The following is a 72,089-nucleotide window of genomic DNA, read 5'->3' as shown; positions in this document are numbered from 1 at the left end:
AAGTGCAATGGCACGGGAAAAAATATTGAACATATTAAGTAAAGGAAGTTCAAAGGCATGGAAAGCCAAGAAATCTGCTTTTGTCAATATAAACTTTTGTGGGTTTGTCAATATTTGGAAAGCAATCCTGCCTCTATCAGTGCAAATTAATAGCTGGTTTAGCTGATAAATAATGGTCTATAAAAGGTTTCTCATTACCAAGGTTTAGAGAAGCATCTCATGATGGGTAAAAGCAAAGCGCTCTCTTAAAACCTTTGCAAACCCATTGTTGCAAAACATACTGAGGATTTGTCCAAGTGACAAGAATCACTCAGAGAGCTTCTCAAAGAAAGTCATTTGAAAACTTTTGGAAAGAACTGAAGATCGGGGTTCATAGAAGAGTCCTTCAGAACCTTTAAGATTTGAAGACCGTTTGTGTGAAAGAATTGGCCAAAATCACACCTGAGCAATGTATATCCCAGTTTTTATTCATACATAAACTGTCTTGAAGCTGTCTTTACCAACAAAGGCTTTTCTGGTAAGTATTACATAAATTTCAGTAAGTGTGTTCTTATACTTATTCCCTGTGCCACTCAACTTTTTTACACATAATTTATGGCCATATTTGATTTGTTTGTATGTGTGGATTACTTCTGTTGTTACTGACATCTGGTGTATATTTCATGTCAATAGCCCTATTAGAAATATATTTACTGAAAAAAATGTCGGCGTGTTCAATATTTCACAGGATCAACAATTGCATCACAGATACAAGGTGACAATCTAATAATCATAATATAACCGTGCCCACAAAGCAAAACTGTGTCTGTAAAAAAACAAGATACATGTTTAGGATAAAAGAAGAACCAGGTAAGGGGTATTAAAGGTAGAAAGGGAAGTATGGGGGAAGAAAAAAGGGAGTCCACGTCAGCCTCAAGGGGGGTTGCTTTTTATCGCAGAACATTATTCCATCCATGTATTCCAGCTTCCAATGCATGTGGAGTGTCTTTGAGAGTACATGTAAGTTTGTCATTAACCATTAAACAATTGAGTTTTGTTGGTAGCAATGTAAGGGAGATGGAGGGTGATTTCCTAGCCAATGCAGTTCTGGCTGCTAACATTACCCTCCCGAGCAGTAAGCCCAAGTGTGGCTTGGGGTAAAAAAAAAAAAAAAAAAAAACTGAAAGCAGTAACCCTGAGCCACACGGGGTGGGTAAAAAAAATAAAAAATACAGCCTTACCTGCTACTATCAGTTTCCTCCAGTGTCCTGCTATCCTCTGGCGGAAATTTCAAATTATTTTGTATTGCATTCAATACAAAATAACTGTGTTGAATGGAATACAGTGGATTTATATGTCTAAAAGCAGTACATTGTCTTTAATCAAAATTTATTTTACAGTATATTATAATAGTATGAGTATAATAAAAGTATGAAACACAAAATCATGTCAAAAGTTTAATAATAAATGTATTTTTTATTTATTGAATTCATTATTTTGACATTGTGTTTCAAACTTTTTTTATACGTATACTATTATACTGTAAAATACATTTTCATGAAAGACAATGTACCGCTTTTAGGCATATAAATCCAGACTTAAATGAACCACCCAGGAGGTTAAATTCATAATTCTTGGGATATTTTGGTAGGGGCATATCCATTTTATTTAGAAGGGAATCCTCCATGCTTGGGTGAATGGAGTACCAGTGATATAATTTCAAATGTTCTGCGTCTATCTGTCATTTGCAACCCTCTTTTAATGTACAGCACTGCATAATATGTTGGCCCTTTATAAATCCTGTTCATTATTAATAATATTCTCTCCCAGTATTCTTGCGCTATTGGGCAAGACCACCATATATGCTCCAGGCTGCACCCCCTGAAGCAGAGGTCTGAGGAGCCTGGGAAATGACTTTAATAAAAACCAGGTACCAGCAGAGTATCAGTTTGTTTCAGTTTCCCAGGCCTTCGTATAAGGGAGTTTGGACGAGAGGGCTGACAAGACCGAATATAGAATGGAAATCTGGCTGGCAGACGCACAAAGAAGTTGAGTTGGGTGTAGCAAAAGTACTCAGCAGGGGCAAGTCCTTTGGATTGTACTAGGTGTTCTAGGCCTAATGTTCACCAAAGATCAAATCTGCCACCTTAAAGAAGCCTTTGTTGTGCCACCAGCTAAATTGGTTAGGTTCCATCCCCGGTGGAAACTCCTGGTGGTTTTCCCCACTGTGGGGTAAGAGATGAGTGTGCTGCACCTTTATCCTGGCGGTGTTTGTCTGTTCCAGACCAATAAGTACTGAAGGGAGGGACAGGCAATTCTGGGTCATAGCCTAGAAGGGATCCACATGAAGGAGGCAAGTGCTGCACTGAGCATCTATGTCTACCCAATGAGGCTGTCTAGTTAATAGCCTAGTGTGAGATAACTGAGCTACTTGTGTGGCTCTGTGGTAATATCTAAAATTTGAGGCCCCAAGCCCTCCCTGTGTCTGGGGGGTGGAGAACATTGTCAAAAAGTTGACTAGACTCCCCTTTTGACCCCCAAATATTCCATAAGCTGAAGTAGGTCTAAAAACGTATGGCACAGGGATTGGGAGCGTGCGAAACCGAGTACCCAGGGTAGGACATTTATCTTGACTTCTACAATCCTCTCTAGCCAGAATGGGGGGAGGAGTTAAACCATCTGGTAAGGTCTGCAATTTGTTAGAACAAGGGTCCATAGTTTGCTTGATACACCTAGTGGGGGGGGGGGGGTAGAAGTGAGTTTGACTTCGAGTGGCAAGCTTAGGCCCCATACTTAGAAATCAAAGGCCTGTTTTAGTGAGGAGACCATGGAGAGGTAGATTCATCCCATAGACTCCTTAATTTACTTGGGTAAGTGCCAGCCCTAGTTATGTAAAATTATAAATGGAAAAACAAGGAGAAAGGAGGGCTTTTTGGCAAATTGTAGATTGTAGAGGAGAGAGTCAGGTTAGTGGAATACTAGGGAGGAGGATGTTACAGTAGTCCAGACGAGAGATAGGAGCATGTACAAGAAGTTTTGTGGTCTCTGGGGACAGGTAAGGGCGGATTTTGGAGATGTTCAAAGTGAGATGGTGAAAGTGACAGGACTTGGAAATATTCTGAATATGGGGGGTAAATGAGAGGGCAGAATCAAAGGTGATGAAAAGGCATTGTGCCTAAGGGGAAGGATGAATAACAGTTAGAAATATGTCAGGGGGAGATTTGGAATATGAAGGGGGGAAGATTATGAGTTCTGTTTTATCCAGGTTGAGTTTCAGAAATCGGTCAGACATCCATGATGACATGGCTGACAGGCAGCATGAGACCTTATCCAGGACTGAATGAGACAGGTCAGGGGTGGACAGATAGATTTGAATGTCATCAGCATACAGATGGTACTGTAAACCAAAGGAGGATGTGAGACTACCGAGAGAGGAGGTGTGCAGAGAAAAGAGAACTGATCGAAGGACTCACCTTTGGGGAACACCAACTGGAAGGAGAGTGGGAGAGAAGGAATTACCATTGAAAGAAACTTGAAAGGAGCGGTCAGTCAGATAGGAAGCAAACCAAGAGAGTGCAGTGTCACTGATACCAATGGAGCGCATGATTTGTATTAGAAGGGGGTGATCAACAGTGTCAAAAGCAGAGAAAAGATCAAGGAGAAGGGAAAAGTTGCCTTAAGACTTAGCTCTGATGAGGTCATTGGCCACTTTAGTAAGGGCTGTTTCAGTGGAATCGGCAGTTCAAAAGCCAGACTAGAGAGGGTTAAGGAGAGAGATGGTGCTCAGGTAATTTGTGAGTCTTTTGTAGACAAGGCGTTCTAGAAGACATAAGTATTAGACATATGGGAGAAGGGAGATAGGATGGTAGTTAGAGGATAGGGAGGGGTCCAGTGAGGGTTTCTCAAGGATAGGGAGAATTGTGGTATGTTTGAAAGCTGAGGAGTATATACCAGTAGAAAGGGAGAGGACGATTAGTTTGGTTAGGGCGGGGGCGAGGGTGGAGGAATTGGCACGAGTAGATCAGAGGGAATTGGGTCAAGCAGACAGGAAGTAGATGGAGATGATGAGAGAAGAGAGGAGACTTTGTCCACAGTAACAGGGATGAGGGTTGCCAGTGATAATTTACAGGTGGAAGGGGTGGGTATGGTTGGAGTGATCACATTTGGAGTGACATGAGACATCATATCTGATTTTGTCAATTTTATCTCTAAAGTACTTTGAGTCAATTGTTGAGAAGAGGTTGCGTGGGTTGGAAGCTTGAGAGGAAATTACATCAGAGAAGTAATTTTGCTTGGTGAGAGTGAGTTCAGTGTTAAAGCTTTGTAGCTTGGCTTTGTAGTCCATGAAGTCAGCGCTGAGGCCAGATTTTCTCCACTTGCACTCGGCTGCACAAACAGTCTTGTATTTCAATATTTTTATTAAGATTTTAAAACAACAGAAAGGTAAATAACAAAAGTAAGACATAGTCAATATAAAATAATCAACGGGGTCCAAAATATGGGCATATAACCCATCAACCAACATAAAATTGTGTATGCCATCTTTGGTATCAGTATAACCTGTTAACAAGCCCCATCTGGAATATTATCTAGGGCATAGTAAATTGTAGACATTAAAATTTGCATACCAAGCAAGGTCATGAGCATAGGTTATAAACAAATAAGCATTGCCACGTTACTTCTCATATCTGGACCATAATTCTAAACATATAGCATATAACATAAAAGGGTTAAGACACAAAAGGGCAAAAGGGAAGGGGTACTAGGAAACCAAAAAAAGACACATCAGGAAAAAAGGGGGGGGGGGGGTTAGAGGAAGTACTAGCTCAAGGAATTCAAATCCCACGTATCATGAGGGATTCCCCCAGGTCAAGAATTATGGAGAGTTAAAGGAGATCCACGGCTCCCAGATATCCTCAAATTTGTCTAGAGAGTTCTTCAATGTGTGTGTAAGTCTATCATTCACCATGATCCAATTCAACTTGGATACTATGGGATCCAAGGAGATCGTGGGGGATTTCCATGCTTTGGCTAATGCGATCGTGCTTGCCACTAGAATCAATCTAATCAATTTCTGTGTGGGTTTCAGTTGGACGGTGTCAAATTTATTAAACAAAGCAGCCTCCACCGAGCCTTTAATCTCCTGCTTTAAAATTCTTGAGATGAGTTTAAATACATCCTCCCAGAACTTCCTGGCTACCGGGCAAGTCCACCAAATGTGTAGCATGGATCCCCTGTCCCCACAACCTCTGAAACATAAAGGAGAAGTTGAAGGAAACATCTTTGCTAGTTTAGTTGGTGTAAGATACCACCTAAGGGCCACTTTATAGTTTGCTTCCACGACTGCAGTGTTGAGAGATATTTTGGAGAGAGCATAGATCATGTCTTGCCATTCCTCCAGGTCCCAAGTGATACCCAATTCACTCTCCCATTCCCTCATATATCTCAGTTTTTTGCTTTGGTTAATTAAGACCGAGTAAATGACAGAAATTTGACCTTTCGTGGTAGCAAGAGAGGAGCAGGTACTTTCAAACGACGAGGAACGCAAGGGTCTTGGAGCGTCTCTAATTATCCGATTAATAAAGGACTGCGGTTGTCGATAGTGGAAACATTCCGAGTCAGGGATGTCAAATTGAGTGGACAAGTGTTCCCATGTAAACACTGCCCGAACATCAATCAAATCTCTAATTCGTCTAAAGCCTTTAGAGATCCACCACTGAAAGGTCGCCTGGCTCATGCCCGGCCGAAAGTCCAGATTATTCCATATGGGAGTCAAAGGCTTATGAGTGGAGGCGAGCTTTGAGTGGGGACTGAATTTGTCCCATACCCGGATGGAGTGAGATAGAGCGGGGCAGTTCACGTGCCCTCTATTATTTTTTTTCCGCCACATCAGCGAATCTATAGATCCCAAAAAGCTATCTTGGTTCTCTAAATCCACCCATTGAGGTTTCGCACCCTGTAGGGAGCTTAATGATAACTGTGCTACCTGCGCTGCTACATAGTAATATTTTAAATGTGGGACCCCCAATCCTCCCATGCGCTTGGGGGCTAACAGTGTATCCTTATGAAACCTGGCTTTCTTTCCTGCCCATATAAATTGAAGTAGTTTGGCTTGGAGAAGTTCAATCTCTTTCATAGGTACCGGGATCGGGAGTGTGCAAAATAAGTAGAGCAATCTGGGGAGCAAATTCATTTTAACCGCCACAATCCGTCCTAACCACGATGGGGGGGACAAAGACCACCGCTGGATATCTGCATATACTTTCTTAAGTAGCGGAACATAATTACATTTGTATAGACTATCGTATGTGGGGGTCAACTGAATACCTAGGTATTGAATGGATTCTTTATGCCAAATAAAGTCAAAATTCTCTTGAATTGCCGACAATATCTCAGTGGGGAGGTTTATGTTGAGAGCCTGAGATTTAGATTTATTAACCGTCAAGCCAGAACTTAACGCAAATTCGTCTAATATTCTCATCAATTTAGGCAGGGTTGTAATTGGAGAAGTAATGAACATTAGGAGATCGTTCGCAAAAAGCGCACATTTATGTTCAGTTTGGCCACACTTAATACCCTGCATGTTAGTATCTGTCCGTAAAGCTATCGCCAACGGTCCAATTGCTAGGGCAAACAAGATCGGGGAGAGGGGGCAACCCTGTCTAGTTCCCCTCTTAATTGGTATAGCTGTGGAAAGGAACCCCCCAAGCGAGATCCTGGCTTCAGGTGAATCATATAGAGCCAAAAGGAGATTGGTAAAACCAGTACCAAAGTCCATTTTAAGAAGGACCTGAAACAAATATCTCCAGGATATGCTGTCAAACGCCTTCTGAAGGTCAAGAGAGAGCAACATGGCTTGACGTGATGGGCCCCCATCCCAACCTGAGTTAATTACTGATATGAGGTCAATGGCCCTCCTAGTTTGGTCTGGAGGCTGCCTATGTAACATAAAGCCCACCTGGTCCGGATGTACATAAGCCCCCAAAAAGGAGCTAAGTCTAACTGACATGATCTTTGTCATGATTTTTAAGTCGCAATTAATAAGAGAGATAGGTCTATAATTAGCTACTTCCGAGGCATCCTTCCCTGGTTTAGGGATTACGCTGATGAATGCCTTGTTGGCGTCACCCATCAGGGAGTTCCCCTCCCGCAGGTAATTAAAGTATGCTACCATGTGCGATGCCAATATTGGACTGAATGTTTTGTAGTACAGATTGGAAAAGCCATCCGGGCCAGGTGAGCTACCCACCCTAAGCAGGCCCCCTGTATCTCCTCCACTGTGAAAGGCTTGTCTAGGAACACCTTATGTTTTGGCTGTAGTTTGGGTAGGTCCAGTCTGTTAAGGAAGTTTTCTATGCCCAGCATGCTGATTGAGTCATCAGACCCATATAAGCGACTGTAAAAGTCCTCAAAAGCTATTAAAATCTTTTCAGGGTTCTGCGACAGCCTCCCACCCTTAATCTTAATTTTAGGGAGAGCATGAGTCCTGGGTCTGGGGTTTAGTTTATTGACCAGAAGACTGCCCGGCTTATCATTCCAGACAAAAAATTTGTGAGCCGACCACCGCAATGTTTTTTCTGCTCTAGTAGTTAGTAGCAAATGAAGTTCCGTGCGTTTCGCTTCAAATTGGGCTTTCGAGACTACAAGAGGAGCTGTTTTATGTTGTAATTGTAGTTTATGGTAGTCCAGGAGGCAGGTGTCTATCAGTTTATTATTGGCCCGTTTGCGCGCCGCTCCTATTTTAATTAACTCACCCCTAATATAGGCCTTGTGAGCCTCCCAGTTTATGGCTGGAGATGTATCTTTAGCTAAGTTAATCTGAAAATAAGTATTCAACAAAGACTCTATTTCATTCTTCACCAAGGTATCAGAGATAAAACTCTCATTAAATCTCCACCTAAACCCAGGTTGCGGTCTGCTAAAGCCCTTCAAGTATAAGGCCAGGGGGTCATGATCCGACCATGGAGTCGACAAGATTCGAGCCCCTATTAAATTAGGTAACATATGGGACTGGATAAAGCCATGGTCTATGCGGGAGTACTCAAACAGTCTTTTGTAGCTATTTAGTGTGATTGTTGTGCCAGGGTCGGGGTTGGCAGGGTGGGGGTAGGGGAAGGTGGCACGAGGAGGTAATAAAGAGCAGTTTGGCTGAGGAAGGATGGTTGGGCTAATGGTTTGGTTGTGATACTGGACCGGGGGGGGGGGGGCCGTAGACAGCAAGAATGAGGGGTAAGGGGCTGTAGAGATGGACAGAGTGGACTTCAAAAGAGATGAAAATGAGAGGGGGCGGGGTAGGGAGTACTCTGAATGTACAGTTAGATTACAGAATGGGACCCACACCACCCCCTACTCTGTTGCCAGGTCTAGGGGTATGTGTGAAGTGCAGGCCTCGATAGCAGAGAGCAGCAGCAGAGGCAGAGCCAAAGGAAGAAATCCAAGTTTCAGTGAGAGCCAGGAAGTTCAGAGATCTAGAAAGGAGAAGTTTGTGTATGGAGGTTAATTTATTTCCAACAGATCTGGCATTCCATAGATTGCCAGAGAGAGGGGGTAAGAACTTATGGGTAGGGTGAATGGGGATGAGTTTAGGAGAGGGGAGTGTCTTGCTGAGAGTGTATGGAAGAGAGAGGCCGTGGAAAGACCAGGGTTGGGTGAGATGTCACCAGAAAGTAGCAGTAGAGAAAAAAGGTGAAGGACCACAGACCGAGAAAGCAGGAGAGTGAAAGAGCAGAGAGACAATGGCCCTGATTTATTAAAGCTCTCCAAGGCTGGGGAGAATACACTTTGATCAGTGAAGCTGGGTGATCCAGCAAACCTGGAATTGATCTGGTCCAGGATTTAAAAACATTTGCTGCCAAACAGCAAGGGAATAGTGCCAGCAAGGAGAATGCAGGGTAAATAATACATTTTAACAGATAATTGCGAACCATATAGGTACAATAAACAATGTGGCAAACTGAAATCAAAGAGAGCAGGTCCGGGGGCGTGTCCTGATGGCGGCGGAGTAGGAAGCTCAGGATCCGAGCTCCGTGTTCCGCCTGGGGGAATTCATCATCATCAGCGCTGCAGTGCCTCTTTCTTTAACATTATGGGCCCCAAGACCAAGGGGGCACAAAAGCCACGCTCCGGAGGGGGCGATTCCTCCTCCGGAGGCGTCACCAGCTTCTTCCGACACAAGGCCCCAAAGCCGGGGGCTCGATTTTTGAAGACATCCGACGGGCAGGCACCGCTGGCGCGGAGCACGCAGCAGGGGGCCGAACTACAGCAGGATCCGGTTGCACAGGGGTCAGATGACTCCAGCATCCCACCATCAGAGGTATGTCATGCATCCCCCATCCTGAGCCCCTGTATGTCACCCTCCTCAGCAACATCCTCGGACCATTGCCCAGCAAATCCAGATATTGTGGAGGAGTGGGACTGGAAGGCCCATCTCCGTACCTTACCTACCAGACAGGACTTAGAGCACAGTATAGGGCGTTTGGAACCGAGCTGCAAGGCAGAGTTTAAAGCCTTGTGCAAATCTGTACAACAAGTTACCAGCGCTACCACAGCTCTGCAAACCCAATGTGCTGACCTTTCTTCACAAGTAGCATCACACGCAGATATACTGGAACGCCACGAGGCCTAAATTAATATGTTGTATCTGTTGCATGATGATGCTGAAAACCGCAACAGGCGGAATAATATACGTATACGGGGTCTACCTGAAACTGTACCGAATTCAGAATTGCTCACGGCGGCCTACTCTATATTTTCTAAGCTTCTTGCTGTTCCATCTGATGTTGATATAGAGATAGATTGGATACATTGAACCCTGGGCCCACGCAGTACAAATCCGCCATGCCCTAGAGATGTTATCTGTCGGATCCATTTTTTTTAGAACCAAGGAAGATATCATGAAAAAAGCTAGAGAATCTTCCAATATTGAATATGCTGGTGCACAGATACAATTGCTGCCTGATCTATCTAAACATACTCTAGATCTTCACAGGGCTCTTAAACCGCTTTTAACAGTTCTTCGTGAACAGAACATCCCATATAGATGGGGGTTTTCCTTTCATCTCATTATTCGATCGGGAGGTAGAACTCTTGTTCTTCGCGAACCATCAGACCTGCCCCATATCGTACGAGATCTGCATCTTCCGGATATCCTATTACCGGAATGGCCTACAGCAGCTTCACTTCTCAACAACAAACCAGTGCCATCACAAGTTCCTCCTCAACTTCCATCTGACAGTTCTCCAGGCACCTCCGCGGGTCATTTTTGGCCTCCTCCTCCTTCCATGACCTAGCCCGTTGCTTTGGCTTCGCCAACAATTTTTCTTGGATCTCGGGACTCCTCTAGCACTGTACTTGGAACTTCTACCTGCCACCAACATTTTTCTTTTTGTGTTTTTTTAGGGATCTCAGGACACCTTTATCACTGTTCTTGGACTTTTTATTGCCATCCTAATTTTTTGTGTTTCTTTGGCTACTATGCATCACCGGAATACCTCTGACATCAACTTATCCTGCCACATGCCGTGTTTGGCCGAGAGAACAGCCCGCCTTCGTATGGAGACTTTATGTTCCTGTGCAAGACGTTTCTCCTCCACAGTGGGACTTCCATTCATTGGTAGCTATGTTGAGCGATATTTATTTAATATTTGTCGTTGCATACTCTGCTGTTAGTTGGATGGCTATTTTTGCATGCCCTTTTGCTCCTGTGGTTAAATATGTTGTGGGCCTACTGGGGGGCGCGCAACCTATTTTGCTCTCGCCCGTCTAGTTGGTCCTGTTATGGGACCTGAGATGATCTATCCCTGATACCTCAGACTATTTTGGCGGGAACTTGTTGTATTGCTTATTTAATGTTGATGTCTTTTGATTTATGCTCTAAATTTTAGTTAATGTGTTCATAGGACTGTTTAGTTTACTGGGCGCATGCCCAGGGATTGCTCATTCTCTGTTGTTTTTGGTTTTGCGGGTTCCCCCAGGCGGGACCTGTTGGTATATTTGTTGCTTGTCTGCTTGCCTCCCCCCGCTGCGCACAGACACTTTCTCCACATAGGCCCGCTGCCTTACCAGTATCCCTCTCACTCCAGATGCCTCAAATGGGCCCTAGAGAATGGACCTGGAGGTGTAATGACTCTCTGTTCAAGGACTCTCTTTGTGCGAAGGCGGTTTTAGAAGCGATTACCAATTTTATAGGGGACCATGTTTCGGACCCCACTCCCCTACCTTTGCAGTGGGAGGCTATGAAGGCGGTGGTTCGAGGGGTCCTAATTCAATAAGGAACTCGGCTTAAAAGGATCAGATTACAGGATATTACACTTACTTGTGATAAAATTTGCTCCTTGGAACGCCTACATGAACAAAACATGACCCCAGCTGTATTTTTAGAACTGACTGCTGCTAGGACTCACCTTCTGTAGCTGTACGACCTAGCATACCAACGCCACTGGGATCGCTTCCGCAAATTAATTTACCAGTATGGGGATAAATGTGGCTGATTTTTAGTGCGGGGCTTACACCCTCACACTTCCACTACTTATATTCCATCTATCCGGACCGCTAATGGTGGCTTGACATCCATACCTAAGGAGATCTTACAAACTTTTCATAACTACTATGCCGATCTCTATCAAAGCCGCCCTGCCCATGCAAGTCCATCCCCCCTGCAAGATTATATAACTAAAACTGTTCTTCCGACGCTAGATTCTGAGGTGATTTTGCAATTGGAGTCTCCGTTCTCTGAGGAGGAGGTCTCTGCCGCTTTACGCGCTACACCGACGGGGAAAAGCCCTGGCCCTGATAGCTTTACTCCAGGGTTCTTTAAACTCCATGCCCTTAATCTTGTTCCTTTTATGACTAAGGTGTTCGCGTCCATCTCCGTCGATATGCCATTCCCTCCGCAGAGTTTGGAAGCTCATATTACGGTCCTTCCTAAACCTGGCAAAGACCATACGGTTTGCTCTAATTATAGACCCATTTCTTTGATCAATGTCGACGCAAAAATTTTTTCTAAATTGATTTCCAATAGATTATCTCCTCATATGCCCTCACTAATTCATATGGATCAAACTGGGTTTATCTATGGAAGGGAAGCCAGGGATAATACTATTAAGACTATCCTTCTGACCCAATTTGCTAAGTCTACGGGTACTCCTATGTGCCTACTGTCCATAGACGCTGAAAAGCCTTTGATAGGGTTTGTTGGGAGTTTATGTATTCAGCGTTATGTCAGATAGGCCTTGGCCCCAGTATGGTCTCTAGAATTGCTGCTTTATATTTCTCACCAAGGGCCCGGGTGCGGGTCAACGGCACCCTCTCCGATTCTTTTCCAATTAAAAACGGCACGAGACAGGGATATCCTCTTTCCCCATTGCTCTACGCATTATTTATGGAACATTTGGCTGTGGCCTTGCGTCGAAATCCGGATGTTAAAGGGATCAAGATAGGAGATACCCATTATAAACTCTCCTTATATGCAGATGATCTTTTGCTATATATAACATCCCCTCATGTCACGATGCCCTCGGTACTGAAGGAATTTGCTGAATTCGGATTGCTCAGCAATTTTAAGGTCAACTACTCCAAGTCCAAACTTCTAAATATTACCTTAAACTCGACCCAACTGTCCTCTATATACAATATTATGCCCTTTCGGATTTGTCCTAATGCTATCAAGTACTTAGGTATAATGATACCATCGGACCCTTCTGCTTTGTTCTCACTTCATTATTCCCAAGCATATAATAGAATTCAATCCGACCTTGAGAAATATGACTCCCTGCCTCTTTCCTGGTTTGCTCGCATAAATACTCTAAAAATGGATATTGTCCCCAGATTATCCCCTGATATTGTTTCCTACTATAGGGCATCGGTTTTAGTGCACCTGACAGACTGGTTTCACAGCCGGGAGTTAAAGGAATGGGTGCTGTTGGAAGAATTTTTGTCTCCAGTGAGTCTCCAGTCTTTGCCATGGGTGGACCGGTCGTTACTACGGCTGACCTCCCCCATACCTCCACTTACTATTTATTACGTATTTGGGATATTATCCTTAGATCGCGCAAATTGTCTACGAGACCGGGGCCCATGACACCACTGTTCGATAACCCAGCATTTCCACCGGCAAGGAGGGCTGCCAAATTTTTATCTTGGTCCGCCTCCGAACACCGTCACCTTAAGGACATGGTTCCACCATACCCAACACCCCTAATGTGGCTCTTTTATCTATGATTCGGGGCTCGCTTAAAAGTATTAAAAGAGGTGCCCTACGTCATTTTCTTACCGCAGCTAGGGTCCTTATTCTGAGATTGTGGAGGCAGCCTGTTGCTCCCTCTATAGCTGACTGGGTAACCGAACTCGAAACAATCTGCCATATAGAAATGCTGGTGGCGAAAGATGATGACAGAATGGAACAATTTAAAATAGTTTGGTCCACATGGGATTGGTTTAAAGAATCTCCTCGACTCCAGATGTAGTTATTTAGGGTACGTTTATTAGGGTGCTATCTTTGTATTGAGGGTCTTTTTATGTTTCCTCCAACCTCGTGTGGTGTATATTCTCTCTTTCCCTTCCCAACCCTTCCCCCCGGGCTGCATTAGTTTTGTTTTTTGTTTTGTTTTATTATTATTGTTCTTTGTTAAAAGATATTTACATAAATATATATTAATATAGGCGGCTTAAACTTGTTAGAGTATCATTTATATTGTGTGCCTCTTTGAGTAATTCTGTTATTGTCTGTATATTTGTGTTGATTTATCATGAGGGCTTTGACGGTTTACTACTATGATTGTCAGAGTATATGCTATATTAAGGTTGTGTACTATATGTTCATACTGATCCATATATGATCCACTGCCGTTTCAGGTAAATAAGATATCTGTGTTTTATGTAATAATGTTTGCTATGTATGTTTGTTTATTTTTCACTGAAAACTCAATAAAACTGATTGACACAAAAACAAAGAGAGCAGGTCCTGTAATATGTGTGGTAGTGAGGCTTCTAAGCTTGTTGAGATCCAGGATAGGGATATGATGAGTCAGTCACAGAGATGGCTTGATGAAAAAAAGCAGTTCAGACTGGCACCAGCAGAGAATGTGTTGGCGTCCAGGTGGATGAATCAGTCCAAAGACAGGAGATGGGATTTGCAAAGTGTAATTGTATGTTCAATTCTTTTCTAATTCTTGCTCCCTTTCCCTGGATAATTTCCCTTTGCACCTAAAATGCGTCACTTAAGATTTGGGCACGTGACCTTGTCCGTTGTTTAATTAGAAACTTAATAAAAATTAGTGTGCAGTCATATCATATAGTTTTCATATGCAAATATGATAATATCATGAATAATGGTATGGGTACAGATGGAATTGTACACAGGGGTTAATTTTATGTGATAATAGACTTCTCCCGACGTGTTTTGCCACTCTGCTTCCTTAAGGGATTTTTGAGACTTTAGACAGTGCCAATAGTATATTTTACAAAAACAAAAAACACCTATCAGTATATAGTAATCAAAATATGGTATGGTATCAAATGTTAAAGCATCAACATATAACTATATATGTATGCCCATCTGGGTGCTATGATATTGCATGGAAATATTTGCATTTGATTGTGTTTTAGAGTGCTGTAGTAACATTAACAAATTATAACATCAAGGTTTTGATGTGAGCCACATATGTTTTTTGTGTGTTGAAGCCTAATACTTACGAGACATGTAGGGTAGGTAAGTAGTAGTAGTAATAAGGAAGTACCCATGTTATAGGTGAGTATGGTTTATATTATAGGTTATTTATTAAAAAAAGGTTATTACTTCATTTTAGGGATGATCACATATATATAGTTGTCATAGTACAACAATTATAGAGATGAGGAGGTAAAATTACCCACCTACTTCTGCCTGTATAAAAACCAAAAACAAGTGAATAAACTGGATACTGTATTTAGTTTTAAAAAGAGACTTACATGTGAAGTTTGTCCCTAAAGTATCACATAAGGCTTCCTTTGTTGGAGGTATCAAGCAAGGGAAAGAGAAAAATACTTTTCTTTTGGTCTGCTCCTAAATAGGTAAATGATTATTTATAGAGTAACACTGACCCAATCACACCTCTGTTCTGCACACAGCCAGCAGGGAAGCCCCGTTCGTATCTAGGAGGCGTCTATATGTTGGATGTCCTTAATCCGGGGACTACCTGTATATGTATAGGATATAAATTGTGTGTATATATTTTATTTGTAATTATAAAAAAGTGCAAAGGGTATGGTTTACCATCCTGAGGAGCAGAATAGAGGTAGCTAGTTTAGAAAAGGTTTGAACGAAAAGACTATTATGTGATCAAGTGGAGGGATAGACAGGCTTTTATAAGCAGAATTTTTTAAAAATAGTAAATAATCATTTTTTTAATTTTATACAGTATATTCCTATACCATACATAGATCAACTAGCTAATGATATATAAGCAATCAAAGTTTGTGATTACATACACTTATTTTCACATTTCAAGTAAAAATATCAACTCCAGTTTTTTGAAAAGGTCTGCTTGATGCGTTTCACCCTTAGGCTTCTTTAGGGGAGGATTGAGATTGAAGTTTAACTTGAATATTAAAGCTGTATCACATAGAAGGATAACGAGGGGAAAGGAAAATAGCACTGAGTTCTAGTTTCAAACATATTATCATGTGAATAGTAGTACATGTGATTCAAAAATGTATCATGTTTCAAAATGGTTACTTACATTTATATAGTCACAGTGATATAGAGTTCATAAAAACATCTGCAAGACTTCCACGCCAAATGATCCCAATGAGTGAAAAGGGGAGATTATGTATGGTAACTAAATATAATTGGGATATCAAAGGTCATGTGATTATTGGTAAAAATTGCTCATTATAAGGGTATAAAAAACAAGGGGAAACAAACAGGTGAAAAAATCGTAAAAAAGTAGGAGTAAGAAGGTACTTTAGTAAAGAAAATACACCTTACTTACTATAATGTTATCAGCAACAAAAAGCAGACAGTGTCGATGAAATTGAATAAAGGATTTGAAACAGCTGGACTTGAAATCATTCTGTTGTAGAAAAGGAGGGGGGATTTAGGTAGTAAAAAGTAGATAAAAAGCTTTAAAAAATATGTATAATGTCAGCCATTGGGAGGGGAGAAAATAATTTTATTGATTTGCCTTAACTGTAATATGGCATCATTAAGAACATCATTGAAATCCTATTTGAATTGGGTGAACACATCTAAGTAAAGGAGACATGTATAGCTGTTATAATGAAACGATAACATTTTTTTACTAATGTGCATAAGAGTAATAGAGCTCACTGGTATCCATGGTTAATACAAGAAAGTTTACAATATTTACTTACATTTAGCTCCAGGTATATATTAGGGTGTTAGAGGAGGGACTAGGTTTGCCCTGCACAGTATCACTGGGAAAAAATTAAATAAACAAATGAAAGTGGACTGGTTTTACTGGTGGTTTAGATGTTTAGATAAATAAATAAAAAAAATAGTGGGAGTTCAGGTATGCTTACCTGTTAACCCTAGTGCTGATTACTGATTTACTGGATTACCATACCATATGGGGGTCTGGATATGAATAATATAGGGAAAGATTCATAAGGATTAACAATACTTCCAAAGAGAATTTACTTAAGATTAGAAAGAAGAAGCAAGTATGTACCCATACCCAGAAAGAGATCAAAAAATCTTCAAGTGACTTCACATATGTTGAAAAAGGAAATAGGGAGTCTCTATAACTTTTAAAATTCAGACCTACTTGGATCAGTTTAAGGTGAAGGTAGACAACAGGTGAGGCATCGGCAGCAAGCCGCAAGAGGATTCGCCTATAAATACCACATGAGATACAGATCTGCATCTCCCGAGTCCGTGAGAAGTCTTGCGAGAACTTGGTGGCCATTTTGGATGGAGGATATAATTTAAGAAAAAAAATAATTTTACAATGGGCATTATAGAACTGTCTCAGAAATTTTAAAAATTATTATTTCCTTTTTTTAAAAAAATTCTGCCTGAAAGCCTGTCTATCCCTCCACTTGATCACACAATTATCTCTTCCAGGCTAGGCAACCAAAAATACTATCCTTGATGATTAATTAGTGGAATCCTACTAACTACCCATTTAGGTTTTAACAAAAAGACATTATTTAGTCCAGGTGGAACTTGGGCACTCAAGGTAAATATCCATTTAGTTACTAACTGTAGTGTAGAGTCTTTTATCAAAATCTCTGTCTCTAGGGTTGTCTTGGATATTGGCCGAAGTTATAAAGCTCTTCACTTCTTTTTAGAAATCTGACTCTTCTGCACAATATCTCCCTAATCTAAGGTATTGACTGTATGGTATACTTCATACCAAGATTTCGGATGTGCACTCTCCACATGCCGAATGATGTTGCCTGCTGTTTTCTTCCTGTATAATGTGGTTGTTAGGTAGTTGTTTTCTGTGCATGATGTGCACATCCAGGAATGGAATGGAGATTTTGTTGAAATTCATTGTGAATTTCAAGTTGTACTTATTATCTTGAATGTAGATGAAAAATTCCTTAAGCACGTCTTCTGATCCAATCCACAGGATAAGGACGTCATCAATATACCTTTTCCAAAGGAGGATGTGCTTGACATATTTGAATCCAGGGATAGATGTTTCTCCCAGTCACCTAGGTAAAGGTTGGCATATGTGGGTGAACATTTCTTCCCCATGGCATCACCCTGTATTTGGAGATAGTGCTTTTCTTTAAATGTGAAGATGTTGCACGTTAGGATATAGTCAAGGAGGGCTATTAAAAAATGATTAAAGGGATTGTTTGTGGGGTTGCCTAAGTTTAGGATAAATCTGATGGTTTTGATTCCTTTGTCATGGGGGTAATGTAATACAGGACCTCCACATCTATGGTGACTAAAATAATATCTTGTGGGACTTGTAGGTTTGTTTTGAGTTTGAGGAGCTAGATGGTATCCTTGAGATACGAAGGGGGGCAGACGGAGGTAGGTGTCTACCAACTCGCTTGTGTTTGAAAATATGGATCTGATGCCCGAGAATATTGGTCTGCCTGTAGAGTTTTTTATGTCCTTGTGTAACTTTGGTAGGGCATAGAAGGTGGGCACAATGGGATGCTTGGTCCATAAGTAATCTTTCATTTTCTTGTTAATCACTTCTTCTTGGTAAGTGACTTTATTAAGTATATACTACTATTAGGAAGTAGCATTCCTTGGAGAAATTGTGCTTGGTTTTGGCTTGGTATAATTGTGTACCAGTCCTTGTTGTTGAGAATCTTGAAACACATGGTTTCAAATTGTAAGTTGTCCATTATAACAATGTTGCCACCCTTATCTCAAAGTTTAATTGTAATCTTTTTACTGTTATAGAGGGAGGTTATTGCTTGCCTCTGTTTTTTGTTTAAATTGTTGGTGAGGGTAGAGTTGATCATTTCTAAATTTAGTTCTCTTATGTCATTGCTGACTAGATTTATGATATGAGTTAATTGAGGGAAAAGGTATTGGTAAGGGTGGAGGATTTTCTGCGATGTCTATATTTTGAGTTATGTCTTCATTGACATCCTCTTCATTGTAGAGTTTTTTTTTCAAGCATTGATTTCAGGGTGAGTTTCCTTGCAAATAACTAAATATCTTTGATCTCTTTAAATGTGTCAATATTTGCAAAGTGACAGAAGGATAGTCCTAATTGTAGTACATCTGCTTCTTTCTGTGTCAAGGTATAAGAGGAAAGATTTAATGTCCAACCTTATTGGTTGGGGTCTCGTTTTGTCAGATAAATGTCAATGGAGCCTCTTTTCAATACTGGGTAGGAATTTTGTAACTTTAGTACTATGACAACTATTTGTATGTGATCATCACTAAAAGTAGTAACCTTTTTTCAATAAATAACCCTTAATATAAACCATACTCACTTATAGCATAGGTACTTCCTTACTATTTGTCCTACTCTACATGTCTCTAAGTATTCGGCTTCAACACACAAAAAACGTATGTGGCTTGCATCCAAACCTTGATGTTATAATTTGTTAAATGTTACTACAGCACTCTAAAACACAATCAAATGCAAATATTTCCATGCAATATATTAGCACTCAGATGGGCATACATATATAATAAATTGGCACAACGATACATTTATTGGCTTATCTTTGATATGTTGATGATTTACCATTTGATACCATACAATATTTTGATTACTATATACTGATATGTGTTTTCTCTGTTTTTTGTAAATTATACTATCGGCACTGTCTAAAGTCTCAAAAATCCCTTGGGAAAGCAGAGTGGCAAAACGCGTTTGATAGAGACATTAGAAGTCTATGATCATGTAAAATTACCACCTGTGTAAAATTCCATCTGTACCCATAACATTATTCATGGTATTATCCTATCTGCATGTGAAAACTTTAAGATATGACTGTACAATATGGCTGCACACTAATTTTTAGTAAATATGTTTTGCCCAAAAGCCCTCCATTCTCCTTGTTTTCCATTTATAACATTCATGGCCATCGACTTGGAGAATTTGACCTGTAACCCTGATAACTCAACAAATTGTAGAAGAGTAAGAATCCTGAGCAGGTTCGGAAGTGATATTAGTAGTGAGGTAGGATACATCAGAATATCATTTGCAAATCACATGCATTTATGTTCTACCTGTCCACAGGAGATACCTCAAATGTTGTTATAGCTGCCTATAGCTATTGCAAATGGTTCAATTGCACAAACATCAGAGGGGGCAACCCTCTCTGGTGCCTGGCTTGATAGGGAACATGTCTGAAAGGCAACACCCTGGTGGTACTTTTGCTGCATGGTATATAAGGTAGCTAGAAGCTGTTGGGAGGTACTGCCAAAGTTCATGCGTTGAAGTACTTAGAAGAGGTAATACCAAGACAGGCATCAAATGCTTTTTGGAGGTCTATGGTCAGTTAGTGGTCACCGCAGAAATTAGGTCAATGGAATTCCTACAAATAATGAGACAAATTAGGCGATAGCCACCAGGGGCACTGTTTGTTATATGTTAGGAGATCCTGGCTATTTTATCAATTTTTACGTCTGAGTTGGGACTAGGCTTTCTTAAATCTAAATGTGAGTTTTATAAGGCCACCTCTGATGGCTTTCAAAGCTTCACAAATATTCAAGTAACAGGCCTAATAAGGTATGGAGGAAAAATTAATCTATGGTGGATTCGATCAACTTATGGTTAAGGATGCTATAATTTAGAAAATTTAATAAAGTCAGCAGAAACCAGATGGTCTTCCTCCCAGGCCACTCAGCATTAATACCACAGGGTCGTGGGCAGGCCAAGTGGAAGATGGAATGCGTGCACCTGACATAAAGGGTATAGTATGAGTGTGGGCAATCAATCCTAGAGTATTGCTGGTGGGCTGTGGAATAGTGCGTGTAATCTCAAGAAGAGGGATTGTTCTCCCTTCAGACATCGACCAGGTTATGCTGGTGCAAAAGGTGAGCTAGCCTGTTGCCCACCCTTGTGGGGTGTTTATAATTGGGGGACCCTGAATTGTCCAGGGCTACAATTGAATCCTCTAGTAACAACAGGGTGCCTTGAATCCTTGACGAAAATCTGTTTAAAAGATCTCTGAAAAATGCTAGTTTGCCTGTATTTGGGGCATCGTATACAACAAAAGTGACTAGTTAACCAGCTACCACTAGGATAGACCTACTGTCAGGTTCCCTTACTACAGCCAACTCTTGAAAATTCAAGTGTTTAGCCAAGCATAACGCCACCCCACAATGTTTCTTCCAGGCATTGTCAAGATAGAATACGGGCTCATTTTTTGTGGAGGTATGATGCAGAGGATTTCCTGGGGAAGTGGCTCCCTTAAGTCTATTATGTCCCCCTTTAGGAAATAGTAATATTGGAAGGCTTTTTACAACTTTTAATTGGTGAGTTAAGGCCCTGTGTCATGTGGGTCACAAATTTGAGAGATAGAGAGAGTTTCCTGGAGCCATTTTTAGAGTGAAACTGGCGATGCCATTATCTCAATAGTCCATGGAGTCGAGTACTTGGGCATCCCAAGCCTGATGTGGTGGGAAGTAACAGGCGAGTAGAAGAAGAAATCAGAGTGGGGAGAAAAAAAGAACAAATAAACAATACATTACAATATGCATGAACAAGTCTGGGGTCAGTCCCCCATCCCCACGAACAGCACTCAGGATTTTATTTGCTTATGTAGTTAACTTCTTGCTGGCAAATTCTATTTCCAAAACATTTTCATCCTTTTACAGCTAAGGTGTTTCCTAAAGTAGCTACCACTACTAGTAGTGAATAATGCTTAAAGTAAAGGTGTGAGACAAAAGACCTATCCTTGCTTAGTGCAAGAATGTGCATTAATTTACAGATACTTATGTTAATTATCACAAAAATAAAGAGGTACTTGACTAAACTTGGCTGCAGGTTTAACCAACCAGAAGGCTGCTGCTTGCACAATGTTGTTAAACAAAAGCTTTTGTTTTCTTACTTATAAAAGCATCATTTAAAGGATACATTATATGTTTTAACACACATTTATTAAGTTTTGTGGAAAATAGAAAAAAAAGTGACTGACAATTTATATCTGTTTATATATTAACATACTTTTTTTCACAAATATATATACAATAACCTATTCTTTATTAAAATGGACATTTATAGAATTTTTACAACATGAAAATTTATAAAAACATTGAAAAAATGTTGCAGATATTAGTCATTACTAATCGTGTTACCTTGCTCATATACTGGCCCTTGTAGTAACTGTAGTTAACTGTGTTGAAGTTTGACAACTTGGTGATTTTTCACAAAAATAAAACAAATCCAAAAGCTTGCATCTCTGTGTGCTTCACCCACAGAACAAATTACAAATGCTCTTTGCCTAATGACCAGGTTCCATTCCTGCAACCTATTCGTTAAGCGAGGAGCTTAGGATAGACCTGGTCTGCAGCGCTGTGAGGGTGTAGCGCCTGTCAGTGACAAGTTCACTGACAGTTTGCAGACCGGGGATCATGGAGGAATGGGGAGGAGGAAGACAGGGGAGGAGGAAGACAGGAGATGACGGGTGGATGTACAGTGTACTCATCAAAGTGATTGGTTGTAAGTGCGGTTGATCGTTAAATAGGTAAATTGTTAAATGAAGATTACCTGTATACTTTTATTTTTATATGTACTCTTACAGTATAACAGATACAGCAGCCATATTGCAGACTTAATTCATATTTTCATAAATTTTGATTATTTATTCCCTGGAAAGCGATTTGAATCTTGTTAACAAAATTGTTTAAGCATTAATATCACTTTCCAAGTTCATCATATTTTGATAAGGAAATGGCTGTCAAATGTTATGAATTTTTTAAAAATTTAAAAGATTAATTGAAAAGTTATTAGTTTAACAATTAAATTGACCATAATATATGTTCAAAATCTGAATAGTATTTGTTTTATTGTTTCTGACATTCCTCATCTGCTCAATATGGAAGAATGGAAAATTCAAGAATTAAATGGCACCAGCCTAGAAGACAAACCTATACACACTAAGATACTAATTCCAAACAAAGAACAAAGTGTTTACAGGCAGAACTGGTCTTCAGTTTTGCACCTTCTAAACCTCCAGTAAAGAAACTAGGCAACTTAAGATGATCCATTACATTTTTGTCAAATTTTTATCTTCAGTTTGTGTGACTAAAACATATCTTACTCATCAGTAAAGCCAATATAAATTACTGATAGTTTAATTAAACTATCTACTGGATAAATGGTGATGCGTCAATGTGTTATTGTCGTTTATTTCTAAATACGAGGAATGTGTTTATTGTACATTTCACAGAGCAACACAGTTGTGCTGAATGCTGGAGAACATACTGGAACTGTGTCATATTGTATCTCCATAAAAGTTTGTGTAGCCTAATATTGTTCAATAGTACATAGAAGCCAGTGAATTAAAACTACTGGCGGTTTTAAATAGCAAAAGAGCAATTTAATTACATAAACATATCCAGTGACGTCATTCTTTTATTAAATTTAATTAATGTATCCTTAAAAAAAACATCTATTGTTGTAAGAGCCAGTGCTTTTAGTTTTCATGTACAATGTTCTCCAGGCCATCCACCACAAGTGAAGATCCATTGTCACAAATCTTGTTTCTTTCCTGCCATCCAACTATTAAATAGTAACAAAAAAAAGTCCCCTTCAGGTCATCATTCAATTAAGTTACTGATGTTGCAGTCAGTCAAATTTAGCTGATCATATAATGCCAACCTAACCTTTTAATGGGAAAAAAAAGTTGCAAGAAAGGTGTTGAATGGCTTAGGAGTGTGAGTGCATGGTGGCTTCCGTCTTCCTATCACCAAGCAACACACTGTCAAACTGATACGTCAGCTTCTTTTTGACTTTCCTGATTTCTCCAGTCTTGCCATAGTTTCTCAGAGCGCGAGCCATCTTCTGGTAAGTCATTTTTTTGCGGTTTCCTTTTTGTTGTCCCCATCGATGAGCAAGCAGTTCTTTGTGCTTAGATGAGAACTGGAAGGTCCCCCTCTCACGGTCTAGCCACCAGATGCAATCACGCATGTCTCCATTCTGCAAGAGTTCTAGAAGAAATTTGTACAGCCGAACCTTTTTACGAACACCTTTAACAAAGTAAAGATAATAAATTACAAAATTAGTATTTAGAATTTAGTGACTAAAGAAATAAAACAAAAAGAAATTGCATGTTTATACAAATAACATATCATAACGGAGGTTATCCACTATGCCTGAGCGGTAAGTGGGCCAAATCCAGTCGGTAGCACAAATACAGGCCACAGGAGGGAAACACATATTCTTTGCCTCCTTTAATACTTTGTAAATATTTTTTTTGCTGCCCCTGGGGGGAAAAAGATGCATTTAGATAATGTCTACCCACTTTGCTAGGTTTAGTGAAGCTATATATTTTGTTTAGGAAAAAATGTACTTTGCCATTATGGAATAGATACATGGTTAAAAGGTAGCTTGAAATATTAGGCTTTTTGCATCTGCAGTTTGGATAATTTCCCGTGTTTTTTGAAACAGATATCAAGAAATAGTAGGATTTAGGTTTCAAGCTCCCTGCAATCATCAATTAAATGTCAGTTGTTGAAACCCAAGTGTCATTTATATTTAAATCTGCTAGGGCTGAACAAGTCAAAAACTCATTGACATGACATGCAGATTCTACATATATTTGCGAAAAGGTGGGGCTCATTAGGTTGTTCCTGCATGATTGAGTGTTCCAGTTTTTTATTTTCCTCAAAAAAAATTTTGATCAATAGCCCAGACAAAGTCCACATTGTTGTGTGCTGTAGTGCTTTATAGAAGCCATATAATATACTGATTTATTGGAGCTTGATTTTGTGTATTGGTCTTAGATGATTTATGTGACAGCCATATAGTCATCACTTTTCCCTTTTTATAATTATTTTGCATGCAGAATAAAAGAGACATTGGCCAACCAGCTAAGACTGGCATTTGTTTAAAAGGTAATATTCATGATTTTTTTGCCCTGCAAAAATGACTTAAACTGATAAACAAAGGCTTTTTACATGGCTGTATATTAATTGTCTCCCTGCATTTTTTTGTTACCAGAAGCTCAAGAAAACACAGCAGTGTTACCACAATGTTGACAGCCTGTTGCACACCACTGATACCTAATGTGAGAGCTGGCAGGTTCAATCTGGTGCCTATGGGTGCCAGACTGTATATAAAAAAAAAATCCGAAGTACTAATTGTTATTTTTTTTTCTTTGGATGAAGCCAGTGTTAGGATCCCACTCACCTTCTTTGGTATGAATATGGATGATTGGGAACAAATTTGGATAATTCCACTTCACTAATGTGTACAACCTAAAGTTTTTTTATTTGTTAACTTTATCACTAAAAATTATTTGATGAAGCTGTTCAATAAGTGTAAAAATTACCTAAAAATTACCTAACATTCTAAAAAATGAAATAAGCTACTAACTTTCTTTTCCTTGTGCATCTGTAGAAGTAAAAGCTCAAGCATTGTTTTCACCCCTGCCCAGTGCAACTTTGCCAACAACAGAAAACCTTCCCACTATGTTCTGGGGAAGAGAACCGAGATGGAGTGCCATAGTCCTAAGGTGACAATGCTGTTCCTCTATAGATACTATACAGTCATTTAGCATGGTCACCCTAAGTCAAAATAAGGATAAGTAAACTGCACTCACTTAACTTATTTTTTTTTCCGGGATTGTAAATGGTGTTCTAAGGTTTTAAATATAGAGGAAGAAGGAAATAGGACACCTAGACTGATAATGTCATAAAGGTAACAATATATCTAAGGGTCATGTCAGATCTTTGGGGGCATTTTGCAATCAGAATCTAAAATTCAAACAGCAACATCACAAATAATATAGAGTTTGGGATTAAAAAGTGCAATTTTGGTTTTTGAAGATGACCCCAAACTATAGAGGGAATGAAGTAGCAGACTTGACAACTTGAATGCACTGCATTATTAAGCAGTTTATATGGCAAAGATTAACGTTGATAAATGTAACGGTATACATTCATGGGCAAAGGGATGAATCATACAATCTAGGGTGACTACAATTGTGGGAGTCTGGGTGTTGTGGTAGATCATAAAGACATAATCTTGCTCTTGAACCAAACATTTGTATGACCTCAGCCGGGATAAGCAGTTCGGTTTTATGTACCCATTTACAAGAAAGTTGTGGTGTGATGTTGCAGGACTGAAGATAGTGAAAATACATAAATGGTCCATATAGTGAACTTGGTGGAAAGCAAAATGAAAGGCCTCTTCACAGGAAGGGCTCTGAAAGAGTGGATCAAACTGCTGTAGGAAGTAATTCTAGTCAGTTATTGTAATAAAAAAAAAAGATGGATGCATTCTTAAATGCAATAGCTGTTCATAAATATTTAGAAATACTTAATTTTTATTGGGCAGGAGTTTTAGGGGGTGGGGGACAAATTTGCCTTTAGTCTGGATGAAGTATGGTTTTAGGTTTCTGTATATACAAGATTTTATTTTATTTATCAGTTAAACAAGATAGACTTGCGTCTTTTTCATCCCTTAATAACTTAGGTAGATTTGGGAAACGGGCTTACTTCCTAAAGACTTTGCTGGTGAGATCTCTGTACCTAATTTCCCCTCCCCTCTAATCAACTTTAAAAGAATAGTCTGATTTAGTCATAGAGTATTGTGCAAAAATGAGTCTCTTCCTTGTATAGCTTCAGCTGTAATTAAAGATGGTCTTTAAAGGAAGAAGCTACTGCTAGTCTTTTTAGGAGACATAAAATGCTCTGCAAATTTTGTGTCCTGATGCACCAGCTCTGAAATGTTTAGTAATGAAAAATAAAAGATATATAAAGAAAATATATATAAAGCAAGTAAAAAAACTTGTGAACCTAACAAATTCTAAACTGTGGTTCAAGACCAATACATTACCAAATACTTATGCAAGTTTATAATGTAGGTAAGAAATGATTTGGAATGAATACCTTGTTCATAGCAAACTTGAGAATCATCAGTGTCGCTATCAGACACTTCTAAATTTGGTATATCACCAAAGTCTTCTTCCTCAGACAGCGAAGGGCTGCTAACATTGCACATTAACTGATAGGATTGTGGGTAGGGATTCATTATCTGGGAGGAGGAAAAGTAAATATGCTCTAGTTTATACAACTTTTAATACATGACTGGGTTATATTAAATCAAGAGCAGATACTCAAAAAACTAAATTATATTCTTTCAAACACAATATGATTTCTGCAGAACAAGTGCAGCAGTGGAAACCTCCTGGAGGCAGTACGTTTCTCAAGATGACAAACGCTCACCCTGGCTTTTTCTACCATTGTTTAAAATAAATGAAATGTAGCACCTGCCCCAACAAAGCTACTTTCCTACAATGCATTGTTACATATTTATAAACCTCTTTTAGTCCGCTAAATATGTAGACCCAATATAGAGAACTCTGCTAATGCCAGATCAAAAATAATTAACTGTCATTCAAGCAGCATTCATGAGTGTCTAAAGCCAGAACTATCTGTGCTGTCCCAAAGAAAACTACATTTATTTCTACAATAGAAAATGTCAATTGAAATTTTAATTGACATCTTTCTGGTGGCAAAATTGGTAAAATTTAGGCCAGTCTAAATTGTCGATTCTTTTGTTATGGACCAAGTTTCAGTGGCGTTCCAACAGTGACAGTGGATGTTATGACACCAGAAACTCAATGTCAGTGATTCAGACTAGTGAAAGAATAACGCATGTACCAAGGACTGCAAAACAAATCACATTCCTCACTAGTTTTGTTAAAATCGCTAAGAATCCAGTTGCACAAATCACTCTACCCATGGTTAAATATGAAGCCAGTGGATCATTTAGATATTTGCCAGATCACTTGATTTTCCAAATTTCTCTGACCAAACATGCTTTCTGTAGAAAAAAGATAACTAAACTTTTCCCTACGTGCAATTTTATTTTAAACTGAAAAAGTTTGGACATTTAAGTTAAGAACTACTGTCATTATCTCCACCTTTACCTCATTACTGTACAAATCCTCAGGCATTGGGCATGGTGTTGGGCAGGGAGCTGTGCCATCTAGATTCTGACTGTAGTGAGAATAGGCATCCTGGGGATAAGGCACTTGGACATTCCAAAGAGGTGTAAGCTGATCATTCTCATTAACTTGTGGCTCCATCCAGTTTCCAAAGTCTGAAAAGATTAAAAGGGTCAATTGCCAGCAAACATACAAGCAAACTTTGGAACACAAAACAAATAGTCAGCTGCAATCTCACTTAGCCTCTTGTCCCAGTAGTTTTTCTAATTATTATACAGTCTGATTTATGAAATGAGTAACCAATCGCCCAACTGCATTAGCTTATAGCACATGTTTTAGAGTGCAATTAATCGAATGCTATTAATTGCAATTAAGGTGAAATTATTGGAATGCTATGTTTACTATTAGTACTGTTAGTTATCTTGTGATATTAAAATTATTTACTGTTACTTTTGACAATCAGGTCTCTGTATGTTTTACAGAACTGCAGCATTTTTAATCTTACCTGTTATGCACATTTTCTGTAAAAAAAGGGTTCTAGCTTAGAAGCTTAGCTTTCTCTTAAATGTATGTAAATATGTGCCATGTACCGTCTACTTGTGACAATCATTTTGCTACACCATGAAATGTGTTCAACTTTGATAACTGAACTTGATTTTAACAAAAAAGTGGTGAAAAACAAAAAATGACCAATTAAAAAAGTGTTTAAGCTCTCACTTTATGGCTCCCTATATGGTACTTCTATAGCAATTTGCATAAAAACTGCTAAGTGACAATTTTACAATCAGCTTGTGCTGATCAACATACAGCTGCTGTTGGGCAGAGCATTCAAACAGTGGTGTGCACAGAAGCAGTTACATAAAAATAAATTAAAAATTAACTTTTGGGTGAGGTAATTTACTGTCAAATAATTGTTACTTGTACAATATCAAAATATATTTTTTCATATGTCATTTTTTTACTTTTCTGACTTCTAAACTATACCTTACACTATGGCCCTGATTTATTAAAGTTCTCCAAGGCTAGAGAGAATACACTTTCACCAGTGAATCTGGGTAATCCAGCAAACCTGCAATGGATTTCCTAAAAGTCAAGCTATTTGTTAGCTAATGTTTTCAATCCTGGACCAGATCCAGTCCAGATTTGCTGGATCACCTAGCTTCACTGATGAAAGTGTATTCTCTCCAGCCTTGGAGAACTTTCATAAATCAGGGCCTATGTCAGATCAGATCCTATGCCTGTGTCAGATCAGATATGATCTTGCGTGCCCTTTGGAGACTCAAGTTAGATGGCCCTAATCTAGTGTCTATGACAGAGTTGGGACAAGTGAGGATTCCAATTTTCCTGGATCAGCCAGTGTTAGCCATTGTCTGCACTACCCTTCTTCTACCCAATGGACAGGCTAGGCTTGTCATGACATCTCAGTTAAATATAAAAACTGTGTTCGGTGATGCACAAATGGACAAAGTTGACGCATGCTTGCATTTCTGACTGCCCTTTGTGATTAAGAACACCTTAGGTCTGCTTATTGAATCTTCTTATAACAAGAAAAATGTGCAGGTCCATAGTACAGTTATATACTGTTTACCTGAAGACAGTGTGTAGCTTCCAGCAATTAATGGGTTAACTCGAGTTTATTTTAACTGTCCACACAGGGTTAATGAGATAATAGCACACAAAGATAACTGCAGTGCCTGTGAAAGAGTTCAGTTGCAGGGTGGAGACAGTAGTACCTTTGTTATACTCTGTCATTTATCTGCCAGCTACTCTTTTCCATACAGCACTCTTGCAAATTTCCTGAGGAATATTTGCATGTCATCTCAAGTCTTAAAAAAAGTGTTTGTATGTGTGCCAGATGCATAAAAATCTGCTTTGTAGCAGTAAGGTTGAAATGTCAGCTATTAAGGGTGAAGATGTTAGGAGGTCTACATAGTGTATATATATATATATATATATATATATATATATATATATATATATATACTTAGATGAACACAAGGTAAAAAAGGTAAAAAAAAGGGAATGTATGCATATCTTTATAAATAGAAATTCTAGTCAAGTGGTACTCATTAGTGCATACATTACAACAAATTGGAAAAATGTGAACTTTGCTTGCTGTTATGCTGCTGTGTAGTATTTATTTTTAGCGGTACCCAAATACATCTTGCCAATAGACAGCATTGCAAAAAAAAGTACAATCACCCATTTTGGTGTTTGAAACAGCTCCTTCAAATTATTTGTTCCTGTTTGTTTATCACAATATATTTCTGTCAAAGTCTACTAAAAAAAGTATGGTGATTGGTTTAGGCAACATAAAAGGCCTTTTTCAATTTTGTAAACATCTTCACTTTGGGAAAACTGCACAGTAATCTCAGTACAAGTCTTGATTTGATGCAGTATTTGGGTATGTTTAAATGTTTTAAACTGTTGTTTTATATTAGAAGTTTTACATTATTTATACAATCTTTATTTTACAAATAAACATTTAATACCTCACAAAGGATTCCCAGAGCGATATAGGTTATCCAAAATAGATAGCAATAGCAGTAGCTTGCTTGTTTGCTTTGATTGAGCATGACTTTGAACTGAACTGTCTAAAAAGGAACAAGGTATTTATTTGTTTGTAAAAGTGAAGAAGAATTCATAAATGACTATTTATATACTGCAATGAATCTGACATTCACTGAAACTTTCCCTGAGAAAGAATCGATTATTTACACCAGAAAATGTTTCAGTGAATGTCAGATTCACCACTTTAAAAAAAGACCTTTGTGTTTTTGTTTTCTTTTTTTAAATATATGAAATGTGATGAGACAAAAGGAAGAAGTTTCACACAAAAATATAATCATTACAGTGTTTACTAAAATAAAGATGGGTAAGTATTGCATATACAAAATTTTAGTGCTGTATTGTAAACTGCCAGGCGTACAAAATGATAGAGACCCTCCGTTTGTCACCAAAGGTGCAGCCCAACCTATGATGGATGATTTTCTGTATACTCTGGTGGGGGCATGGCATCCACTTGCTAAGTGGAAATACCAGATAAAGGAGGGAGCATGCATGGAAGTCAACTTCTAAGTTAGATGCTATGAGGAAAGTTGGTATGTGTATCATGGACATTTTATCTTTGTCATGTCTCTCTGACTGGACTGTGAGCCCCCATCATTCTGGTTATTTTCATGAAAGATTTTAATGATTTCTGTGCTTATGTGCCTTTTCATTTATCCCTTTACTATATTGGTTCTCCAACTTTTTGGCAACAGCAAAACAATAAACAATTTATGGCCTGACTGCTATTTTTAGAGATGAATGTTTACAAAATCCTAAGACTGTGCTGATAAATTGTATTACACTGTGACTAGAATATTACACTTACACATTGTTGGAGTGTTGTTTTCCAGTTTTATACCACCAGTCAGTAATATAAGAAGTTTAGCACTGTGATGAATAACTGTCATGTAAACTAGAGAGTCCCCTACATTTCTGCTTCCTTACAGGTCCGCTTACGCTGCCTGTGTTCACTACCTTCTTAAATTACCTACTTTAGGTATGTGAAAAACACACTTATAGGGGCAAAGTTAGAAATACTTACCCTTTCCTTGGCATGGTTAGGTGTAATGAATTGTCCTTCCAGAAAAAGTAAAAAAATATGAAGTAGGTGAATTCTAGCAAGAGGACATACCAGTCTATTGGAAGTGCACCCTTTTTCAAGATTTCACCTACTGTGCATTTTCATAGGACTCCACAGGACTACCTGGAAGGTTGGTGCTTTACCTATGCTGAGAAAAAAACTTTACTTAATTGGTGCATCCTTACTGCTTTTACTTTCTGGAGCTAAGAGAAGATTCACTTATTCAGTACACAGCTTATGGTAGTTGAAAAGACTGTCATTCCCATATGAAAAAATGGTGCACTAAATTTGCTACCATAAGGTGTTGTCTCCAAATCAGATATCCAGCATAGCCTAACAATGCTTAAACTAAAACACTGTAGACCATTCCTGTTGATGCATCTTCCTGCAGAGGCAAAATGCATGAACATGCAATGTGTGGAATGCATGGAAACAACATCCTGTATGTTGCAGTTTTAACCTGCATTTTTTAGCCATTTTTTTAGATTATAGCCTAGAAACATGGTAAAAAGGGTTGATGTTATGCTATTGTATGCATTTTAAATGCATATGATATTGTTTAGCCCCGCTAATGTGCCTTTAAGAATGCAGATAAAACATTACCTATGTGTTCCTCAGCCTCTGTAGACTGTGAGAAATTATTCAGATGTTTTGGAAACGTTTCTGGTTCCTGAAGCAATATATCTGTATACTGCTGAAAGAAAAAGCCAGTAAAAAAAAAGTTAGAATTGCCAAACTATAATATATACCATATATATTGACAAATTTAAAACGTTTTACAGAAATAAAACTCTAACAAGAACAAACAAACTTAATCATCCATTTTTCTTGCATAAAATTTCGTAAAATAAATTTCTTTACTTTACTATCACTTCATTTAGTTCTTAGAGTTTAAAGGTATGGAGGAGCTTGGGCTGGTGCATCCTAACTTCATGTTGTGGAGCTTGCCTCAGATTTTTGCAGAATCCTCCTTGCTGGCATCTATGCAGTTTACTAAACAGAACTGGTCACTCTGCAGGGACAAATATCTCCTTGAGTCCCCCCAAATCTTTACTTACATCATTTCTTTACAACCCTCAGAGATCCCGGATAGTTTGACACCAGGAATAATTCAAACTTGGTATACCAAGCAAATATTTTGTTTTCGGCAATATATCAAACCTGGTCAGTATAGAGTTGCTCACAATCTGCTACAAAATTTTGAACCCCGTTCCTCTGCTATTTTTAGTTACCTGCAAATTGGACATTTCACCCAGACCCAGACACAAAATTTTACTTTCTCAGCCTCTACACAATTTGAGCAAGAATATGCTGGGGTGCCCTCCCGCAGGGGTCTAATTTCTGAAATCTATCAAATCCTGAATACAGAACTGGCAGTGCCGTTTATCAAACATGCAAATATGCGTACAAAGATCTCATGCACTGGTACTGGACTCTCAACAAGCTGCGTGCCATATACCCCTGATACCCTGCAATAATCTGTGCTGCAGATGTGGATCTCAGGTTGGAACGCTCTTTCACATTTTTTTTGCTTTCAAGCTTACTTTAATGGGCAATTCAACCAAAACTGATATATTATGTTTTAATAGATATTTTACTTTAAAAAAAATCCAAAAATTTATTTGGCATCTATCCCCTTTAACTATTTATATCTGGAACCTTGTATACCTTGTTTATATTGGAGGATCTGTCTATGAATTGGTTCTTATATTTTGTGTTAGGCAATTTCAAAATTGGGTGTTTTATTTTTTTTTTTAGACAAAGCAGTATTATACATACAAACCAATAGTTATAATCCTACAGAAAACAAAATAACTTGTAGTTTCACCACACATACATTCGGGGTGTCATAACACATTTTTGTTTATCGTAAATAAAAGTAAAAAGCTGTTAGGAAAGAAATGGGAGAAAATGGGGGTGGGGGGGGGGGGGGGGAGGGGTAAGAAGTATAGTACTGGATACATTTAATGACCAAAAGGCAATGATAGCAAGTAAATTAGGAGGAAGATTCTACATCTTCAGTTGGAGTTTGTGATGTAAACTGTAATCTGTGGTGATACAGAACTGGATCAAATACAACCAGGTTTGCGTGAATTTCTCTGGGTGTTGTATTTTTTATAAAATGTGTCAAAATATAGCAGTGTGTTTTCAAAGTATAAGGACAATGAAAACTTTTAATCAGTGATGGAAATGTATAGAAACTTTATTTAGGTAAGTACACCAAATATTATTTATTCACCAAAATGGCGGCAAACAATTAAGACAGATACTAAAGCTCAAAATACAATAGCCCAAAATTTGCTTACAAACAAAAGCTGTTTGTTCACTTTGTTCCTATGCTACATGAAATGTTCTTGGATCCTGATTACAATGATGTGGACTTTGTGTTAAATCTGACTTCCTGTGGGACCCCAAATGAGGTCCTTAAACCCTTATTTTCTTTTTTTTTTTTTTGTTTTGTTTATACTTATGATTTGTACCTTGGATTTAATTTCATGCTAATAGTGATTTAAATGTTCTTTTTGCCCCCGTTACCCATATCTTTCAATATCTGTACACTGTTGCTTCTTTTTGAAAATTAATAAATAAAGATTGTTAAAAAAGCTGTTTAGCTGAAGACAAACGTATTGGAAACAAAACTTACACAAAGTGTGTCAAACAGTCAGATTATTCCAATATAAAAATAGGAAACCTGGATAAGCCGTTAGACACAATCTAGTTTCTAGTTTGTTTTTAAATTTGAAACCATAAGGACCCCAAGAGTATACTATCTGCACCATACTTTACCTTTCACCTAGAAGTCTAAACGACATTTGACTAAGACAAAGTACACACATCAGATGATTCTCGGCCAATACAAGATGTCAGGCTCGTCTCGGACGAGAATCTGACGTGTACAGAGGTCATCTGATGTAGTTCATGGCAGATCATGGACGAAAGAAGATGAACGACAGCTCCTTCTCCCCGTTCCCTCTCCATAGAACAGAACAGCGCTCTTTCATTCATATTTCAGTCGTTTGTCACTGGAAATGATCATGAAAGATTGTTTCCAATGTCAATCAGCGAGCATGTGTGCGTAGCCCAAGCAGGGAATTCTTGGTGTTAGAAGATGCAGATTAGAATAATAATGGCACAAAAGCATGGTATTTGCTCCTATTTTCATTTTCATCTTGACCCTACATTTCAGGCAGTCTAGAAACAATTTAACCACTGGAAGAAGTTTTTTTCACCCAACATGCATATCTATTATTTAGTACAAAGTAAATGTTTCATTGTACAGCAAGATCATCAAGATTTTTATCTTAGATTTTGAATTGAATCAGGGGCCTTTATGGTTTAGCACTATTTAAAGGTATATAACTATAACAAAAAAACATTTTTTTTTTACTTTTGTCAAGAATGTTAAAGGTTAGGATCCTTGTCAGATCCTAACCTTTGTACATTGTTTTTCATAAAAATTTATTTTACAGTATAATAAAGTTTGAAACACAAAATCATGTCAAAATAATTAAAAAAAATGTATTAAATTTTTAATATATATATATATATATATATATATATATATATATATATATATACACACATATATATTATACTCATACTATTATAATATTCTGTAAAATAAATTTTCATGGAAAACAGAATACTGCTTTTAGACATAAATATTTGTATTGCATTCAATACAGTTATTTTTTATTGAATGCAATACAAAATAATTTGAAATTCTCACTGCGTCCCCGATGCATTGGCCGCACGCACCGACGCCACCGGGAACTCCCCCGTGACTCATCAGATGCAGAGGACGATGGCCGGAGGAAGCGAGGAGACGGACGAAGGAGGATGCTGACGGATCAGATAATGTTATATTTACTATTGGTTTTCACTGTTTTAGCTACCCCGAGTGTGACTAGGAGTTACCGCTTTCAGCATCTTTTTTTTTTAACCCAAGTCACACTCGGGGTAACCGCTGGGGAGGTTAATATCTTAATAATATCCTCTTTTGGTCTGCTAAATATACCATATTGTGGTAAAAGTACAAGTTCTAGCATACAGAAAATACAAATGTACCTTACCTCTTCTTGCGTTTTTTACTGCTACATCCATTACTGTTCAAAATATCAATGAACTTTGACAGCTGCCCACAAAAAATGAAGGCCTTTGTGGTAAACACATACCCAAGAATGGTAAATAGTAATGTCCCTGATATACTGCATCACAGGCTTGTAAAGTACCTATATTTAAAATATATTGTGAAATAAAAAAATACTTACCGGGCAATTAAATGGAAGATTGTCAAATCTGTGGGGAAAAAAATATATAAATGGTTAGGCTAGCATGTCTTATTAATTTAAAATTTTACAGATAACAATCAAAATGTATCTATTTGAAAAAGCATGTATTTTGCATATGTCTTTTCTTTTCTTTTGCACAGAATGCCTGTTTGTAGTTAAATGTCAAATGTAAGGGGGTGAGAGCTTACATAGATGTCCCACAGGGCCCAAAATTTATCTAGACAATTGTACATACAGGCCTTCAGCTGTTTCATAAGTTGTACACCTTTGATACGACATACAAGGGCCCGGGCACAGCAGGGGGTGCGATGACTTCCAATTTTTGTCAATGAGGCATCTAGCCGCAGTTAGTATGCTAGCCATCAGAGGCTTACTTGGTTTGGAGAGCTCACGAATGGGCAACGCTAATAAGTGGGTGAACAGATTCAAGGTAATGGGTACCCCGAATATTTCTTCCAGAAGGCCATTACTGCTTGCCGGTAAGGAGCTATACATAGGCACAACCAAAAGATGTGATGCAATGTACCTACCCCAGAGTTGCATCTCCAACAGAGGTTTCTTGTGGTAAGAAATATCAGATGCAGCACTTCTGCGTTAAGGTAGAAATGCGTCAATGCAATGCACATGCTCTCTTTGTAGATGGTACATAGAATGAGCTTTTCCGAGCTTGCTGGCATGTAATTTTTCACAGATCATGTGGAAGCTCCCTGTCCAGGACCTGCATCTGCAGGTCACTGTGCTTTGCAATAGGAATGACTAAGTCATTTTGCAAGACCTGATAGATTATCTACCAGATACCAATATCAGATTCCTCTGTGAGGGTCCCCCTGCAGAAATTCTTTTGAAGAAAGTGAGAAGAGGGAAAACCAAATCTTTAGTTAAAGTCTGAGCATAGTGTCTAATATGCAGGTAACTGTGGAATTTGATACTAGGACCTTCAAATTTCTGTTGGATCTCCAACAGTGGTCGTGTTCAGGGATTGACTATCAGACCAAAATGAAAGAGCTATTGTGCCAAGGGCAAGCTATCTGGTGCGTAGTGCTATCCAGGATTCCTGGAGTGTATAGAAGGATGTGAGTAATGATGCTGCAGAGGTCAGTGTAAATGTATTTTTGCATTAAAATCAAATGTGTCTTGTAAACTGTATTGAGCTGGTTTCCGACACTGGACATGAAGTACTCCATAGCATAGAGTTGGGGTGGATAGGTGCCATACATTTTTCAAGTTCCATCCAATGGTTAAACAACTGTAGGGCTGACCAGAGGACAGTTTTCTTAGATGTGTGTCATAGTATTTTTTGTAGTCAGTCTGGGACCTCCAGACTCCCTGCACTATGAAGCCTGCAGCCGTTTAAGCATCTTTTGCAAAATGGGCACTGGAAGGGTAGAGGTGAAGAGGTGAAGAAATTTAGGTAAGACAGATTTCTTCATCAGGGCTGTGCCCAAAAAAAGAGATCATGGGAGACTTCCATCTCTTAAGGAGAACTGTAATCTCTCTAAAAAGTGGGACATATTTGCTTTTGTAAAGGGTATGATAGGTCAGAGGCAAGTGAATCCCTAAGTATTTAAGTGATTCAGTCTTCCAATGACATGGATACTGGGACTAAAGTTGCTGGCCGAGACTAGCAACTAAATTTATACGGAGGGCCTCGGTTTTAGTTGTCCTAATTTTTTATTCAGAAAGGCTTATCCAGTACCTTATGTAGATTGTACGTAGATTGTGTAAAGTTATGAGGATTAATGAGAGTTAGAAGTACATCATCCACATATAAGGCTATGAAGAGTGGTTGGTTTTATTAGCTACTCCTGTAATATCAGTTCCTTCGTTTTGTCTATGGCTCTGTGCATAAGGCAAACAGCAGCAGGGAAAGCAGGCAACTTTGCCTAGTACCATTCTGGATCGTGAACATTGGGGAGTTGGAATGTGGAGTTTTTAGCTTTTTTTTTCATTTAAATAATTTTATTTGATTTTGAAAACATTTTAAACTTTTTTTTTTTACTATCATGAAAAGGCTGATAAACTGCTCTGTTCATTATTAAAATGATTATTTGTATTTTTTATAATTATTATATATTTTTAATAATTATATTTATATATTTTTTTTAATAAAAAAATTATAAAATATATTATTATTAAAAAAAAGCATTATGTGAGAGACAGATTTTCCTTAAGGAGATATCAGAGATATATTAGATCCATAATGTCATCTTTGCACTCTGTTGATGATGATCAAATGCAAATTGTGCTTGATCAATTTCAACCCAAGGCAGGGGTACTAACTGCAGGAGAGACAATAATTATTACATTAACTGCTTTATCCTGTTTTATTGACAATAAATTTAGTAACAGTTTTCAAACATACATGAGAGTTACATTCAAAAGCAGCAATCTAAGATTTACGCACACCTGAGATGTTGATCTCTGTTTGAATAACTTTCTCTTCTTTTTGACAATGACAATCTGCCAGTGTATTTTATTTATAAAAGTTTGTACAAAAAAATGCTTACAGTAAATAACGTTGAAACCTTGATATCATCATCAAAATATATAATTTACTTATGTTTATTTTGAATGTAATTGAATCGCCATGGGACAACACTTTAATAAATAAGGTCGTTGTCCATTTAAGATGGAGCCTTGCATAGTATCCTAGGGTTACGCAGACCTTGTGGCTTTGTGGTCAGTCTTTGCTGAGCCCTGTTGTTCAGTTTCCTCTTTCCTCAGAAAATTATTGTTTTATGAATGTCAGCATCTTGTGTTTGGTTCTCAAATCTTTGAGGCACCATTTCATATAACTGCTTATGTATACGCTCTGTTGGTCAAACATGTACTGCTGTAGTCAGAATGGCAACACTTTAGTGCATAATTTATTACGCCCCCTTACTCGTGACCATAAAATGTAATATTCCACTCACCCACAATGGCTCTCTTTCTGTGCATGTCACTGTCTCGGGGGACACTATTTGCATAACAGGGAAAGGACATTGCTACGGAAGTTACAGCAAACAATTCTATTTCCACACAATAAAGTATGAGACATAGGTAACATTTACTGTATGTGCCAAAGAGGAGGACATATGATGCCTAAAGTCACCCTAAAGTATAAATCCAGATTAAATTACCCAAAGACCTTGGTCATTGATATGACTGCAACTACTAAGGCTTAATCTGCTCAACAGTTTCTAGCTATTTTCCACATCATTGAGCATTATTAGAGGGCCTAACTCTTGCTGCTGCATTTTTATATACTTTGTTCAGAACAGAAATGTAGAGTAGTTCCTTTTTTCAGGGAAATAAGCCACTTAGCAATTCCCAAATGGCTGTGTATAATTCATAATTCAAATATTAATTATGAACTACCTTTTAGAGAACAGCTATTCTTTCCAACAAAGTTAAGTATGAGCCAGCGTTATAATCTACTTAATGTACTGAATATTTCTGCTCAGGAAGTGGAATAATTTTTTGTTTGGAAAATTTAAGTTAGGTGTCTACTTATGCAAAAACTATAAAAACATATGTCCAATCCCAAAATACATCACAGTTGGACTGAGTTCAGTTCAGTATCTTTTCTGAGACTGCTGCATTCTCATACCCTGTTTAACAAAGTAGGAAAGCTGTTGGAACTTTCCGTAAACTAATTTTGTATGTGATGTCTGCAGTCTTTTTACAGAAAAGGTAAACTGCCCAATTGTCAAAACTGATTTTAGAGCCTGTTTACGCAAAAGGGAACAAGACAGGAAATCAATACTATTTATACAGCTTGATTCCACCTTCTTTATTGATATAACATTAATTAGAAATCAGTGAATGGTATCAAACTTGATCCTCAGAATACAGCTCAATACACATAGTTTTGGTTGCTAATAGCTACCAACTAACATTACCTTTAATGCTGTATATGTTTTACTACTAGAAATATAATATGCTAGATACAAATATACCTTAACTCTACATACAGCTTCCATATATATTTGTATGTATCTAAGACGTCGGTTTTTATTTAGTAATAGAAGCAAATATTATAGGTTATGTGTATTGACTAGCACAGCTGATTGCTGTGGAATTGTGTACTGTTTTGTGCACTTAGCAAATGACCCCTCCCTTTGTGCACCAACCATTCGAGGTTTACTTTGCTACCACTATCATTATTTCTCTCTATATAAACTTTTTCCACTGATAAATAATCAATAAATCCACTGTCTTGATTTTAGATGCTGCCTTAACCAGTCAATGACAGGTGTTGTTCTACAAAGGTCACATCAACATATGTGTTTTTATTGTGTGGTTTCCTATAGACTGTCTGTATGATCATTTTAAGTGGGGTCAAATTGGGGGCACTTTTAATAGAGTATTGGGTAACTGGATCTGTTTATTCAAATTCATTTTTATTTATTATTTAGGTCAAAAATGTTGGCTTTCCAGCACTGGGATAACCATCTTCATTTTACTTTAAGTCAAATGCAATTAGCCAATTTTAAATGGTAAACTGTAGTTAACAGCAGAATACAGCTCATTAGATACAAATGATAATGGCAGTGCAGCAAGGTATAATTTTAGTTTCACAATAAACTTTTAATTTCTGACCAAACTATAATCAGTAATCAGTATAATGAGTATGGAATAAAGGAGTTTATTTGACATTATAATACTTTCTGTGCATTTATACAATGCATTTTGCCATATCAAGTTACATTTCAGTCAAAAACTTTCTTGTCATCACCTTCCCCAACTAAATTTGTCTTTGTTTAAAAATCAATATTTTAGGAATCATTAATGAGTCGTATAAAATTCATTATCTGCTTGAAAAAGACACTGTACTAAGAGCAATCATTAATATTGAAGTGAAAGAAATATACTTCATTCATCAAATACACTGGTACCATTAAAATAATATTATGACCAAGGTAATTTGACAATCCATAGTCTTTTTTCATTGGTAGGAGCCACAAAGATTCATTACAATGTGATGATCATAAGGGCAAAGAAAACATTTTCAGTGTTACTCCAACCTTATCTGAAGTATGAAATTGCAATTTTATTTTTACTAATTTTTCTCTTGTTATTAGTCGATATTGCATCAGGGGAATATGTAATAACGTGAATAATCCTTGTACAATTTCCCGTGCAGGTAAAAAGAATGGCTGCAATCCTCTGCCACTTCTATCCACATAAACGTTTTCAGAATATGCAGAGGATGTGTACCCATCAGAACCTCTAACCTGGCAAGAGATTTTTTACTGTGTGTACAATTCCAGAAGTCATGACTACAGGGTCTAAGTCACCCTGTTGGATGTTCATTTTTTTAATGTATGGAAAATACAGCAGAAGGAGTGAGACTCCATGAGAATTATCTATTAAGAGAATAATTATTAAGGGGATCTTATCAGGAATCTCTAAAATAAATAATTTGCTGCTGAGGTTGCTGAGACTTATGAAGAATCTGCTAATGATCCAGTAGAAAAATAATTTGACCTGGTGAAATATGTATGTTTTTTCTAGTGTAATACATCATATATATATATATATATATATATATATATGTATGTGTGTGTGTGTCAAAATATGTATTACAAATCTATTTACTTCAATCTATAACAGATAAATAATAACAGAGACACAGTAATAGTTATGCACTGCAGTTCCTAAAATTGAAAGTGTAAACTTATTTTAAATATAGGGGTGACAGTCACCTACTGCTCATACTACAAGATCTTTCATACATGCCACATGGGTGATGTTCACAGCCACAGTTATGTTATCAAAACTAAATATTTACATTATAATCTTTAATCCTAAATGTTCTTTAAACCTACTTTTTAATTTGGGTGCAAATTACCATATCTATTTCTTTCTGATTATGTTTTAGGACTTTTTACTTTTCATTTATTAAAAAGCTACATAAAAAAAAACAAAAATTAGCTATGACTAGTGTGTGTTGACTTACCTAAGTGAGTCAAAACTGAGCATCTTGGGACAGGACAAGTAAGCCTTCACAAAGAGGTATCCTTCCTTCTACAGAATGGTTAGGAACTGTTGTATCAATGATCACTTTGTGGAAACTCTTTCAGTTTTAATGTGATCATCTCTGTCTGCAACTGTTTAAAAGTTTGCCTTGGTGGGAGGGGAGAATGACCTAATGTTAGAACTTCCCCATGACAGTTGCAATAGAGGAGGAGACAGGTTTCACAACATCAGCATTAGGTATCATTGCAATACTTAAGAATAATCTTGAGAACAGCTGTTTTAAGACTTTAAAAAAAATCATAATAATGAGCGTGTTTTTAGCACAACTGTAATTGTTAGAAAAAATATACATTTTTAAACAATTAACATAGTGGACCAATAAACCTGGCATGGCAACAGTAGGTTGAATACCTTGCAAACTTTCTTACAGGGGAGAATTGGGATGGTTGCTTTTTAGGCTAGAGGTCTTAATTAGAGAAATGTCCTGTTGCCCATTCAGAGCTTTAAGCTACATACACACTTCCAATTATTATCGTTGGAAAACGAACGACGAACGTTCATGCACGATATATATGAACGATCGTATAGCACCGATCCTGCACATAGAGTTAACGACACGATCGTTCAAAGATATTGTACACACAATAGATACGATCGTTTGAGCGATAGAGGAACTATGTGCACGACAGGAAAGTGAACGGACGTTCGTTCATCACGCATGCTCAGACCATGGACGATCAATGAACGACCGTACACACGAACGATGTTCAACGATCGTCGCCCAATCCGATCCGTCGGTCCGGTCGTTCGTTTCCAGCGACTTTCCTCGTTCGTCGGCGTCGTTGGTTACTTTTTTACGAACGATTTTTTGCCCAATCGATCGTTCGTCGTTCGATTGGAACGATAAAAATTGGAAGTGTGTACGCACCTTTAGTCAGTAAATCTGACAGGGTAAATCATTGCAGTTCTGACAGGCCATGTGACCAAATGCTAAGGCACACAAAACAAGCTGTGCAAACACAAACCATGCTGTGCATTGTATTGCTCCCACTGTCTGATGTTTGGTTGTTAGTACAGTAAGTACTGTGATTACAGATTTGTTTCTAGCTGTGTCAATTCAGCAATGATAACCTGCAGACATGTTTCCGGGTATTTTACTAAGGTACTAATGTGTCTGCAGACATATTCCTAGCTATGTTAGTGATTGGGACTACAGAAATATCTTTGGCTGTGAAAGTACAGTACTGATTGTGACTACACACGTTTATGGCTGTCAGTTTATGGAAGTCAGTATGGTACTGATTATATCTCTGGGACATACACCTGGTCATTTCAGAACAGTACGATTTGTGACTCAAACATGTATCTGGCTGTGGTATTACATCGCCAATTGTGTGTGTGGGCAGGCTGTGCAAGTATAATACTGTATGTTTCTGTGAACATGTCTCTGTGAACTACTTTTTTTTTTAAATTTAACCTACCAGACTGCATACTGCATATTTGTCTTTCACATGGAGTATTACTTTAATGTGTATTGACCTCAGCATAACATAACATTTTTGAAGGTCAAACCAGATATAGTATGGGAAGTTGAACAAGGAAACATTTCACAATTCTTAAAGCAATACAGAGTGGTGACATTTATATCGCAACCAAACTGGTAAAGACTGGCAAACTGGTACTAATTCAGCCCCAGCCACAACTACTAGATTCAGGGATCTTCTTCGACTTCCTGCTGTCGAATTTACCAATTTAGGAATTTAATTATATAACACTAGGTGAGCATAAGCTAACACTTAGCAATATTGTAGAGATAATATTATATCACCAACCACCTACTGCCAAAGATTGCAAGGGGATACACTGTTCTTTTTCCATTTCCAGGACAGGTTTTCAGTGCTTTCTATATTTAGGTGTATGTAGACTCTAACAATAAATCTCTTAATTGAAAACTTTTGTTCTGTAAATATATCTATGAAAATATGTTGTCATAGCTGTTCAATAAATGTAATTCAATTCCTTTTCACTCTGTGCAGCATTGTAGTAAATTTCAAATTATACCTTGGAACAAAACTTTATCAACATTTGTGACAAGGTACATGTAAAAAATTTCAAAAGCATGACATTAAAAATAAAATGGTATACTTGGGCCATTAGCCTGTTACATAAAGCCCAAACTAAGTCATAATGTTAGCGCATTGAACTGTGTTCACCACTGTTACCCCTCCCCAACGTTAGGCTTACTAGTACAACTCAGAAAATAAAAACATAGACACCAGTTCTCACCAATAAATTCAAAGCACTATTTTAACCATTAAGTCATGCTCAATTGTTGTTACACTAGCTGTCTAACGTATATATATAAAACTAGGCACTTTTCTTGCTTTGAGTTCTGTATATATTGTTCTTCCAACATGCCATGCTTCTGTGGTTTACAGAGAATCTTGATCACCACCTCCCCCCCAATGCAGCTACCACATCTAAGGACTGATATGGTGCAATATATGAAATGTTTGTTCTTGGGTTTATATATATCTTTTAAAAGACAATAGCTTTGTTCACAGGACAGGTTTTCAGTGCTTTCCATATTTAGGTGTATGTAGACTCTAACAATGAATCTTTCAATTGAAAACTTTTATTTTGTAAATCATATCTATAAACATATGTTGTCATATCTGTTCAATAAATGTAATTCAGGGAGTTTGTATCTTCCTTTTCATACTGTGCAGCATTGTAGCGTCCCACTGCATACAATAGCAGTTAAACAAACAGTACTACAAAAGTTCCCAGCACAATTTCAGGTAAGCCTGCAGACATGCTAATCTGTTTTAACTACTTTAACTAACCTGCTGGATAATCTGCAATTAATGTTCTCAGGAGTGTCAAGCTGCGTACACACGTGCAATTTTTGTCGTTGGAAAGGATCTTTCACGATCCTTTCCAACGACAAAGGACTACATGATGCATGAACGGTGCAGTACATACAGCACCGTTCTGCTCTATGGAGAGGGGAGGGGGAGAGCGACGCAGCGGCACCCTGCTCCGCGCTCTCCCCCTTCCCTTTCATTCCGAGCGGTCGTCGTTCACCGTCCATGGATCCGCCAGGGCGGTCGTTCGGACGATGCCGACTGTACACACGCCAGATTTTCGCCCGATATCTGGCCGATGCCGATTATCGGGCGATAAAAATCTGACGTGTGTACGCAGCTTTAGTCATGCAATTTGAGAAAAATGCCACTGATGCTATTGTGGCCTATGTCATTCTGCACTTTCAAAGTTATAAATGTTTTTTAGTGCACTGTAAATATGACGATTACCATCTTTCAGCTATAAAGGTGGCATTCTTTTAAAAGTGGCAATTTTGCTAAGTCAAAATCGTTTATAAATGAGTCAAACAGGTCATTTATCTGATAAATCACATCACTTGTGTATAAGTAATGCTATTTTCTATGAAATAGCCTGGTAATCCAGTTATAAATTTATTTAAAAAATAATGTACTTCAACATACTTCAGCATTCCTGATATATTAATGCCAGTACTCTTAAGTCCATGCTGATGTCTCTGAAAATGACTTAGAGATCCCAGATGTCCCCCCTCCCCCCGCTGCATCCCGACTGCTACATAGCGATTGATATCAATGACAACAATCACATCATAAATAACATTACCTCCCTGACCCTTATTTACCAGAAACACCTAGGCTGTAGGTCTTCGAAGGAATCCCCATCACCAACCTTCAACCTTTTTGGGGCTTCCAACTTCACTTCCTTGTTCCTAGCAGCCTTATACCACCTCTGGAACGTTCCCACCATTACCAGGCCCACCACCGCCCCCGCAACTTCTCCACTTGCCGCTCTTCCTCTTTTAACGCTGCGCCGGAGTTAACACACCTAAGGCGGTACCCCGCAACTGGAATGAATATAATCCACTCTAGGACTGCCTCTGAGGACCTTTCAACTCCAACGCCCCCAAGCGCCAGCCCCTTATGCTTGCACGCACCTCCACACCTTCAATGCTCACTATATGCCATCTTGCAGCCCAATGCACCACAAATCAATGCCGACTGCATTGAGATGCACACAGTCACCCCGCAAATATCGCCAGGTGTCCACACCTCAAGGTCTCTGTGAGGCATCACAATTCCCCCATTTCGTGCCACAAACCTGCTCACTTCTTTGTTGACCCTAATCCTGGCTTTATACACCTTCTCCACCAACCATGCCAGGATGTTTGCGCCACAATATCCGACCAAATAACCATATTCAAGCCACCCTTAACTGTAAAAAATCCAAGCAAACAACCCGAATGAGCTCCCTCATAGACTGGCTACCCAAGTCGTTTCCATCAGCATGTACAACCATGACATCTGGTGCTCGGTCTAGCCTCGCAAATCAATGGAACTCTGGAAGCACTTTGCTCCATAACTTACTGGGCACCCCCTTATCCAGCGCACATCTCCTCCTTCTTGGAGCACCCCCAGCACATCTACCCAGCTGGCCCCCAAAAAACAAAGGAGTAACCAAGAATCCAGACCAAACCCAAACCAGCATCTAAAAAAAAGAAAAAATTACCCAATCAAAATCTAAACACCACGCCCCCCCTACCCCTTTTCCATTAAAATTACAACTCCACCCTCTAAACACTTATCCAATTACCAACCCCATGGCCCAATAACTACATCCCCCTCCCCCACTCACTCCACCAAGTGAGGCTGCACATACAACCTGAACCAATTCGACTCCCAGCGTCTAATCTTCTTGATCACCTGGTCCTCCAACCCCTGTCTGGCTGCCTCAGTAGCTGCCCCTATCCGAAAGGAGTGCACAGTGTACACTTTTGGGTCCAAACCCTCCGCCATCAAACATTTACGAAATAGTGCTGTGAGTTGGAAGCCTAACAAATATGGGCCATCCCTATGCACTGGTAGTGAGCCAGCTTGCCGCCAAAAAATGGCACACTGCCCCTACTGGGCACAAAGCCGACCCGTGCAACAGGCCCAACATAATCCAAAAACCTTTTCCTAGCTTGCCAATCCCAATCCTCAATTGCCACGATCCTCAGGACACACCACATGCTCCACTTGCAACCCCCCTGCCGTCCCCCCAGCAGGGCTTACCAACTCACCTATTCCCAAAGCACCAAAAAAGGCCAAGCAGAAAGCCATCCCAAACAGCCCCCCAAGTGATGAATCAATCTAACAATTCAAACAAAACCAGGCGCAACTCCCTTACGATCCATATCCCTTCAACACCTGCCGCACCACTCTGTGTTTGCAGATGACACCAAACTATGTAATGGATTTAAGTCCATACAGGATGTCTATAATCTACAAGCAGACCTGGATGCACTGTTTGATTGGGCAGCCAAGTGGCAAATGATATTTATTATAGATAAATGTAAAGTTTTGCACTTGGGAGCTAACAACATGCATGCTTCACACTGTCTGAGGGGAATACAATTGGGGGAGTCAGAAATGGAAAAGGATCTGGGGGTTCTGGTAGATCATAGACTTAATAACAGCATGCAAGGCCAAGCTGCAATATCTAAAGCTAGTAAAGTACTTTTTGTATTAAAAGAGCAATACACTGCAGAGATGGAGACATTATCTTGCCCCTGTACAAAGTATTGGTCAGACCACATCTGGAATATGCAGTCCAGTTTTGGGCACCAGTTCACAAAAGGGACATTGTGGAATTGAAGAGAGTGCAGAGAAGGGCAACTGAATTAATAAAAGGAATGGAGGAGCTCAGCTATGAGGAGAGATTAGCTGAACTGAATCTATTCTCCCTTGAGAAGAGACGTTTAAGGGGGGGTATGATCCCCCTGTATAAATATATAAATGGTCCATATAGAGAACTCTCTTCCCCATTATTAACTTTGAGATCATTACAAAGAAGGGCACTCTTTGCGTCTGGAGGAAAAGAAGTTTAAGCTCCGGCTAAGGAAGGGATTCTTCACTGTAAGGTCTGTGAAAATGTGGAATCAGGTCCCTCAGGAAGTAGTAGCAACTACTTCCTGAGGGAGCAACTACTATAGATTCAGCAACTACTAGAGTTTGCTTTAGGAAAAAGCTGGATGTTTTTCCAGAAGCACAGAATATAACTGGGTATTAGGGCTTTAAAGGAAAAAATAACAGTGACTGTTGATCCAGGGAACATCCGATTGCCTCATGGAATCAGGCAGGAATTTTTTCCCCCTGTTGAAGCAAATTGTACCAGGGTTTTTTTGCCTTCCTCTGGACCAACTATGTCTTATAGGGTTTTATATCTGGGATATGTTTATTTCCCTAGTGGTTGAACTTGATGGACTTATGTCTTTTTTCAACCTAACCTACTATGTAACCACAAACTCCTTAGTAACGTTCCTTCATCCTGCCAGCCTAAAGAAAAAGGCTAAGCCTGCCATCTTCCACTATACCACCCCCTAGGACAAACCCTGTGCAAAACAAACACATATTCAGAGTAGAATTCCTGCTAACCCTCTCATCATCAGAAAAACAAGCTGCCCCTCCCTCACATTGTTACCACCTGTTTTTTCAAACTGCAGCAGACCCCGCCAAAGTTTCCTCACTTACCAAACCAGTCAGGATCCCAACACGATCTGCCACAGCTTCATGGGACACTTCACCTCATGCTGTTCCACTCCTGGCGCCAACTTCCGAAAAGGGTCCCACTAGAAAAGAGACAAAGCATCCGCCACCTTGTTAGAAAAACCTGGAACATGCTTTGGGCGCACGAACACGTTAAACTGCAGGCTAAAAAAGCACCAGCTGCCACATTATTTCGAATGACGGGAGGAGAGGGAGCCAAACACTGATTCACCACCTGCACTACCCCCAAATTACCACAGTAGAAGCACACTATTTTGTTGGCAACCGCCCCCCCCCCCCACAACGCCAGCGCTACTACAATAGTGAACAGCTCCAACAGGGCCAAATTGGAATACAACCCCATCTCTGGCCAAGCCTCTGGTCACGGTTCAACACACCACCTGACCCAAAAATACACTGTACCCCAAGGCCGCTGCCACGTGGGTGTAGAGATCCAGCTCAAAAACCGGCATCACCCCATCCAACCAGACTGATCTGTGATTATTTTGCAGCAGGAACGATCGCCAAACCTCCAGATCTTCCTGCAAGGCGCACGGTCAAATGTGTAAGTCACGGAATAAACAACTGGATCAATCGCCGCATTTACAGACATCCCCGAGGATAGGACAAGTGATGAATTACACTAAACTTACAGGGCTCCTGCTTCGGTACCACTCCCAATGGAGACAACACCAGCAATGGAAGAGAGGGGTCACACAAGGACCCCACACCCTCCCCAAGCCACTTCTTTTCTTTGTGCGCCACCCAAGCCAGAGCACTCATGCTTAAATGATCAGGTTGACAAATGCTAACAGGGTCGGTTAGTGTCTCCTTTCGTTCTCGCTCATTACTTCAAACAGACCTCCAGCCTTTCTATCCTTCCCCTTTTATCTGCTCTCCACCTCACCCCACTTTGAATCCACCAATCCTAGCCTCCTTTCTTTGAACCCTTGCTCCGACGGTGCCCTGTTCCCCCTGCCATGTCCACCTTTCGCCCATTTTGGGCTTCAGGCTTCCCTTGGTTTGCAAAAAAAGGGGGAAAATAGTAAAGCCCAATTGGAGTATTGGTATACCTTGGGTATATCAAATACCCAGTTTAAAGTTGGATTGAAATTTTAACCAGGTTGAATTCCTGAATTTAGGGCAGTCTGGAGGTTGACCTAGGAACTAGCTGGCGGGGATGCTTGCATCATATGTCTTTGTCTTTCCTAATAGACTTAGAAATCCTTTTGCAGCCAAAAAAAAAAAAAAAAAAAAAAAACAATTTGACCTGTTTGGTCTGTGTATTTAGTATTTTGCTAAACCAAAGATGAACATTGCTCTTTAGTAAAAGATGCATTTACATGCCATACGTCATAGGGTTTTTTTTTAATCAAAGTGACATAAATTAATAAGTATGTTCTTAGCAGCTTCTTAGCTGGCAAGTAGCAGCAGCTTTAAATGTATCCTCTGTTGACCTGAATAGTGGCCCATGGAGTATGCAAATCGTGATTTAACTCAAACGTGGAGCTCAGGTACATTCCCAACTTCAACAAAGCACATGTGCAAAACTCTCTATATGTTGCTATGACAACTTCCATTATTAGTGGCATGAGATCCAACTTTGAATTTCATATTTGCATGTTGCACACATAAATTATCATTAAATAATTATCATACCTCTTGCATTGGAGATACCCCAAAAGTCCATGTATATGTTTCAGTACAAGATATGGATACTATTATTTCTGTGAAAAAATGTTTGGGTAGTGGCCAAAGAGGGTAGCAGAATTGCCCTTTTAAATCAGAAAGAATGTTATTGTTGTCATTAGAAAATATTCAAATCCAAAGGGATTTTCCACAACAACCTTCTCTGAAATATAAAACATTACATATTAACTGAAAAACATTATATTAGTTTACATGAGTATTTTGGAATTACCATGTACAACTTGTTTTCCTTCCTTTGTTTGTTGTAGTGGAGAAGCTAATGTGTAGTTCAGAATCTCACAAATACAGTCATGGTAAACATTAAATTCTAAGGTATACATAACAGGACATATTAAAACAATCATCTGATCCTTAAAAGGTTCTAAAACAATTAAAAAACAACCTTAGGTGTAATACAACATGATATCAATATTTATATCACAAAAAACAAGCCAAAATTACTATGCGTGAAGCCATGAGTCAAAAACTAAGAACGCCTCATGATTTAGTAGATTGTAGCATAAGCAATAAGTAGAGGTAATTGTTTCTTTTTATTTTTCTTTATAACATTGCTTCAGTTCAGAACCTAGCCATTGCACTTGAATTGGATTAAGGGTCTGGACTTTGACTAGGCAATTAAAGCACCTTGATTCTTTTCTTTTTTAGTCATTCGGTTCCATATTTGCTGGTGTGCTTGGGACCCTTTTCCTGTTGTACAACTAAATTTCAGCCAAGCTTTTTCTGATGCACAGATGGTTTCACATTTACCTCTAGATTACTTTATCTCACAGTGTATAGGAGTTTATTGTTGACTTAAAGACTGCATACTGGCAATATCCCCTGCCTCCAAAACAAGCCCAAAACATCACCAGTCCACCACTGTGCTTGAAAGTTGATAAAAAGGTGTCTCTGCTGATGTACTGTGTTTGGTTTTCTATTTTGGTTTACTCTGTTCAAAGGATATTGTTTAAGAAGTGTTGTAGTTTGTTCACATGCAAGTTTGCAAAAAGCTGTGCTGCAATACACTTTTTCAACCCCCTGAGCGGTAACCCTAAGTGTAATTCGGGGTAGAAAAAAGATGCTAAAAGCAGTAACCCCGAATCACACTCGGGGTAGGTAAACCTTTGGGAAGTAATAGTAAATTGAGTCTTACCTGATCCGCCAGCGTCCCGCGTTGTCCTTCTCCGCGATCCCTGTCTTCTTTCTTCCTCCGTCCGGCTTCCTCTGCACTCGATGAGTCACCGGGAAGTTCCCGGTGACATTGATGTGTGCGGACCTTCCATTCGGGGCGGGGCGGGAAATTCAAATCCATTTGTATTGCATTTAATACAAAATAACTGTATTGAATGCAATACAGTGGATTTATATGTGTAAAAGCAGTACATTGTCTTTCATGAACATTTATTTTACAGTATAATATATTAGTATGAGTATATTCAATATTTTTTTTAAATTGATAAAACATTTTAGAAAAATATTTTTTTATTTCATTTCATTTATTATTTTGACATGATTTTGTGTTTCAAACTTTTTTATACTCCTATATTACTACTACTATTACATTATACTGTAAAATAAATTTTCATTAAAAACAATGTACCGCTTTTAGACCAATGTACCGCTCGGGAGGTTAAGAGAGAAAAAGCTTTCTTCTTGGCCACTAAACAGGCTGTACTTTCATTCTTTTTTAAGACATAGCCACCTACTTTAGAGATAAAGTTGTCAAAATCAGACATGATGTCTCTGCTCACAGTGCTTTTCCAACCATATCCACCCCTTCCAACTGTAAATCATTACTAACCTTCCTTAGGCCTTTTACTCTGGATGAAGTCTCCTCTCTTCTCTCGTCATCTACTACCTGTCTGCTTGACAAAATTCCCTCTGATCTACTCTGTGCCATTCCTCCACCCTGGCAATAACCCAACTATTCAACCTCTCTCTTTCTATTGGTATCTACCCCTCCACTTTTAATCACCCCCTTCTATACCATCATGTGCCTCATTGGTACCAGTGAAACTGCTCTCTCTTGGTTTCCTACCTGTTCAACCGCTCCTTTCAAGTTTTTTTCAATGGTGTTACCCAAATGTCAGTCTATGCACCAGTTCTCATTTCTCTATACAGCTCTTCACTTGGTAGTCTCATAGCCTCCTTTTCAGTACCATCGGTATGACTCTAAAATCTAATTGTCCACCCCTAACTTGTCTCCCTCAGTCCTGGATAAGGTTTCATGCTGCCTGTCGGCCATCTCATCATGGATGGCTGACAGATTTCTGAAACTCAACCTGGATAAAACAGAACTTATCATCTCTTACCCCCACCCCCAAATCTCCCCCTGACATATTTCTAACTGTTAACAACACTGTTATTCGACCCTCCCCTCAGGTTAAGCCCCTGGCGTAACCTTTGATTCTGTTCTCTTCATTTCCCCCATATTCAGAACATTTCCAGGTCCTGTCACTTTCACCTGTGCAACATGTCCAAAATCCAACCTTACCTGTCATCGGAGACCACCAAACTCCTTGCACTCGCTCTTTTCATCTCTCGTCTGCACTACTGTAACATCCTCCTCTCTGTTATTCCACTAACCTGGTTCTCTCCTCTACAATCTATTACACTGGTCAACAAAAATTTTTTTTTGCCAAACAGATTAAAGTCATTTTAGGTTATGTTTGATGCACAGATTCCAAATATGATATTGGTTTTGCTGGATGGCTCTAGCTTTTGAAATAATGACCTCAATGATAACCTCATAGAAAACTAATGAAACATGAAAATTACGCAAAATTAAACTAGATATGCCTACGTATACAAAATTATGTTTTTGAAATACTTAATGTAAATATATAATATATATTCAGTATATGTACTGAACTAATCACAAAGAAGTCATTGAAAAACTCTTATATGATTTCCTTTTATGCTGATGATCAGGACAATCACGTTGAAGGCTCCAGCAATAGCCTGGCATCATGTGTCTATCCCATCTGCCCTGATACCTTTCTTCCATCACCTTTATATCTTGATGAAACCTCTTACCTTGTTCCTTAGTGAAATCGCCAAGGTTTTCTGGACATTTTGCAAATGACTATGAAGATAGTGTACCTTTATGCTCATAGTAGCACCCAAATTGAACTTTAAAGTTTAAGAGAAAGTTTTGTACCAGTTCTTTAAAATTTTGTGCTTTATGGTCACCCAAGAAGTTCTTGACAACCATGAACCACGTGAAATTTGAATCATTTATCAGTTCCAGATCTGGGGTCCATCAAAGATTCTTGCTTTTAATTTTTCAGTACCCAATCCAGGTAAGGGAATCTACAAATGTATTTGAAGCAATCACCGTCCTTGTTCAGAGCTCTTACAAATGGCTTCTTTAATCCCAACTTTATGTGTAGTGGAGGGAAAATGATTTTTACTTTGTCAACCATTGGTTCGTTAATAATGTTCACTGCGCCTTTTTTCATGTTTTCCCTTGGAGGCCATGTCACTTTTTTTTCCAGTGATCCTGCTTTGCTCCACTATCCCACAAGCAGATGAAACATTGGTACTTTGTATATCCACTTTTCTGTGCAAGTAGGAAGTTCACCATTTTTAAATCAACACATATACACCATTGGTGTTCATGATTGGAAAACTTTGGTAAGACCATTTTGATATTTTCATATTCTTCTTTAAGTTTTGTTGAGTGACCAATTGGAACTAAAGCATAGCATTTGCCATTTTGCAGTAAAACAGATTTTAAACTTCGAGTGGAATGGGCAGCACGATGGAGGTAGCTCTCTGGCCTTTGCCTCACTGGGTCCCAGTTTTTGCAGTTTGCAGGTTCTTCCCGTGTTTGTGCGGGTTTTCCTTCAGCTGCTCCGGTTTCCTCCCACTTAAGCAACTTTATATGTATTAGCATTTTCTTGACCATCTAATCTAAAAAAATTGATTTTTACAATCAGAATAGAATATGTTTAAATGAACAATCACTGGAATTTTTTGTATTTTAAAACATTGATGTAAACAAAAATTGCTTATTTATGACATGTATGCTACAAGTCTACGGAAAACATTTCAACATTTCTTGAAAGTGATTTTCTTGAAAAGTGGTTGAAAAATATAACTTTTTTCCAATTTTTTACAATTGGAATATCTACACAGATTACTTAATAGTCAAATAGAAATGTTTATTATTAGTGCTGAATTAATTTCTCTTGAGCCATATTGTATGGAAATATGAGGACAGGAATCCTCTAGAATTATGTGTAACAGGTGTACTAATAGGGAAGTTTCTCTGTTTGTTTTTCTAACCGCTTCAGCTAATGATACTGACAGTTTTATCCTCCTATAAGTCATGTCTAAAATGCCTCCTATTAGGATATAAAGCTTTTTGCTTTAAAAGTTTATGTTGACAAATAGAACATTTAAATGTAAACCCTCACCTCAGGTCTGTTAAATTTTGAATAAAAGACCTCTATTAATAATTATTATTAATAATTTGAATATTATTAATAAACGGGATTTATTTATGGCCAACATAATATGCAGCGCTGTGCAATAAATAGGGATTGCAAATGACCGGTACAGACAGTGACACAGGATTTAAAGAGGACCCTGCCTAGAAGAGCTTACATTCTAGGAGATTTCTACCAAAAGAAATAAAAGACAGCTATTTTTACCTCTCTTTCAGAAATTGGCACTTGGTTAGCTATCAAACAAAGATCATCTTATCTGTATTAGTTTTTTCTGCTTTATTTGCTACAATGTCAATGAGCTGAATCCAGTGAAAATTCCAGTCCGTTCCTTCCAAAATATTCCTTTCCTAACTCTATGGCAGCATGCATGCATGTAGTCTCTGTACTTTGAAAACACATTCCTGTGTTCTATGTTAGGTGCCTAATTCACAGGGTATTGCAAAATTTGCTCCTATAATGCAATAGGAGCAATATATATAAGAATATTGTGTATAGTTGCCTAAATAGGTGAATAATTTATTTCTATATGAACAGTAAAACTATATTTAAATGCCAACCTCCTGCCCCCCTTGTTATTTTTCGATGACAAATGCATCTAAGCACATAGGAGGGTTATTATTCTGCCATGGATTTGGTCAGAAAAGTAAAATTACAGAAGGACCTGACAGGAATTTTCCCCAATTCCTGACCACTCTATAAAAGCATACATATGGGAAATAACATGGGTGGGTACCATAGTATCAATGATCAATGATCAATGCATTGTGGTCAGAGCTGCAGGTTTCATGTTACAATGGGAGAGAAAGGTTTAACACAAAGACTAGGAGGACGCTCTATACACTGTGGACCCACATCTAGTTGTGCTTGCAGTTACTCCTTTAGTATTTCAAAGCCCTTAGCCCTGTAAACCTTACTGATCATTCATATAACCCTGCCTGCAATGGTTCAATTTCCCTTACTGACTGTCAATTTCTGTCTCTGACTTTGAGCCTTGAAGGTACTCCTGAAGACTTCTTCCTACATGTAGAGCATGGGGATGAGCAAACTCTGTTTTATTATATGTAGACAATACCCAATCTTTGTAAAAGGTTATGAACAGTTCAAGCTTCCAAACTCTGAAATAGTCCTGGCTGATAAAAGAAACTAAAAATGCAGTCTTAAGGATTTTGGACCACATGGCACTTGGTTGAAACACTGAATGTAAGGCAAGAACTATAGTACTAAAAAGGAGATCCCCAGAAATGTTACTTTCCTTAGAAGTTTACCTTGCATGTTGCCTTTAAAAACTGCCTTACTAACTTATCTGTTGCCACTAGACCTTTGTGAATGCAAATATTGCTAAAACCTGTGTCCTCTAGACTAGCCCTTTCTCAGGACCCCTCTGAAGGTATTCCTCTGGAGTTCACGGAGCCGACAGGAGTTCACGGAGAAGCCTATTTTTGCCAACCTCTTAGTTTTAATATCCAGCCAATGAGACTGAGATGATTTGGGAAGGGCTGGAAAATTTACCCCTGCTGGCGACCAGCAGGAGAATGATTTCGTGGACACTTGGCACACGGTTAGAATAAGGGGCATCTGAACCAACAAGAAAAACTAACCAGAACTACTCAATCTATTCAAAAACATGTAAATCACTAGCATTTGGAGATATGCATAGGCCCAATAAAAAAACTCTTAGAGCTATAAGGCATTCAAGAGTCAAAAACAATTTCTTGTTCTGGGAACATGTGAAGAGGTACACTTCTGGAAAAATCAACTCCTAGAACAGAGATGAAGGTCTCATAGATTAGGCACCACTCATTTTTGTGCAGCCTCTGACAAAACAAAAAGCCCACCTGCACATTTTGGGCTCCCCGCAGCTAAGATATATAGGAGCCTGGATTGTGCCAGGAATGTAAGTGGCTTCACCTTCCTGTGGAGGGCTAGACCCCTGGTACTTCCCTGCCTACTTCCATATATAACTGCCATCACATTGCTCATTCCCAAGAGAACTGTATTGCCATTCAGTAGGGGCAAGAATGCCTGAGAGTTTAAATAGCTGCCCATAACTGAATACATTTGAGCCTAGGCCTCAGACTGGAAACTGCCACATTTGCTGAGCTGATTACCCCAAACACTGGCCACAAATATACATTACTTTATGTAAGTAAATTAATAGAACGGTCTGTCTTTTCTTCCATACCATTTTTCTGTGTGCACATATCTTCATATTCCAAAGAGATCTTTGCAGAGCAATCTGTTCATAGCAGTGGAGCTTCGTGTTTCTAAACAGACATCGTTTGCCTGTTGTTTGTCCACAAAGGGGTAGGAACTCACTAAAATTGCAGTTAATTTTAATGATGGATTTCTTTAGCAACATTATTTATGAAAAGCAGTGGTAAAATTGAAATTATTTTAACAGTCATCATTCATCATTTAATTTACCACAGATTTTTTTTTTTATGATTGCCTTTTTAGATGCACGGTCAGCACAAAAAGAATATTCCATAGGAATATAAGAAAAAATAAACTTAAAGCTAAATGCTTGTTCTGCTTGAAGATACTTTAAGGACACCCAACACTAGTACTTGCTTGTCACTGCCACCAGGTGAACTATCACTAGTATCTGCCTCACTGGGGAACCTGTCACTAGTACCTGCTTGTCACTGGCATTGGGGTACCTGTCACTGGTTAACCTTACTGAAGACCTTACCTAAAAATTACCATGTCAGCACCCCTTAAAAGTTATGAGAATTAACATTAGCTCTTTTTTTGGAAACAGAAAAACCAAGGTTTTTACCAACAGAATATGTACAGAAAGTTACCTCACATGCCATCCATTGAGGCCCAAAGAAAAGGTCATTACAAAACAAATACTGTATTATAAGGGTTTTGCAACATATCACTTAAAGTAAGCTACCGTCTCTCCTGACCTCATGTTAGTTATTTCATTAACTTTTCTGATCTATTTAGCAACATTTGTCTTGTATAGACAGCTCTTTCACACTTTAAAGGCCTGTTATGAATTAAGGTCAGTTATGCAATACCTTCAATGGGTAGTCAGGTTTCCTACACATCCTGCTCTACTATTGGTAATCAGGATGAGAAAGCTTTGTGTTTCTTATCTGCAATTTTCATTCTATTAATGGGTGATAAGGACTGTTGTTTTGGAAGTCCACACACTTGTCAAGTTAGATATTATTGCAACACATACATTGGTGACAGACAGCAGCAGTAATAATTCACCAGATATGAAGATTATTCATCAAATTTATTTTTAGGGATTTGTATATTAAAACCAGTCAGGACAGAAATATACTTATCAAGCTTTATTTGGAAGGAGACAGTAGAGTAGAGTGGGTAAATTGAATTTTTTTTTAACATGCCCTGGTGGAGAACCAACAGCTGCCATTAGAATACCCATAATATTAACCTGGAAGATTCTCCACCGAAGAATGTTTTGGTGAATGTAAGCTTCACTGCTTTATAAAGAGACCTCGAAGACTACACTGTGCACAGGTGACAACACTTTTTCACAATTTAGGAATGGACAGCACTGGACAGCCTAATTAAAAAAAGTGAAAAAATAAGAGATGTACTGGCAAAATCTACAAGTAATAATACTTCATAATGTTAAGTAGGTGGACACTAGAAAAACACTGGAAAATGTTCAGTGCTAGTAAAAGATTGCATTTTCATTTTCTTAAAGTGCTAATTTACCAGCAGTTCAAAGGAAAGACACAACAATGATAACTTCTATTTAAAAATGTGAACTTGAATATAGAGAATAAAATCTTCCAGTAATGACACCTTTTCAGGAGACAAATTAGATACTTTTCTTCACTTTGGAGACATTTCCTCTTAATTCCTCTTGTATGCACAAGACAGGAAAAGCTTGGGCAAACTCAAAGGGACACAGATGGCAAAACAAAAAATTTTTATGATTCTATACACTATCCCAAATAAAAAAATGTCTTTTTACATACTTCTGGCTTGTTGAAATTAAGGTGTTGTGGTGATATGTGGTTTTATTGCTGCTTTATTGTGACCACATCATGTCCTTTGTAACAACATAATGTTGATAAGGAGCTATTCTAAAAATGTCTAAAATGTTAGCTCTAAAGTGAGTATACCAGTTAAGGAAGGAGTGCCGTTTCTTCATTGCAACCAGTTTGCCACTATGCACCATAACTGTATAACCATAAAACCAATGCGGCTTCAAACTAAAAACACCATTCTTAGTTAGCCACTTAGGAATCTAACAACCTTTTTCTAGTACACAAAACAACAAGCCAATTAATATTTGAAAGAAGGAAAGAACTCAACCAAAGCCTAACGCATATATTTATTTAACCAATGTCTGATAAGGAGCAGAGAAATATAATACAGAACCTATGTATTATAGTCTGAACTGTGTTCACAATGATGTACTTATTTTCTAGGGACAACTTTTTGTAGGGCAAAATTACAGAAAATAAGCAATCCTGTTTCTGGCTGTGTTTTCATATTGTTGAACCTAGGGTGTGAATCTTTCCACTTATCTGTCTTTCTAGGGAAGATGACTTGCTACAATAGGGGTTCAGGAGATTTGCTTGTGATCAGCACACAATAAAAATACAGGTATACATAAATCGTCAATAAAAAGACATTCAAAGTTTTTTGAACCCTATGAGAATAGAAAAAGTTTCATGATTGCTATGTTATTAAAAAAGGTGCAGACTCTTGGGCTTTATCTAAACCTAACTATGTTGTTACATATGTCCAATGCCAAACAGGTTACTGTTTTCTTTTATTTTTCAAATGTGCTGTTTTTCTTTGTTAAAACATACTGTATCGGAATGGTATATCCACATCCATCTTTCCTAGAATGATGAACCTTAGAGGATGTTCAGACCTACTTCTCAAAAACATGGCTGTTAAATGCTCCTGGAAGCCTACTCTGCACAGCTAGGTTTCCAGGAACATTTTAAAGCTTGCGTTTGCAAAAGCCTGTACAGGCTTTTATAGGCGTTTGCAAGTCTATGGAGATTCAGTAGAGGAAAAAGAGGAGAGAGAAAGCTATGTTTTTTTGGGCAATATGCTTATATTGTAATGAATTGTCACCACATACCAATTATTAAAAATTACATAGATTAAGTAGGTCTTTACCCATTACCAGGCATGAGTGTATTCAGACCAAACTTACATAAAATATACAAAGATTCAGTAGGTCTTTACCCATTATGAGGCATGAATGTATTCAGGCCAGACTCCCTAGACAAGTATGATTTCTGACTCAAAGTAATAAAGAGTTAAATTTGATCAAGCTTAAACGTCTCTCATCCCAAAGCTTTTCGCCTGAACGGCTTCCTCAGGGGATATATGGAGATTGTTAGTGATGCACTGTGTTATAAAGATATGTAAAAGGTACATCGTTGGTAATATTATTGACAATGAGCAAAATAAACACAACTTTTTTACAGATTCAAGAAATAATGTCAACATGAACATATAAGGTCCAGTATTCATATAATAAAACAATAATACATGAAGCATAGTGGGGTATTGATACCCTCAAACTGTACAGTATATGTATAAATAAGCTATTGTATATACAGATATAACATTGCGTAGATATCAATGAATCTTTTCAAGATATTCTGAGTGGCATTGTATAATATATTTATAATGTTAGTTACTGTTGGTTGTTTTGATCAGACTATGTGCCAGAAAAGGTGGAAATGTAGAATTGAAAAGATATACCTTGAGGGTGGATATTTAGGGAGATTAAATATCTGTGATTATGTTGGTATATGCACTATAGGTAATGTAGGGGTCCTAGAGTGCAGGAAAGGGGCTCAAAAAAGTGTTAAATTCCTTAATGGGGAGGTATAATAATGCAGTATACTGATACGTTTAATAATGAGTGGATAAAAAACAAGGGTATGGTGGATAAAAATTCTATACATAATTAGCTCAGTTCATTGTAAAGAGAGGAATATATTGATAAATTGAACCAATTGGTGGCTTACCTTAAATATTAGTGAATAAAGACCAGGTTTCAATGTAGAGTTGCGTAGTACAATAGGTGCTGCGTCTGCCAGTGCGAGAGGGCTTGTAAATGAAAGTACCGCCCTTTAAATGCTGGTAATTGGTGTCCAGGAAATGCGATAACGCATGCACGGTAACCGCGCATGCGCCGTGGACCATAGTGTTTACTTCTGCCCTTGGTTCATAGGGCGGAAGTGTGGACAGGCACGCGTGACTTCGAGTTCAAATGTTCACTTCTGCCCTTTCTGTGCCCAGACATATTAATATATATATATATATATATATTATACATATATATGAAGTAAATGATGGGCAGCTCAATGAACCGCAGTGTCATACCGCGGACCCGCTAAGTCCATGACATACTGAAGGGGGGGAGGGAGGAGGTGGCGGGATAAGGGTCTATAGAGGCCACCCAAAGGGCAGGTTCTGATAGTGGAAATAAGGAGTATGTGATAACAATAGTATAGTGAGTTATAAAGTGTTAATGGGTTATGAGTGTGACATTGGATTACCAGCATGGAATAGGGTATCAAATACCAGCTCAAATATCTTGAAAAATTACAGAAAAATATAGTGTAACATTAAAGACCATTTCATTCTATGGTGTTAGCTTACAACGTGTTATTTATATTGTTAAAAAAACATTGTCTCTCATGCTGGAATAAACAGTTCATAAATATGAAGATAGTGGAGATACAAATGTCGGTATAAAGCAATACAATTACTGGTTTAAACATTGAAGACATAATACAGTATTCTACACTTACTGGAGATAATGGGTTATGTATCACAGTTAAAATGAGTTGGGTCATTAATGTCTACGTCTGCAAAAACATAAAATAATGTTTAAACATCAAATTCTCACAATGGGAATTTATAAAAGAGTCAAGCTTGTACAATGCATAGGACGAAATCCCAAATGTGTTGAGTAGCGTAGAGTATTTACGAACTGTTCATGTTGGCATTATTACTTGAATCTGTAAAAAGTTTTGTCAATAATTGTCAATAATATTACCATTAGTGCATCGTTTACATATCTTTATAACACAGTGCATCACTAACAATCTCCATATATCCCCTAAAGAAGCCGTGCAGGGGAAATGCGTTGTGACAATTCATTACAATAAAAGCATATTGCCCAGAAAAAAAAAACGCTTTCTCTCTCCTCTTTTTTTCTTTACTCAATTACCAGTTTTAGAATTGGGGTGGCAAACAACAAATTTATCCAGGTTAAGAGCTAATTCCTTTCTTACAAAAGTCTATGGAGATGTTTGGACAGTCAAACGACCCTAGAAGCTACATGGAAGCTACAGGTTTTTGAAGTGTTTGCAGGCTGTAAAAACAAAAGCCTGAAAAAAAGTGAGGTCTGAACATGCCCTTACTGTGACATTGTTATCATTACCTGCACAATACTGAACACAAGGAGCTGTACCATTGTTCTGGGCTCTAGCAACTTTGGATGTAATTTCCAGAGGTAAACTGTGCAGTTCAGCACATAGGTGTTAAAAAGTGTTTTAAAGCAAGCCTAAAAACACAAAAACTAATTTGTCATTTATGGGTGTTTTTAAGAGTTTCTAGGCATTTAAAGCAGGCATTTAAAACGCCTATTTGCTTGCTGACATCCAAATGGATTTGCTAGGTTTAACTTGGGTCTATAAAAACTAAATGTAGATCAGTTACAAGTATGAAGGAGGCCTGCATTTGCATTTTTGGCATATCTTTACAGGTTAAACTACAGTCACTGTTTAGTATGGAAACAAATGGATCTTATCTTATCATGCAAATATAATCCAAAACAAGACTCTTTGCATGCTGACTAATGATAATAGTGTGTATTTGTAGAATTGTTCTTAATGACTTAATGACCATGACCAGCTGGTATGTCATGATGACCTGGTGTATCCTAACGTCCATATTTTATGTAATCAATTTAAAATATCCTTTCCCTATTTGTTCTCTGTACACCTTTAAATAACTATAATAAAAATAATAAAAGAGTTGGGATTTTCAGATATACAAACCAAGGTCTGTATATATCTTTACATGCTGAAGAAATCTAAAACCATGGATATTCAGGTAGACTTACCTGTGCCTACCAAACAAGTTAGTAAAGCTCTGGTAAATGCCATTGTTATTTCTCAATGGGACATAAGCAGACACTTTGCACTTCGACACTTACTTCTTTTTATATAAGAATTATGGCCAATGCTTTTTACCATGCGGAATATCTTCTTGTGTGATATTAAAGGCCTCTGACCAATTTTTTTTCTCAGAACCAATATTCAATTATAACTTGGTATAACAATATATAGCCGTGGAACAGTAGACAATTTGAAAACAAAAAAATAGTAAACATTGTTTTTTTGGAGTGCTGGTATTTGTTAGAGTTATGCCATGGTCTGTTTAACATCAACATTCCAAAACCTAGAAGTTAAAAAAAGTCAAAAACATTCTAAGTACCTAATCTATTTTGTCTGCACAAACAAAGTGTGTGCTTCTGTAAAGTAATTTATTCAGCTGTTGCTATTATAAGTGTAGGCTGGTATTTGTCCTAGGAACATTAAAAAGGTACATAGTAGGCTGAAAAAGTCCCTTAAGTTCAACCACAAGGGAACATCCCAGATATAAAACCCTATGGACATAGTTGGTACAGAGGAAGACGAAAAAACCCTGCTACAATTTGCTCCAACAGGAGAAAAAATTTCTTTCTGATTCCATGAGACAATTATTTCTAGCTGAATATTTACCAGTGTATAATTCAATTACATTTATTATAGGTATTTTTTAAAAAATCATAAAGTAAATATTCTCAGGGATTTAGTGTTGACTAATACAGACTGCAGCAATACTGAACAGGTATTGGTAGTAAATACCACCAGGAGCCAAACAAATAAATTCCAACTGGCTGTGCAATTAGTTATACTGTTTAGCAAGCAATTCATGTTCTATTATCCCCATTTGCTTTAACCCACAGGAGGTATACGTTATTTTTTTTATCTGTCACCTAAATATCAATTTTATCAGCTGTAACATACAGTATGACCTCATCAGTATGCTGCTTCTATTTTTTATCAACCAATCAATAGGCAGGGTGTGTGTTTTGGACTAAACTTTAATGGTGCTGTGGAAATTGGGGACTTGCGTGTGGTGTCTGGCATGCCAGGATCACAAGACTATAAGTTGTAATTAAAAGAGAACTCATATGTGTACTGAAATTCAGTTTTAAATTTATTGGTTTGGCAGTTTGCAAAACAGAGCATGGCAGCGACTCATCTATACACATGGCTTGATAGGGGTAACAGGCTTTTTATGACTTTATTATGGAAAGGAAAAAGACCAGATTACTGTACTAATGTTATCTGAAAAACAGTGGTATCATGAACATAAATTGCTTCTGGAGTTGCTACCCTGCAATTGCTGGTGTGATTTACAATTGCCTTGCCCTTATATAGGGTAATAAGGGCTCTTGAACAATGTTTGCACAGATGAGGTTATTAAACATTGGCACACCTGGTACTCGCAGTGCATGATTTTTGTAAACAAGCAGCCAGATAGGCCCTCATAAAATATGTCGGGAAGAACTGCTAATTGCTCACAGGTAAAGATATGTTATTGATAATTTTGAAATATGTACCTTTCTACATGTACTGTACAAGGCTCTACACTGATCATGTACAATTCAGGATCACTAGCCCATAGTCTTTAAAATAAAAAAAAAGCCTTTTACAAAGTTTTAAAAAAAATCGAGTTGGGTGTGATTAAAAGAATGAATAAGAAGACCATTATAAAAAGAAGAAGTTAGGAACTTAATGATGTTTTTATCAAGCAAGGTAATATCCCAAGTTTCTATCCCAATTTAGCCACTAGTAAGGCCTGGAGCTGGCGATGAAAGAATAGGCAGAAGACAAGATGCTAGGGGGAGCCAGGGGAAGTCTAGGGTTAAGTATAAATGAGGTGGAGAGGAAAAGAGGTTAGGATAGGTCACAGCTAAGTGGTGGGGAAAGAGTATTAAAAGGGTTGAAAGGGAGAGAGACAGGAAGTGGGGGTCCTTTTTGAAAAAGAAAAGCTGCCCACTTGTGCACCCTTCAGGACGCTGGGGGGTGGGAGGAAATATGGAGTATTTAAAGGAAGTGATAGATGGTAAAAGGGGGCTGAAAGGGGGTCTTGTTTTCTAGCCAGCGGAATAAGGTGCAGCTAGGAGCAAATTACAGAGAGTGCAGACCCCCAAAAAAGCGGCATAAGTGGGTGAGTGTTGCCTTCGAGGACTTGAAAGCAGAAAAGGTTATTACTGCCAATACCATGGTTAGTTATGGTTGGGATAACATGTTGTTATTTTATTGTTCTTATTTTGCAGTAATATTATATGGTTGATGTAACATTATTGTTTATACTGTATTGTTATTATTCTTTTTTACTTGAAAGTGTTGAATTTAGAAGGGTTCAATTTGAAAGAAGGGATGGCAATAAATCATTATGAGAGGCCATTTCCCAAAGTAATGTGTGCTCTGTTTTTTCCTAAGGGAATGGGGTTGGGGGGAAAAGGGGGGCAGTAAATGTATTGTTAAAGGGGTGGCGAACATCCTGGAGACCCGAGTCATGTGTTCACACATAATACAAATCTCCCAAGAAACAAGGCATGATCGACTTGGAATTGTGGAGATAAATCTAATTAGATCTTGGCATGCAAGGAACTTACATCTTATGTAAGTCTCATCTTTAATTTATCCTAACTCCCAAATCATCTTGTTGATCAATGATGTCACCTACCACAAGCTAAATAAACAGGGATTTCCTTAATTTGAATTGGCTAGGTGTGTAGCAGGACTGGTAAGCAGGCCTGGGGACTGGCAACCTAGGCTTCCATGTACTACTACTATAGGTTCGGGAATGTTATAGGATTTGCTTTTATAATATAGAAAAATTAGGTCTGTCCTTGCAAAGAAATACATGTCTGGGAAAATGTTTCTTTTTCTCCCTTGTATCTGAGTCTAAGTCTATTGCATTGCCTTTTATATATCTAAACTTAGGCTACGTACACACTTGCAATGGTTTTCGTCTGATAATCGGCTCAGGGCCGATATCAGACGAGAATCAGGCGTGTGTACTACGCCTGTAGTCCATCGTCTGAATGATCGTCCTGGCTGATCCACTGATGATGGATGATGAACGATCCTAATGTAAATGAAGGGGGAGAGCACACAGCGGGATGCCACTCCATCATCTTTCTCAATTGTGAAAGATCCTTTCCAATTACAATTATTGCACGTGTGTATGCAGCCTTAGTGCATAACTTATGAAATATTAGATGTTACTTTTCTTGATTTTGGTAAGTTTTTTATCATACCATTGAGAGACTAACCTGCTCAGGCAAACATATACACATCCACATAATAGTGTCATATGTTAACATCATTAGTACAGTGTTTATTATGAAGGACCCCTGCTAAGAATTAGATTATCTTTGTAGCACTTTAGCAATGATATCATGATTCGTCATTAAACAAAGCATCTGCATATGATTTTTGGCTAGTTATTTATTAAACAAATAAAAAATGATAGAGCTTTCTGGAAACATCTTTATGCTGCCATACTGTAATGTCTCCCCTAGCTTCAACTTGTTCAATTAATTGTCTATAAGATGGTGTTGGATGGCTGCAGCCCTTCAACAAGTTTAACACTGAAGCATTTTTAGGTTCTGCACCTTATTGACCCAAATCCAACCACATGGGGCTACAGTGAAGAAAAAGGGCAAAACTAATTTTTAAAAACCACGAACAATGAAGGTAGTCAAATTGCTATTATCTGTACTTATTAAGGAGTGAATGCAGTAGTGTTATTATTTTAAATGGCTTTTTAATGGCTTCTAAGAACTGCTGATGTTCCAATGGAAAACTATTTATATGGCTACATTCATCTGCCATTACAGGGTAGGTACATTGCTGCATTCTTTGTAACAGAATATAAATAAAAATCAGTCACTCTGATCTTCGTAACACTCTCAAGTTTTGCTATGCAGTGGTCTAATCAGCACTTTACCACATATTGAATGTACAGCGCTGCGTAATATGTTGGCGCTATATACATCCTGTTTAATAATAATAATAATAATTCCAGCAACATTTATTGAAAAAAAAGATTAATTGAAAAAACATTTATTGAAAAAAAAAATTAAAATGTTGTCCTGAAAACCAAAAAAAGAGTTACATTTCAATACAAGATTTTGCTGTTCCTCCCTTCCTTCTTAGTCCAAACAGTACTGACATGGTAAATCCAGAAAAGGAAGTTTTTATAGGCTGTTTAGACCCTTTTGATGATTTTTATTTTTCATAGATGCTTAAAAAAAGTAGTGGAATTGCCACAAAATGGCAAGTATATGGGCAGAATTTTTCTTAAAGGGCCCTTTTACACCCCTCCATTACAGTGTATTGTATCAATGCTTGCTTGTTAACTTGCTTTGCAATAGACCATATTATTATTTTCACCCATTGTAAAGCATTCCCATGCATTGCAACACATGCATCAGCAGCATGTTACCTCAGTGCTTTTGTATACCTTTGTGTTTGTAGGTCCCTCATGAAAGGTTTCCTTTACTATAATTTCTATACTCAGTAATAGGTTGGTGACTAGTCCCTTATTGACTACTGCTGTTCCTATTCCACAGAGGTCCTTTCAGTTAGGTTTTTAGTTCTTACCAGGTATAAAGTTGATATTTTATTTTGCCTCCGCCAACAGACATGTTTGTTGCCTGGCTCACATACCAATTAGTGGTGTGCAAAAAAAATCCAGATTTTTACCATTTCCAAGCTTGAATCGTGAGGTAAAAAAATAGTCAAGGCAGTGTTTGCCATTGTGTGATTCTACTTTGTTGATTACATCAGACTCAAGTTGCAGCAGTTTATAGGGAAAGATAGCAATAAAAAATAGTTTAAAAAAGTTTTAAAAAAGGTACACATTATTTGTCCAAATCGACTATTTCTCCTACTTCTAATAGGGGTAATTTGAAAACAAATAAAATTTTCCCTTTGCTAATAAAGTTCAGCAGTTTTTCCTCATAGTTTGACCGCCAGTATGTTTAAAAAAAATCACAAGGTCAAAGTATTAATGGAAACGAAGGTACCCCTCACCTAAGACCAGCAGCCACAAGTGAATCAAACTTGACTCAAGCTAAATATTTTTGACCTGGATCCAGAATTCATCATACTATAGGTAGAAGTAGGAGGGAGGGCACCAGCAGCATCACTATTAGGCTACAAGCAGTATCAGACAAAAAGGATCCCTGGTTCTTGACCCCTGGCCTGTTCCTGACCTTTTTAGCTTGCTGCCTGCCTGCCTGCCTCGACCCCGGCCTTCCTTGACAGTTCTCCCGTCTAGTGATTTGGTAGCATGCATCATGACACCCTGGTGTGCCCAAGAACTGCAACCAGCAGTGCAACATCCTCACCACTAGAGGTTCTGGAGTAGACCTGGTTGCTGCTTAGAGTCTTCACCTTGCCCCTTCTCAGATCTCACACCACATCTGTTGGCCATACTACAAGTGGGCATAAAAAATTACCCATACAGAGGACACTCAAAATAAAGCACCACAACAGGGTTGTGTTAGAGTCAAGACTTATCTCCAGCTTCAATGGGTAGATACCTGCAAAAATATATCTTTTTTAGATGGGTGCCCTTAGGGGTGTAGTGGGGGGGCACGGGTGGAAAGGCCATTCCCCCCCTTTTTTATTTTTTATTTTTACAAAGTCTTTGACCGGTCCGTCCCCCTGCAGGGTCAGAAGAAGGATCCCGCTGGGGGGCCATGTCCCCTGTACTGATCACAGGCCTTAGGAAGTGGGTGGGGTTTGTCTCTGGATAGAACCCCACCACTCGCCCACTGAGCCTGTGATGGGAGAGTGGGCAGGGTCAGGTATCATGACGTCACTCTGGGGGAGGTGTCTTCCCCTTTGAGTGACACAGGCAGGGGTTTAGTGGGGCGGACACGTACCGCGCCCCCTCTTCTTTTTTTGTGACTACACCCCTGGTTGCCATACAGTACTTTTCTTTTTATCTCCCACTCTACTCCTCGTCTCTTCCACCAGCTTTCTATGTGTTACACTATTATCATTGTCTCACTCTAGCCCTTAATATGCCAACAATTTGCCATCAAATGCTGTCTGTCTTTGTGCTGTTTTATGAATCTTGTTTTTTTTGCAATACACCACTACCACAATTGGCAACACCACCAGCAACATCAGAACCAAGACAGTGAATACCAATTGTGCCACCACCAATACTCTCCTCCCCAGCATTTTTGACTAACTGAAATGAATGAGCCAGCCAGTCTAAAGGGGGCAAAGCTTTGCTGGCAGGAATCTGTGGGACTTTTAGGGCACATATATTTAGGTAAGCCAATGTATTTAGATATAATTTAAAATATCAAATTTTTTTATTGTAACAATAATGATTAAAAAATCTCAATATTTAAAACAGATGATACTTCACATAAACAACATGGCTGAAGAAGTTTTAGTGGATTTCTTTCTACAGGTTTCACGGAACTAACATCCGCTCCTCAGGATAAGTTTTTTTAGTAATATAGTCGTAATAAACCAATATAAGTTTCACAGGTTATTTAAGTTCAGGTGAAACTCACTTTGAGCTTGGTTACTCTTGGCTGGTGAAACAAGTTTTGAATCCTGTAACTATACAGTAACTATACAGTTTGTAGTTACTTTTGTAGTAAACTTTTATAACTCCTTGAAAACAATAAACATTGTAACTGGGAAAATGAGTGGTAACAAGGTGGAAGGTTTTGTTCAGTGGACAGTCTGCCATATGTATGCACAAATGGAGCAACAGCTCCTAGGTGAATACCTCTGTGACATGTGTGCAAGTCGCCCCTCTGGAATCCCACATTGGAGAGCTGGAGAGGAGCATTGTAACACAGAAATCACTGGATAACCTTGAGAGGGGTCTACTGCTCACTGAGCAGGTAGTTAATGGCTTAGATGTGGAGGGTGGAGAGGTTAATCAGAATCAACATGTAGGGAGTTACTGTAGTTAGAGGGAGTGGTAGAGGCCTCCATAAAAAGGAAGGTCAGCCCTGTGTTTGAGCACCCTAACAAATTTGTAAAGTTATGTGAAGATGTGAAGGTGCCAGTCCCAGTGGGGGCAACTGCTAGCCCCAACAGCCGAGAGAGGAGCCCATCTAGTAGGGGTGGGGAAGGCAATGCAGGAAGGCGTAGACAATTGGTTGTCAGAAGGGGATTCAATGGAAGACTAACAGAATAGTTTGTCGCCCAGATCCCTTCAACCGAATGGTTTGCTGTCCCCCTTCTGCCAGAGTTCGGCATGTGGTGGACCAGTAGACAAACTACTGGGGGGGGCTGGGCATGACTCAGCTGTCTTGGTCCATGTTGGAACCAATGACAGGATAGATGGAAGATGGAGGACCTTTAAAAATCAATTTAAAGAACTAGGTTAAGTTGAAGGAAAGGACCTACAAGGTTATATTCTCTGGAATATTGCCTGTGCCATGTCCAACGCAGCAAAGGCAAAGGGAGCCTGGACAGCTAAACGCATGGCTTAAGTCCTGGTGTAAAAAAAAAAAAAGATTTTGGGTTCTTAGAGCACTGGGCTGACTTTTCATTGCGGTTTGGGGATAGCCACAATAGCAAACAGCGAGCAATCAATAATAGAAATGTGCAGTTAGCTGAATATAATGAACTTTATATGGATACATAAAAAAATAAGGATTTAATTATTTGACTTTTTACTTAAGAAAATATTTAAAAGAAGTTGTTTGGCTCCTTCCTGGTTTAATCTAAAGGAATTGTTTTTTTCATAGATCCTATGCTATCTTTGAATGATTAATACTAAAAATCATCTGTCTGTTTGGTATTGTGCCTCCCTTCTCCTCACGCACTGCTATGTATATCCCAACCATTGTGTTGGAGTGATGGGAAATTTTGGATTTTTGCACTTTAGTGGAAGGCTGGCTCATGTAAGTATATCATTTTGTTTCTGTGTTTGTAATTTTTGTTATTAATTTCCATTGAGAAATTTTGATGTAAACTTGGTTTATTAAGATTATATTACTAAAAACTTGTAGTCATAACTTGAATAAAAATAAAGCAGTTATGGTTGAAAAATTAAGTAAACTAGAACCTCTGATCTAGATCCCTAATCTGTTTTATCGCAGATTTTGTAATGTTTTCAATAATAATTATATATGAAAAAAAGTAAGGGGGAAAAAAAGGGGGGTGTTTATGTTAGTGTTGATTTAAGACAAAACCCAGACTCAATAGCTCCTGCAGGCCCCTGTTGGCACGAGCACAGATTGTCAATAATAACCAGAGCATTACGCCCAGGAGCTGACTAAGGCTACGTACACACATGCAATAATTATTGTTGGAAAACTAATGAATAATGATCAACGATTATTCACGATTATTTTGAACGATTGTATAGTCCACTATTCTGTACATGCTGTAAAAATACAATCGTTCAAAGATAATGTACACATGCTAGATACGATTGTTTGAGCGGTGCAGAAAATGACGAACAGGAAATAACAGTTCTGAGCGTTATTACAAAACAGATTTTGTGTATGAACAATCTGTCATTTTCGTCAAGGAACATTCATCCTGCACTTACCTTCACTTACCTCTCTCTGCAATATGCCGTTCCACGTCTTTTCAAGGAAGAAGAAAGTAGCTTTTGCTACAGTGTATGTGCTAAGCGAGGAGTAAGATGAACTACTAGATTGTAAGCTCTTCGGGGCAGGGTCCTCTCCTCCTGTATCACTGTCTGTATTAGTCTGTCATTTGCAATCCCTATTTAATGTACACAGAGAGGGATGCCAGGCTGAGAGAGAGCCAGAGAGGGATGCCAGGCTGAGAGAGAGCCAGAGAGGGATGCCAGGCTGAGAGAGAGCCAGAGGGGATTCCAGGCTGAAAGAGAGCCAGAGGGACACCAGGCTGAAAGAGAGCCAGAGTAGATTCCAGGCTGAGAGTAAGAGGATCAGCCACTGTGTTGCAGGCAGGTGATGATCAGAGAGGCTGAGGAAAGCCAGCGTTATTGTTTTGTTGTGAAGTACTGGGGAGTGTGCTGTAACAATTGCCTAAACAAATAAAGACTGTTGTTATTTTAGATTTTTGGAGTCTGCTGCCTCTAATCTGCCCTTTAAGCATCCCGTTACCATGAGTGATTCCTCTGTGCTATGCCACAATATATATATATATATAATATATATATATTTATTTAATCTCTCTGTACATATTGAGAATACACTCTAGGCTTGGCAACTTTAATGTTATTCCCAACTCCCTGGGTATAATAACTCTTTAGTCTCTGAATTTGAGTGGTGATCCTGAGCATAAAAAAATCCTACCTTCTCCCCTCCCTCTAGCGAACCCCGGCCGGCTTCTACATCACATCCTCAGCTTGATCGATGTGATGTGCGAAGCGTCTGTACGCTGGGGAGGTGTGGCTTGGTGAGAAATTAAAAACTATGATCACAGTGATAAAGTTATAAAAAATAAATCCAAAAGATTATCTAATTCTGTACCCTTGTTTGGACAATTATTAAAAAATAAATAAAATTATTAAATTCATTATTTCTTATAATTATTATATTTAATTATTTATTATATTTTAATTTATGATTTGTGATTCAAATTTATCATATCCGGGAGTTATTCCTAAGAATTACAGGCCTAAAACAACAAATTTCCACGCAAAACAATGTACTGCATTTGACTTAAAATTACGGAAATAATTAAGACCGCCAGGGAGGTTAATCGTTCGTTTCCAACAATCATTATTGCACGTGTGTACCTAGCCTAGCTGACTCAATTTAAAAATATTATAATTTTATTTTATGTGAAAACAGGAAAAAAATGTAAATATTTTCATCCACTATTTATTGCCAATAAAACCCTGAAAAAAAATGTAC

At 38.4% G+C, this 72,089-nt stretch overlaps 1 protein-coding gene across 2 annotated transcripts; it reads right to left on the bottom strand.

Moving 5' to 3' along the window:
- Window positions 1-21,486: 21,486 nt before the first annotated feature.
- On the bottom strand, window positions 21,487-41,534 carry SPIB (Spi-B transcription factor). Of its 2 annotated transcripts, none has more exons than XM_072425409.1 (6): window positions 41,393-41,534; window positions 35,428-35,455; window positions 31,760-31,847; window positions 27,508-27,680; window positions 26,465-26,609; window positions 21,487-23,599 (listed from the first exon to the last, which is right to left on the bottom strand). In XM_072425409.1, exons 1-6 carry the CDS (start codon window positions 41,413-41,415, stop codon window positions 23,280-23,282), a joined length of 777 nt encoding a protein of 258 aa, XP_072281510.1. In that variant the 5' UTR covers window positions 41,416-41,534; the 3' UTR covers window positions 21,487-23,279. The 2 variants fall into 2 exon arrangements, with proteins under 2 accessions (XP_072281510.1, XP_072281509.1); XM_072425408.1 differs by having other exon boundaries at window positions 31,760-31,850; window positions 41,393-41,533.
- Between the last annotated feature and the right edge of the window lie 30,555 nt (window positions 41,535-72,089).

The sequence above is a fragment of the Pyxicephalus adspersus genome, chromosome 11 (genome assembly GCF_032062135.1).
Source record: "Pyxicephalus adspersus chromosome 11, UCB_Pads_2.0, whole genome shotgun sequence".
NCBI lineage: Eukaryota > Metazoa > Chordata > Amphibia > Anura > Pyxicephalidae > Pyxicephalus > Pyxicephalus adspersus.
This window is presented reverse-complemented; position numbering and strand designations above follow the sequence as displayed.

Coding starts and splice junctions, on each gene's coding strand:
- SPIB (XM_072425408.1), bottom strand. CDS start 41,415: ATGCTCAGTTTTGACTCACTTAG. Junction 35,456..41,392: donor CTCAGTTTTGACTCACTTAG/GTAAGTCAACAC, acceptor TTTTCCCCACAG/ATTTGACAATCTTCCATTTA. Junction 27,681..31,759: donor AGAGGCTGAGGAACACATAG/GTAATGTTTTAT, acceptor TAATCTTTTCAG/ACTTTGGAAACTGGATGGAG.